This window comes from Saccostrea echinata, unplaced genomic scaffold, assembly GCF_033153115.1.
Source record: "Saccostrea echinata isolate AGI-Se365-2 ecotype Australia unplaced genomic scaffold, CSIRO_AGI_Sech_v1 ptg000037l, whole genome shotgun sequence".
Classification (NCBI taxonomy): domain Eukaryota; kingdom Metazoa; phylum Mollusca; class Bivalvia; order Ostreida; family Ostreidae; genus Saccostrea; species Saccostrea echinata.
The window spans coordinates 449,698-513,098 of NW_026889786.1; the positions used below are offsets into that span (position 1 = coordinate 449,698).

At 34.2% G+C, this 63,401-nt stretch overlaps 6 protein-coding genes across 9 annotated transcripts; 2 read left to right on the forward strand and 4 right to left on the reverse strand.

Annotated features, from left to right (window-relative positions):
- Positions 1–10,940: 10,940 nt before the first annotated feature.
- Positions 10,941–21,087, reverse strand: LOC133200119 (monocarboxylate transporter 12-like). The gene is made up of 3 exons (XM_061335868.1): positions 20,955–21,087; positions 12,526–14,539; positions 10,941–11,202 (listed from the first exon to the last, which is right to left on the reverse strand). Exons 2-3 carry the CDS (start codon positions 14,357–14,359, stop codon positions 10,970–10,972), a joined length of 2,067 nt encoding a protein of 688 aa, XP_061191852.1. The 5' UTR covers positions 14,360–14,539; positions 20,955–21,087; the 3' UTR covers positions 10,941–10,969.
- Positions 21,088–21,975: 888 nt separating this feature from the next.
- Positions 21,976–27,369, forward strand: LOC133200118 (kelch-like protein 24a). Of its 4 annotated transcripts, none has more exons than XM_061335865.1 (2): positions 21,976–22,217; positions 24,992–27,369. In XM_061335865.1, the coding sequence occupies exon 2, from the start codon at positions 25,013–25,015 to the stop codon at positions 26,741–26,743; it is 1,731 nt and encodes a 576-aa protein (XP_061191849.1). In that variant the 5' UTR covers positions 21,976–22,217; positions 24,992–25,012; the 3' UTR covers positions 26,744–27,369. The 4 variants fall into 4 exon arrangements, with proteins under 4 accessions (XP_061191849.1, XP_061191850.1, XP_061191848.1 ...); XM_061335866.1 differs by having other exon boundaries at positions 21,976–22,213; XM_061335864.1 differs by lacking the exon at positions 21,976–22,217 and adding an exon at positions 24,773–24,853.
- A 1,518-nt stretch (positions 27,370–28,887) lies between these two features.
- Positions 28,888–31,402, reverse strand: LOC133200079 (monocarboxylate transporter 12-like). Its single transcript, XM_061335816.1, has 2 exons — positions 29,545–31,402; positions 28,888–29,072 (listed from the first exon to the last, which is right to left on the reverse strand). Exons 1-2 carry the CDS (start codon positions 31,400–31,402, stop codon positions 28,888–28,890), a joined length of 2,043 nt encoding a protein of 680 aa, XP_061191800.1.
- Positions 31,403–34,528: 3,126 nt separating this feature from the next.
- Positions 34,529–38,462, reverse strand: LOC133200080 (uncharacterized). Its single transcript, XM_061335817.1, has 3 exons — positions 36,605–38,462; positions 35,960–36,132; positions 34,529–35,682 (listed from the first exon to the last, which is right to left on the reverse strand). Exons 1-3 carry the CDS (start codon positions 38,460–38,462, stop codon positions 34,663–34,665), a joined length of 3,051 nt encoding a protein of 1,016 aa, XP_061191801.1. The 3' UTR covers positions 34,529–34,662.
- A 3,137-nt stretch (positions 38,463–41,599) lies between these two features.
- LOC133200120 (ERI1 exoribonuclease 2-like) lies at positions 41,600–47,190 on the reverse strand. The gene is made up of 9 exons (XM_061335869.1): positions 47,063–47,190; positions 45,785–45,858; positions 45,512–45,592; positions 45,086–45,213; positions 44,745–44,895; positions 44,129–44,229; positions 43,717–43,798; positions 43,426–43,517; positions 41,600–42,749 (listed from the first exon to the last, which is right to left on the reverse strand). The coding sequence occupies exons 1-9, from the start codon at positions 47,086–47,088 to the stop codon at positions 41,730–41,732; spliced, it is 1,755 nt and encodes a 584-aa protein (XP_061191853.1). The 5' UTR covers positions 47,089–47,190; the 3' UTR covers positions 41,600–41,729.
- Positions 47,191–47,577: 387 nt separating this feature from the next.
- On the forward strand, positions 47,578–59,230 carry LOC133200228 (RNA exonuclease 5-like). Its single transcript, XM_061336043.1, has 14 exons — positions 47,578–47,670; positions 48,717–48,893; positions 49,109–49,272; positions 49,481–49,607; positions 49,854–49,944; positions 50,274–50,468; positions 51,061–51,146; positions 51,336–51,454; positions 53,338–53,476; positions 53,711–53,811; positions 54,825–54,913; positions 57,277–57,507; positions 57,736–57,929; positions 59,087–59,230. Exons 1-14 carry the CDS (start codon positions 47,593–47,595, stop codon positions 59,228–59,230), a joined length of 1,935 nt encoding a protein of 644 aa, XP_061192027.1. The 5' UTR covers positions 47,578–47,592.
- Positions 59,231–63,401: the final 4,171 nt, after the last annotated feature.

Consider the following 63,401-nt stretch of genomic DNA (forward strand, 5'->3'; position numbering starts at 1 on the left):
ACTTAAAACACTTAGTCTCACGTTTCATTCCAACATGGGATTGGAATTGGAAATGCTAAATCGTGCAAGCTTTATTCTAAAATCACGATCTGGGAAAATCAAGTGGCCAGCAAACTGACGTATTAAAAAAAATGAAAAATAGATAAGCTAAGGACGATGTTGGCAAACACTGGTGTACTACTAGGGACGGACGTCTGGAAATGTCGGAGACTGATCGGGGATTTGATCACCAATCAAATATTTATCAAGTAATAATACGACTCAGGTGTGTTATGGATACATGAGTGACACCGAGAAAGTGTCAGAAAATATATACCCTTACGTATGCAGGTAACAAGAGTGCAACGACAGCGATCTAGTCCTGGCATGTTTGTTACTTAACAAAGATATTACTAATTCTGATAACAGCGACCTTTTTATCAGCTATTTTAAAGATTAAACTAAATTGGGAATAAATATGCAGGTTTTTCATTGTAGAGAGAAGGTCGTTCACACAATAGCTACGTGAAATGCTATGTACAACTTATGAAGTGTGTATTCTTGACCGATTGATTGACGAATGACCTTGAAAGTACTGATGTTTAAAATAATTAATTACGATAGATTAATTACATGAATGGGATACCAAATTCACTATGTAAATACACGAATGCAAAATGTTATTTATATCTATTAATCTTTCTGTTGTCAAATCACCGGTAGTTCTTTTATATACTAGTAACGAAGTGTTCGAACTTGCATGTTGAATTTTGGTCGACTTTTAAAAAAATCCAAAATTAGTTCTCAATTTATAGATAGGGTCAGCCAACTTCCTTTTATACAGGTCCTTTTGCATATATTAACTGTAACACAATGATATTTTTCTGAATTTGAGCAAATTTTTCTATACTTAAAAGAACGTAAAAGAAGCATTCCACTCGGAGCTCCTTGCGTGGCTCGTACCTCGCACACTGTGGGGCGTAGCCATGGTAGCGGAGTCAGCCGAGGATTGCTAGCTCACTTTAAGATTTACAACGGGTTGCAATAATAATGTTTCTAGTTATTACAGACCCATATATCTTACTAAATTTCCATACTGAAAACGTTATGAATGGAGCTCATTTTCGTAGGTTAAAAAAAATAATTTTTCGCGTTATCACGCGAAACTTTCGAAAATAAACGCGTAACTTTCGCGTTATAACGCGAAGCTTACGCGAATAAACGCGAAACTTTCGCGTTTTAACGCGTAACTTTCGCGAACAAACGCGAAACTTTTATAACGCGTAACTTTTGCGAATAAACGCGAAACTTTCGCGTTAAAACGCGAAACTGTTGCTGTGAAACCGAGACATTTGCAGAAGTCTTCATTTTCTCTTGATTTTATAATCTATTTTATTCATAACAATGAAAAAAGAAAGGCTATTTTATACGAAAGCCCATTGAGCTCATTTTCGTAGGTAAAAAAAATAAATTTTTCTTGTTATTACGCGAAACTTTCGCGAATAAACGCGAAACTTTCGCGTTACTTTCGCGAATAAACGCGTTACTTTCGCGAATAAACGCGAAACTTCCGCGTTATAACGCGAAACTTTCCCTGTAAAACAGAGACATTTGCATAAGTCTACAGTTTGTTTTACTTTTTAATGATCTAGTTTATTCATTACAATGAAAAACGAAAGACTATTTTGAACTTGGATTAACACAAGCTGAAATTTTATGTTTTCTCGCCATTGAATGTGTCTCTCTTCTTTCTAAATCTTTTTTGTCGTCACATTTTGTCTTTCTCAATGCTGTTCAATACAAGTGTTGAAGCGTATAGTAGAGGAGCGAAAATACAAGTCTAATTTTAATTAGATTGAACACTCTCTATAGAATTTGAAATGAAAGATCTCAGAAAATTGACAACAATGAGGTAAATTTGTATATTTCACGGAACAATTGTGTCACATCACATGAGTAACATGTGAAAATTGGATGACAAATATTCGTATCAAATGATTCATCTCCAATAGACTCACTGTAGACATACAACATTGTATTTTAAGGTTGCACCACTTGGTCATACCATTATAATTACTTACGAAAACATTGACAATTTATTCAAAGAAAGCAAGGAGTGGAGATCTTCCTGAGAAAAAAAATTAGTCGAAAGAATTTCTTGGATTCAATAAGTGAAAAACAAGAAAATCTTTAAAGGAATATTCATTTAATTAATTAGTAAGGTTTTGAAATTAAATGCAAAATCAACACTAATCTATCCATTTCTCGCATCTATTCTCATTTACATCTTCTGAAGAAATGTCATTTATAAATATATAGAAGTCCCCCTCTGCGTTCATATTTTTATCTGTCAGTCAACATCACAGGTTCCTGAGAAACATGACTATAGATATATTATTTCGCGTTATAACGCGAAAGTTACGCGTTTATTCGCGAAAGTTACGCGTTTATTTGCGAACGTTTCGCGTTATAACGCGAAAATTACGCGTTTAATCGCGAAAGTTTCGCGTTATAACGCGAAAAATATTTTTTTTTTACCTATGAAAATGAGCTCAATGGGCTTTCGTAATTTTGAACTTGGACCATCACAAGCTACAATTTTAAGTTTTCTCGACATTCTAAATCTTTTTACCGTCACATTTTGTCTTCCTCAAAGCTGTTCAAACAATTCAAAATCTCTGCGAGTTTTTCCAAAGTGGAACTCTGTAATTATGAATTTTGGGGAAAAGATCACCCCTTTCCGTTGTCATTTTTAATACTCTCTGTAGAATTTGAAATAAAATTAAAATCTCACAAAATTGACAAATACAACATAGTATTTTGAGAGTTGCGCCACGTGATCATACCATTGCTTACGAAAACATTGACAATCAATTCAAATTGTACGTGCAAACTCTTTGCTGATTACCTAAACAGTTTTAATTCATGGCGCTAGTCCACGAACTTTTTAATAACCCCTCGTATAAATTATGGAGGAAAATCAAGAAAAGTAGACTCCTCTTCTCGAAAAATTTGTAAATAGCAGTATCCAATTATAACTGTTCTTTAAAAAGCGTCATATGGCACGTTAAGCTCTTGTACATTGTTCCCAATTTTTTTACCGTACGGTTACCTGAGGAGGGGGAGTGGTCTTGGTATACTGGTGTTATTTACCTGGGGAGCCCCAATACTCAAGATGTCAAAAATCCCTATACACGCTGCATTACACAGGAAGTCCGGCTTTTGGTAATCAGGGTCAACATTACGCGTTTTGTGCACAATTTAGAGTGAAAATATTTAAAATAAATTATGTACTGAAATATAAAATTTGTAGAGTTAGAGTTTTCGTCGATATCTTTTGAAGAAAAAAATTAAAAAAGACATCTTTTTTTAAAAATCGTAAAATTAAAAAAAAAAAAAAAGGTGAAAACTACAAAGCAATCATATCAATATTCTAATCGCCAATAAAAGAAATTATCATAAAATATTAAGTGTGAATATTGAAATAAAAAGATTTCACTTATTGTGTGGACACAGCGACATGATATTTTTGTAACCAGAGTGTATACAAAGCGACCATTCACGCGGTACATGAAAGCGTGCGACTCGCGACCAGGTAATTGTTTTCAAAACATGCAAACTCTGATGATCAGGTAGCCCACGTAGCTGGCCCGTCAATCAGATCGGAAGCTATTGTTTTTTTTAATGATTGACAGGCGGTATATTATTGATCTTGAATTAGGTGGATTTTGGGGGCGTTGACATAAAATTGGGTGTTTAAGCCAGGTTTCTACAGTGTATAATCTTTAGTCCAAAATGACGGATTGCTTAATTTACTAGTGGTACAGTTTTAGTGAACTTTAATGATAAAAAAAAAAACAGCTTTGAAAAAAGTGACAAGTGGAGATCTTCCTGAAAAAATCACTCTAAAGAAGTCTGGGATTCAAGAAGTGAAAAACAAGAAAATCTTTAAAGGAATATTCATTTTATTAATTAGTAGGGTTTTGAAATAAAATGCAAAATTTCTGAAGACTAATCTATCCTATTCTCGCATCATTTCTCTTTTACATCTTCTGAGGAAATGTAATTTATAAATTCATAGAAGTCCCCGTCTGCGTTTATGTTTCTTATCTGACGGTCATGATCAAAGGTTCCTGAGTAACATAACTAAATACATATAATTTCGCGTTATAACGCGAAAGTTTCGGGTTATAACGCGAAAGATTTATTTTTTTAACCTACGAAAATGAGCTCAATGGGCTTTCGTATGAATTGAATTAACGTCGAATAACTATTTTTTTAAGATACGGTATGATTTTGTTAAAACTGAACTGCTTTCTTGGTATTATAGTAAAGCCTTTCTCAGGACAAGGACTCTTGTACATTAATGAAATTTTATATCTTAAAAACAAAAAACTGGACTCGCTGCTACTTTATCATGTTATGGCCGTAGTACTCAACAAAAATAAATTGAACCCCCCCCCCCACCTATAAATTGAACCGGGGACTTTGCAACGTTATTGATTGCTAAAGCTGTGAAATTTTGCACTTTTGTCATTTTTTAAATGAAAGACAAAATCACAGTTATTGTTCAATTCGAAATTGATCCTGTCGATTTTTTTTACCCCAGGTTGCTTGCATAGACCACGATGAAATACTTCAAAAGTAATTTTGAAATTTACTATGCATATTTGAATTAGGAGTTACTTTCCTCTTAACAGTCTTTAATAAACCGCAAATCAGACACGGATTACTTTTCCTGTGACTGATAATGAAATTCAAAGGTTAGAATACCCTATTTAATAGCTTTCCCCGCGTATCTCAGAATGATAGCGTCTTTCACTATTTTTTGAAATTTTTATTCCTTCTTTTCCAACTTTACATAATGATAGGTTTATGCTTTCAAGTTTCGAGGCTATAATACTTTAAGAACGCTTAGGAACCATTTTAGCTACGTGAAATGTAGTAACTTATGTCTGAAAATTTTGTCAATAAAGGAACTATGTTCATGTTTCGTATCGTTAAGAAATTCCTTGTTTTGGTGTGTGCAAAGGTCAAGGAGAATAATGACAAAGCGCAACAAGAGACAAAATCCCAGATTTTGCAATATGCATTGTAAGATACGTATATGTTCTGATATTCTCTATTTACTGGGCGGAATTATATGAAAACGATAACGCTGGAAATTACCACAATAAGCTTTATAATACTAAAAACTCCAGTACCTCAAACCTTTAACTCATATGAAACTACTATTGACACCAAGCTCGCTTAGTTATTATGTAAATTTTGAATTTACTTTATTTACTAATTTTGAGTTTACAAGTCTGACAAGCGAAAAACAAAAATCTGACCAAAAAGGGGGGTACTTCACAAAATAATCTGACAAGATAAAAAAATAAACTTCCAAATCCTGGAATTTGCCAGTGATCGACCTTACAACAAAAAGAAGGAAGGGGGGGGGGGGAGGGGGGGCAATCAGCGTAAAAATTACTATACTCCGAAAAAAATCCCCTCTAACCCCCCCCCCCCGCGATCTTCGGGCCTGCAATATACCATGAACCAACTTAATGGAACTAGTCTGCTGCAAGCATATAATAATATGAACCATCATAATGAAACTAGTTTTCTGCAAGCATATAATAATATTTGTATATATTGTATATCATTAGCTCACCTGAGCTGAAAGCTCAAGTGAGCTTTTCTGATCACCCTTTGTCGTCCGTCTGTCTGTTAACCTTTCACATTTTCAACTTCTTTCTCAAGAACCACTGGGCCAATTTTAACCAAAGTTGGTACAAAGCATTCTTGGTGAAGGGGAATTTAAATTTTCAAATTTCCGAGGGGAGATGATCAAGAATATACAAAAATAGGGTGGGGTAATTAAAAACCTTCTTTTCAAGGACCACTGGGCAAGAAAAGCTGAAACATATGTGATAGCTTCTTGAGGTAGTGTAGATTCTAAATTGTTCAAATCATGGTCCCCGTGGCTAGGGTGGGCCACAATAGGGAATCAAAGGTTTATATTGAAATATATAGGAACGATCTTTAAAAACCTTCTTCTCATGAACCACTGGGCTAGAAAAGGTGAAACTTATGTAGAAGGTTCCTGAGGTGATGTAGATTCTAAATTGTTCAAATTATGACCCCCGGGGTAGGGCCACAATAAGTATTACATGGGGGGAAAGTCTGGTTAGAACAGCAGGGCCAAAATTACTCAGGTAAGCGTTGTGGCCCATGGGGCTCTTGTATTATTTACTTATGTATTTGAGATTTTGCTATTCAAACTTCTATTTCTAGAAAATATTTTAAATCGTAATGCGAGTATAAAAATATAACTAGGCAACTATTGGTAAATTTTAATTACACAATTGATTAACAACAGCAAACATCATTAACAGTGACCGAATATAACAGTATAAATATAGTCCAATTTGTTAGGATCAACAAAAATATTTAACTGTATTCAAATAAACACGCAAACAAAAAAATAGAGATCGGAAACTAAAATCACTCCAACTAAAGAAAGATAACTCTTCACTGTGATAAACTAAAAGAAGAACGACAACTCATATATGCTTCTACAGATGAGAAAATGGAATGTTCAAAGGACCGAATTTAAACAATATATCAAAAGAGGGGGAGGGTTATACATAATATATATGAAAAGATCTCGACTATGTAATAAGATGCACCAATTATTAATTAATAATAAATGAGTTTAAGTCTGAAAAAGTGCAGATGTAAAAAAAAAACAACCATGTATTAGTTTTAGAGCATTTCAATAATTTATTGTAAAAATAAATAATTAAAAGGCTATACAACTAATACATGCATCTCTAACTGACACTTATATTCAACATACCAACATAACAAATCACTTTTCCTCCATTTCCCAAGGAAATTATTATTGATTAAATAAACAAATAACAGGGAATTACACAAAACATAACATACTACCGGTAAGCTTAGTTTTTGGTAAAATTGGCAAACTAGCAAAACCGATGTATAACAGTCTAGAAAAAATCAGTTCATGTGCAAGGTATTATAAATACAGAGACATTGATAACATGACATTTTAATACTACACTAATTCAATGACTGGCCTATATATTTGCTGAAAATAGAGATAAGACTTCATAAATGTCAACTGAAAAAGTCTACTCAAAGCGACACTGCATATTCTTATCTTAAAATCAAGAATTTTAACAATATGAAGAAATCAAAATATGTGCATCATTTTTTTTTACATACCATATGTCATATCATTATGATAATTTAGATTGTAACTCCAATGATTAGAATATATTTAAATACAGCACTTTCTAGGGGGAAACACATATAAAATGTACTCATCAAAGTGGCCTTCAATTGAACAGTCAGACACTTTCAAAACTTTCAACATTAGGTTGATAGCAATCAAGTATTATAAAGTCGAAAAATGAGTTTTCTACAGCACCTCCCCCTATGCCAGGTATCACTATACAATCAGTCAGGAGTCTACCCCTCCCAAGTCTGGTTGGAGGTTTCTCACAGTGACAGCTGATTTCATTAGAAAAGTTTTTTTGAGCCTTTCACTATACAGTAAAACATGTGCCTGGGACTGACAATTTTGCTTCATTATAAACCTAATTCATTACATCCTTTAAGTTCACAATACTTTTTTTCAACATGGAGAAGGAAAATCACTTTGCTATAAGCATACTTCATTATGTGTTCACTATAGCATGAATTCATTATAAACCTGTTTATTATAAGTGTGTTTCACTGTATACTGTAAGCTCAAATCACAGGTCACTGTCTGCAGCTTCTGAGCAATGAACAAGTATTAAGTAATGTACTAAAACATGCTTCAGAATGAAAAATAAAAAAAATGGTGCAATAAATTCTTTTGTCATAATTTACAGCATCTAGGTGATTGTTGTTCACAACTTGGCATTCACACAATGCAAAATTCTTGTTACATAATAAAATGTCAGTTTTAGAACCTAGTATGTTATATCATATAGTCATACAATAAACAGATTCTTGATATTCTAAAATCACCAGATGTGCATATAGCATTTTAAATCAATATTCTGTAGCCAAAATTTGGTTAAAATACAGTATTAGTTAGGACTGCTGATCTGTAATGGTTACAAGGACCTGCTGCATAACCACCATTATACTGTCATTACTTGCTCTTTAAGTAAGTACCAAACAGGCTGCTCAATAAAAATACATGTAAATAAAAAATGTTCAGTGGGATTAGGTTTTCCTTTAAGCATTGTAATGGATTTTATTTCACGGCTCTGTGATTTCTCATGCAGATGGGTAAGACGAAACTGTGAAACTTACACTGTAGCATTCACAAGAAATTAATATGGGTAAAAAATGTAAACTATAAATTGAGCAAACTGAGAAAAAAGAAGATTTTCATTTAAAAAAAAACAACAACAAAATATTAGAATAACGTATGTGCAAATCAGTGGTGTGTAAAGTATGGTGTGTTTGAAAATATATTAAAAAAGTATTCCGAGGAGACAGCTAGTACATGCAGTTAATAATAGACTGAAAATAAAAAAATAGTGGTGGGGGCACTTTCTAGGAAACAGGCACTATTAAGGTATACACTGTATATGCTACTGCTTTAAATATATATATATTCACAGAATTCCTAACATTACGTAAGAAAACATAATAATATTTGAAAAATAATGAAGGCAAAATATTGTTCTTAGACCAAACACACAAAAGTATTATTTGCACTGTCGATTATTTTCATGCTAGAAATTCTTGCAATTATTGAGAAACATGTGGTCACAATTAATACTATGTAAATAATTTAGCAGCCTGATTGTTTGCCAAATGCATGTTGTTGCAATACAAACATCAAACAATATAGCCTATATATATATATATATATATATATATATATATATATATATATATATATATATATATATATATATATATATATATACCCTCACATACTGCTGTATATCATAATATAAATTTCAAAGCTAAGAAAGCATGCAAATGTTGATTTATGAAGGTATGAAATTTTATCAAAATTCTGCTTTATAATTAGACTTTAAACTGAAGTGATGTTAAATTTTTTTTCTCTCTTTCTCTTCTACAGAAAACAAAATTAATAATCCAGGACATACACAAAGACACAACATCTATAAATAACTATTCCTTGTTAAAAAACTAACAATTATCAACAGTACAAAACATAGTATGTACTGGCCATTAAAAAATACAAGTTCCCTGTATAGCCTAGACGAAAAACAACATAAAAATTAAAGTTATTTAACAATAATGAATCATTCTGCACACAATACATTTATTATGACAGATATTAACAGATAAAACACAATGATGAAATTGATATTTTAACACTATAAATCGATTGTTTAGGGTACAAACTTCAGAGGCAAGCTGTACTAAATGTTATAAAAACTGTGTCAACACTCAAGTGATGTTACAAACTACTTAAAAAAAAGAGTGTTGAAGGATTATGACACTGGCATGTAAATGATGTTAATTTCCTTAAACAGTATACACATAAACATTTATAACACACCAAATATTACCAAATGAGGAATATTAAAGTAAGGTACTTAGGAGTGCAGAATATAAGTATAAGTATATATATAATATATATATATATAATGTTGACAAAATATGTGCACCAATATTTTAATATATAACAAATAATGTTATTCATAAATGTATTATGCTAGCAGTATACAAGAGCTGTAATAGGCAAATACAAACTGTGCTTCTCATATTTAAAATGTTTTAAGATCATTCAGTTTGTCAACAATTTGGCAATACATGTATCAGGAATATTTATCTGAAAATCATAAATAAGATAAATAAACATAAAATTAGATAATCATTAATCATGTTATAAAACTCATGTAAAATTTTTCATTAAGGCAAAAATCAAAAGCCAACTCAAAATGAAAAGAAACAAAAAAAAAGCAAAATATAAACCAATGGAAAAGAATGGCAAGTTGTCATTGTAAAGCATTATACAGAGATGATTGCAAACTAATGAAAATAAAATGTAAAACATAGGTAATTGGAGATAAAGAGGTCACCTCAACAAATGTTGTCTTTAAGTAAGGCAAAGTCCCACACTAAACTAATAATATAGTAGTGTGCATCCCTAGATGCAACATTTATACAATTTTGGTCTGATAGGGCATGCAGTTACTTGGGAATGGACTTATCTAAAAACTTTAAACTAGTCATTCATCCAGAAAATGTAAGTCAAATCCAGCATCTGAAGCAAGTTTGAGTGTGTTCGTCCCTTGATGCACCATCCATGCAAGTTTGGTTCAGATAGGTCATACAGTTTCTTGGCAATGGACCTGCTCCAAAAACTTTAACCTGATCACTCATCCAGAAAATGAAGGTCAGATCCAGCATCCAAAGCAAGTCAAGTAGTGTGCATCCTTAGATGTATCATCCATGCAAGTTGAATCAACATTGAACTTATATTTACTTGGAAATGAGATCTGCTCTAAAAACTTTAACCTGGTCACTCATCCAGAAAATGTAGGTCAGATCCAGCATCCGCAGCAAGTCCAGTAGTGTGCATCCTTAGATTTATCATCCATGCAAGTTTGGTCAATATAGTTACTTGGAAATGAGATCTGCTCCAAAAACTTTAACCTGCTCCAAAAGCATTAACCTGCTTCAAGAACATTAACCCGGTCATTCTTTAGATGAAATTGCAGCATCTGAGACCTTGACTGGTACTATGAAACACACTAGAAGCATCCTCCATGCATCTCTGATAGATATAAGGCATAGAAGTTCACAAAAAGAAATCTGCTCCAAAAACTTTAACCTGGGACGCTGACGCCGAGGGTATTACATAAGCCCCCCCCCCCCCCCCAACTTCATTGAGGTGAGCTAAAAATAGCTATTTTTGTAATAAAATGATTTTCACATAGGCTTTCAAAACAAAATCAACTTCGAATACATTTTTCACAATATTAATTCACAAAAGAAATTATACACATGTTTCAGCATTTGAAGTGACCAAGTTTCTCTGACAATCGGCATTATCCACCAGGATTTCTCGCTGTTTGGGAGTTCTACTGCTGACGTATGGTTTCTTTTTAATGAAAGACTTCAAGCATTTTCCTATTGGTACAAAGATCAGTAGGACACCAGACAATGCAATAAAAATTCCTCCCGCCAAAAATGTATGATCATAGGAGCCTGACATGTCATACAGAAAACCTGTAATCAGAAATAAAGAGTTTCAATCACAGATAAACCTATACAGTCAAACTTGTCTAACCCAAATGGTGTGTATTAAGAAAACTTGCATATTAAAATGAAAATTGTAGTACCTTTTGGTAAATTTAATCATTTAAAATCTCATCTAATCCAGAATGTTGTCTAGTCTGGAAAAATTCTTTTGAATCAGTGGTGTCCTGATTAGACAAGTATTGGGACTTTCAATAATATTGAAGTGAAGAGGTGAATTTATCCATTTGAAGAGGCATTTAGAATTATATCCAATAATTTATTTACCGGTAGCCAATTATGAAATTTGGAGCAACAATTTCAATCATTGAAACGATGATGAATTGCCTCCCGTTAGCCCTTTATTAGAAGCCCCGAGTTTTACAGTACATGCATATATGTTGAATACCAAGGATATATCAAGTGTGTTTATTTCAAACAGCATTACAAATACCATTCTAAAGATTGATATTTTGCATCCTCAAATATCTCTTTTTTCCTCAGCCCCAGGAAGTTTTTTGCAAGGTTTCATTTTAATTCTAATTAGTTCATCAATTCATTCATGATATGACAAATGCTACTTAGATGACTAAAAAATCAGTCACATTACAGCTATTTATCATATGATTAGATTTTTTGTCATTTTATTTTTTTTATTTCAAGAAAAAAAAAAAATCATGTTACTTTCATCCCAGTCCATATCATGGCACATAGAATTAAATCAACATCATGATAGCTAATTGATCCATGGTTATGGACAATGTATCTATCTAAAAGAAAACAAGTGTTTCAATGCTGCTAAGGGTATTTGTCAAACATCAACTTATTACAATTTCTTTCATAAAAATGCCTTTAAAATTCAATCAGATAAATTACCAGGTAATCCCATGTTTGAAGGGATTCTAGTCAAATTGATAAAGGTGTGGCAGGCAGACAGGTTTCATCGCCGGTGGACAGATAGCTCAGTTGGTAGAGTACCTGAATGGGTGGAGATTCAGGGGGCCCAGGTTCGAATCCTGGTCTGGTTCATCACATTTTTCTCCTCTCTGGTTACAAAGGTGTGATATGATTTTTGATGCAGCCTTATGCTTACAACTTGGATGCATGACTTTGAGTTAACATTACGCCATATTTAAATGTATACCTCCCAATTCTGTATGGGAGACATAATTGAAATTCAGAAATGCTTAAAGCTTAATTGAATACTGCTTTCAGTATTCTGTGAGAGTTGGTATTCATGGGTTTCTTTCACTGATAAGAATAAATGGAATTTAATTGGTTCCTGAAAGAAAATAATAGAAGCATTTAACTTACCAGCCACAGGAGGTCCTATAATATTGGCTAATCCCTGCATCATCATGGTTAGTCCATAGGAATTAGTCAGCTTATCAATCCCAACAATTTCCACCAGAATCACAGTACTCAATGCATAGTTGGCACTGATAAAGAATCCAAATAGTCCTGCAATTATACACAGTGGTATGAAAGACATGAACCATGGCACAACCATCACAGCTAACCCTGAGAACATGATGGACACTCCATAGAGCAAAGTCAGATCTATATTCTTATCCCCTATAAACCCATACATAATCTGCCCAAAGGTATTCACAATTCCAAGGGCTGAGATAATGAAAGCTGGATTTTCTATTCCCTCTTCTTTAGCAATGTCATTCAAAAACACATATGGAACATCATACCAGAAGTACAAGATGAAGTTGGATACCACAAACAGAAGAAAGGAAGGATTTTTCATGATTTTGAAATCAAACATCAACTTGAACATTTTCTTGATGTGTTTGGATAATCTCAGGAGCCTTGGTATAGGAAAACAGTCATCATCTTCTTCATCGGAACTGTCATCTAATATCTCTAGGTGTAGTTCTGGACAACTCCTAGATCTGATCTGTGGAGTTGATGTAAATTTTGTCAAACTCCTTCTATAGAAAAGGTCTTTTCTGTACAGTGGATAATATTGCATAATTGTCTGTGGGGAAGGGTTTTTCTTCTGGGAGCTAGGCTTTTTCTTGTGTCTTTTCTGTACCACTTGATCTACAACATTCCCATCTTCATCAGCAAAGACAATATGTTCATCACTTGTGACCATTAGTTGGTTGCTAGGTGATATGTCTGGATAAGATGTATTATTTTTTGTGTTCTCTGCATCCAAGTTTTGAAAGTATTGCTTCAGGATATGCTGCAAGTTGCTGCCATTTTTTCTTATGTCACTTAACATCTCAATTGGAATATTTCTGGATTTCTTTATAAATGTAGGAAGTTGTACCTGAGAGTGACTAAGCTGCTCTATCTGAGCTAAATCTTCTGTTTCACTATCCGAACTCAGCTCATCTGAATTACTGACATGACGACTGCGATTGTGCAGACTAGCTTTTGAAATCGTTCTTGACATATTTTCAAATTTTTCTAAATTTCTTCTCCATTCTTCCATAGGAGTAAATTCCAGAGGTCTCATAAGGGCTCCACAAACGACCAAATTTAAAGTCACGCCACTAAGAATGACAAAAGATCCTCTCCATCCATACTCTTCAATGAGGAACTCTAAAAATGGAGCAAATGCAAATGTACCAATTCCAGACCCACATACAGATAACCCAGTGGCCAAGGATCGTTTCTTCTCAAAATAGTAGGCCACAATGACCAGTGAATTAACATACCCAATAGAGAGCCCAAATCCTGCAACGAAACCAAAAGTAAAACAGATAAGGCCAATGGAATCCACAAAGGCACTAGCCAAGACTCCAACACTTGTGATCAATCCTCCAAGAATCTGGGCTTTTCTGCATCCTAATTTAGTTACAATGGCACTGGCTATAGGTCCACAAACCAGAGGGATTCCATAAAATAAGGATGCAATAATAGAGGTAACACCTTTACTCTGTCCGAAAACATCCGACAGCTCCGTAAAAAGTACACCAAATGATAATGTCAGTCCATCACTTATCACCATAACAAAGAAAGCACTGAGGACGATTACCCATCCATAACCCCCATCTGGAGCAGGGGGCATTGAAATGGAGGAGTCACTTGATGAGGAAGATCCTTCAGATGAGGAAGCAGTATTGGAAGACACACTACTCCTGGATTCATGACGCTTTCTTGATACTTGATCTTGCTCCTGTTCAAGCATTTTTTAGTTAAAAGGCTCTCAAGATAAAGGTTATTGCTATTGAAAAATTCTGCTAGGCTGATTGAAAATATAGAGGAAAAGCACAGTTTAGTCATTGGTCGATGCAGATGTAGAATGCTCTGGACACAGAGAGTATAATCCCATAAATGACCAGCCATATGATTCCAATGTGGGAATATTCTGCAAAATGAAATAAGAATTATTATTATGTCACATTATATCTAGAGAATTACCTGTTCATAAAACTGACCTTAAAATCTTTCCACAGCCTTGGAGTAATGCTAAGTTTTAAGCTTTGTTCTTTAATATTAAGTAAGTCTGCAGAGCTAAAAGTAGATAATGGAGACATCTACCAGTGTCAGCACATTTAACTGTGTGGAGAATTAAAGGACAGACTTAACAATTAATTGTTGATTTTGTCTTTTAAACTTACCAATACTAAGAAGTTAAACATATTCAGATCCTAGTTTTTCAACTGACAAATGGTTTCAAATATTTTGATATACTTTATATTAAATTTTATAAAGGGAAAAGAGGTTGCAGTTGCTGATTACACTAGCTGCCATCAATATTCAAAGGAAATGTCATTTAAACTGTGCACAGTGACCTGACAACAGAACTAAGGCTTACACATCAAGTGTTTTCATAATCCCTTTTAAAATCAAAGGTAACGCCAATAGTACAATATGCCCTTAATTAATCAATAAAATCAATTTCATTTCAAAGTTTCAAGGCCTATACCTCTTCATGTAGTGAATTAGAAGATTTAAAAGTAAAAAGACCATGAAAAGAATTTTTAGGGAAATCTAATAAAACAAAAATGAACGCACATGTCGAGGAAGAAAATTATGTACACTGTCACACGAGATGTTTTTAAATTTGAAAAATATGTTTTCAAAGAAGGAAATCAAAGAACTAAAAACCAACTAAAAATATTTTAATACTTTCATTAATTTAGCACAAATCTGTTTGGCATACAGTTTCCACATCCCATGTCTAAATAAATAAAACAAGAAGTCTGTGAGCCAATGTTCACTAATAAAACCACTGCTCTGATGTGAATACACAAGTTCAGTTATGGACAGACACAGTGATAATCAGGAAATTGACATCAGATTTGTACAAGAATGAATCCAAACATATGGCATGCCTAAACAATGAGTGTGTTAAAATTTCAAGCACCTGCAATGAGTAGTTGCTGAGAAAACTGTGACCAAAATTTGTTATGTATGGTATGGACAGACACACAGATAAACAGGAAGTTGACATTGGATTTGTACAAAAATGAATCCCACTACCTGGTATATGGCATACCTAAACAAAGAGTGTGCTAAAATTTCAAGCATCTCCAATGAGTAGTTGCTGAGAAAACTGCGACCAAAATTTGTTACAGACAGACACACAGACAGACAGACAAACAAGGGTAAAACAGTATATCCCCCTCATCTTCGGAGCGGGGGTATAAAAACTTAACTGCCCAAACTTGAAAATCCTATTTTGTAGGGGTGGAGGTGGGGTGGGGGCCTTACAGCAGCAAAAAGGGAGGATGTTTACTACAGCAAAAGACCATACTCATAAAAAAGTGAGGGGAGGGGCCTTTCATTTGAGCTATCTTGAATCCCCTTCAACCAAGATTGCTTTGTGGTAAGTTTTGTTGAAAATAGCACAGTGGTTCTGAAGAAGAATTCAAAAATGTAAAAAGGCAGACAGATGGACAACAAACTTTGATCAGAACTTTCATCTCAGGTAAGCTAAAACGGGTGAAATCTCAACTAAGCATAGTAATGAAGGATCTCAAAATCATGCTTGTCAATTTGTCATAAAACCAGTATTCATTTTAATTAACAACATGCAAAGATGCCACACTTAAAGAAAATTTACAATTTTCCTCTTTTTCATTTTAATTTCATCAAATTCTAGATAAACTGCTTACTAAATGGAAAACACATGCTTTAGAGTACAAGCTAGCCTATCATTGAATTTTCTCCTTTCAAATATCAGAGACATCTAACCATGTTAAATATCACAATAATTAACCTACTCAAATTTATCTCTCATTTAGATGTAAAGATAAAATGATGAAGACCTCTGAATAACAAACCTTGTAATGGTTAACCATTACATGAAATCCCACCATTGAGAAATGGAATCACGTTTCATCTTCAAGTTAAGCACTGGAAATTCTATCCTAACTATAGGACACGGATTAACCTTTAATTTGCACTGATCTGATTTACAAGAGTTTTTATTACAGAACTACAATATTAAAAGAATTCGTTCATCTCTGAAGCTTAGATAAGCTTACATTTTATCAGTATCTGATGTTAAGGATATTGGCAATTGTTCTAGATCACCCACAGAGAAAATATACATGTCATCAATAGAGGATAAAATTAAAACAAGCAGGATGTTGTTATAATCAAGCAATAATCATGATGCAATAACCATCATCAAAGACAGAATGCTGCAAAGTTCAAAACAGCGATGACCATTCGATATTTGACATGCATGTACCGGTAATGATGATAAATAATATTATAATTTTATATGTATATATATAAGCTTATATGATATAGTAAAGGTAATCGATTACAAAATCTGTAATCCGTTAGTCCAAAAAATAAAAAATAAAAATGAAATGTGTATTTTTGAACACAATTTCAAAATTTCATATCAAATTTTTTTAAAAGATGAATAAATAAACCCTGATCCTTGATGCTATGGTTTTGAAGTATCTAATTAATAAGCTAATTAAAGATAATTAAGGTTCTCCTGGTATTGATATAATTGCAGCAATTGGTCAGTTTGTGAAATGTTAGTTACTGTTTAAACAGCGCATCAGTGCTCAGCCTATCCTTAATTTCTTAATGAGTGGAAAATAATGAAATCACTTTCGGGTACTGTAAATGTTATAGTGAACCTGCTTTCAATGCGTATCTTACCCAGTGTACCAAGTATACTTTGCGTTTGTCAATCAAATAAGATTTTCAACTAAAATATGTAATTTATCAATCGTTCTGATGATAGCGACAATACAAGATGCGACAAGGTATGACTTGAGAAGTTTTTTTCATATGTTCTTGATATATATCAGACATGTTTCATATTTTTTTAAATATAGAAATTATATTCATAATTGTATGTTTAAACATAATCAGAATATTACTGATGACTTTCCTAGTTATTTGTGTATATCAATACAAATAAACCTTACTTGAGGAAAAAAAAAACTACTGGTATATGTATCTATTAAGAATACCAATCCATATGTATTTTGCTAAGATTAACCAGTTAATTGGTTGGATCATTATGTGCGGTTAATCGATTGGCAATTTTGTAATTGATTGCCATCCCAAATATATATATATATAATTATATTATATATATATATATATATATATATATATATATATATATATATATATATATATATATATATATATATATATATACCGGTATATATAAATTTAAACAACAATTTAGAGCCTACAGCCTACACTACCTCAAAAAGTTTCCATATAAGTTTCAGCTATCCTGATCCAGTGGTTCTTGAGAAGATTTTTAAAGATTTTTCCTATGTATCTTAATGTAAAACTTCAATCAATCCCCCACCCTATCCCCAGAGGCCATAATTTAAAAAATTTAGAATGTACACTACCTCAGGGAGCTTCCACTTAAGTTTCAGCTTTCCTGGTTCAGTGGTTCTTGAGAAGAACATTTTTGAGGATGTTTCCTATGTATTTCAATGTATAACTTTGATTCACTATTGTGGCCCCACCTTACCCTGGAGGCCATGATTTGAGAATCTACTCTATCATAGAAAACTTCCACCCTAACCCCAGGGGCCATGATTTGAACAATTTAGAATCTACACTACCACGGAAAGCTTCCACATAAGTTTCAGCAATTTCATGGTTGATGACATTGTTGCAAACCACAGCCAAACTGTACGATCCTCTCCCATTCTGGCCGTGGTTGAACGAGATGAGAATATTTTGTAGCTCATTAAAATATTGACCAATGCGAGTAAAGCATAGTTGGAAAATGAAGTTTGACGCGACCTTTCAATACCCAATCACAGTATACGAAACATGTCTTGTATACTGTTGATGTCAATTGTTGATTTCAATTGCGATGAAAACAAATATTGTCACTGGCTGAACATGATGTCACAATATAGAGGCGTGAATATTCAAGATTATTATGCCTCTACTGTTATTACTCTATATAAAATTAATACCACAACTGTCTATTTCCCTGAGAAGATACTATATCCCTCATCGGAGGACTACTCCCTGAAAAATCGGAGCTACTCCCTGGGACTACTCCCTAATGAATATTTATTAATAATTTTAACCAATTAAAATGAACAGTGGGCGGAGCGTTCAAGGAATCTCGGGTCTGTGACGTAATGTTATTAGCAATGTAACTATGACATCAAAACATTTTGACATGTAATGTCAAAATCATACTGGAATTCTAGCAAAATGAAGACAACGATAATCCTTCAAAGTGTCAGTGAAATTATTTTATATTTTCTAATAATTTTATTTTCCTCGGTATTGATGCGTTAGTTATCTTACAATATTTTTAATCACATGCATTTGTGATTATTTAAATGCCTCTATATTGTTTTAAAAAATGTCCGAGTCTCTAGTTTAACATCCCATGATTGTTTCGGTATAATAAAACAGTTATGGAATGGGTACTCGGGAAATATCAAATCTATGGTTCCCCTCGGCAGGAAACTATTTCCCTCGGCGGCTTTGTTGCCTCCCTTGGGGAACCATAAATTTGCTATTTCCCTCTTACCCATTCCAGAACTGTATATTATGACACTTTTTGTGATCAAGCAGCCATGGGTAGGAGAGAGCTATATGCGGACTTCGGACGGTGGCTTGAGACGATTGGTTGATGAAGAAGAAAAACAAAGTAAATGAAAATATTATTAAGTGAATTAAAACCATAACTTTTTAAAGAATCTTTACTACCACTGGTACAACATGCTAATTTTATTTTGAATTATAAACATAAAAACATTTAGCCTTTTAAAAGTCTGTTTTCATAAGGGCAATCTTGGATGAGTGAAATCTGATGGATGAATGAAAACTTTATAATTCACACCATTTAAACTTTAGTAGTTTTTTCAAACATCACAGAAGTATGCTATTGATTTATGTTCCTGTCTCTACTGACTTAAAATTTATTTTTAGACTTTAAAGGCCTTAAAAAGGAAATATATGTCAATAAGGGAGCTTAGATACATGTAGGTCTTCTATACACTTCTAATAATCAAACTGATAAGAGTAGACTAGAGACATAAATTACAAATGTTATTTATGTCCCTGGGTAGACATACTCAAGGCTTTCAAAAAGATTAGAAACAGAAAGTACTCTTACAAAAATAGGAGGTACCTTGTAGAAGCAATTTTTTATTAAATCAAATTTTGTTATCAATGTTGAAATTTTTAAAAAAAATGTTATAAAATTTTTCTCCATCAAATATTTTTGCCAGTTCAGTCATGACTTCACTCAGGTAAAAGTACAGGGTAGCGGCAGATTTTGAAAGGTCTGCATCCTGATCTGCTTGCATTGCAAAGCTAAAAGTTAGATAGATCAGTAAAAGTTACATTTATTTATTTGTTGTTTTACATTTTTATCACAACTGCAGCCCTGCACTTTTTAGTTCCCCCAGTAATTATCCTCTTACTTGATAATGTATCATCTCTTTTGGGTATCACTATGTTTGATATATTTTGCAATGAACTCTTTTTCAATATATTTACATTTGCAAATGTTTTCTTTCATATAACGCTATTAAAAGCAACGCGTATCTATATCCGTATAAACACGGGTTCCTCACGTCATAAATGTTTCAACGTAATTTCTCGGTGATGTCATAAAGGGTCAACGCGCAATCAATAGATCAAACTTAAAATTGTGCCGTTGAATTTGAAAAATAAAACATTTCATGCGTTAAAGATTATAATCAGGCAAATATAAATATGAATAAGTCACAAATGTAAATATAAGTAATAAGGTATCATTTTAAAACATCTACCGGGATATATTCCGATAGATGTTTAAAAATGACACCTTATTTCTTAATTGTCAAGTCATAATTGCATTGGAAATCTATACATATAACACGTTATATAATATGTAAATATTGTCTCCCAATATCATATTGATGTAAAAGAGATAACTGTCACATGGACAGAAATTAAAAAAATATGCATTTATTGATTGCACAGACTAAAAAGAAACATCTCCAAAATGAAATGAATCTGATGCTCTGTTATTTTCATTAAAAATTTTCATAACTCTGCATATTAAAAATAGTTTTCGCATATCGGCCTAATTATTGAATAATTCAACCAGGTAAGATACTTTTGCTTAGCAACCTTCTGAACAGCAGTATCAGTTTATCATGGGACTGTTTAACTTTAAGGACATAATTTTTTCTTCATGGTTCAAATCAGCTGTTCATTGTTGACAAAAGCAAAGACAGTTATAAATAGCAATCAATCAACCGTGCAGTTACTGTGCTCCAAATAATACACTGGGATTGAACGAAAAAAAAAAAAAAACTTACCCCATGTCACCTCAGAGAACGTCACATTAAACAGCGTGTGTTACAAGAACTGTCCTTTAGAAAAATTTGGCTCTGTGAAAGTGGTTTCTGTGCAGAACGTTGGAGATTCAGCCTCTTTGCGCAGACAGTAACCTTTTGACCTATCGTTGAAATTATTAGAGTTATTCCCCTTTGCGAATTAGTGCACTTTATAAAAAGACGGTTTATGTATGTTTTCAATATTTCACATTCTATTATATATTAACCAAATAATAATAATACTATAAAAAAAAATCACAGGAGCAGAGACAGAACAGATAATTTATGTCAATAAATCTTTAATCATTTTTTTTTCATTATTTATATTGTCATATTTTCTTTTATTTATTTGTATTTTCATTTTTGCACTTGTAGCTAAAAATGTCCTACTCAGCCCTAATTATTCTTTGTACTCTCTCTCCACTTTTTTTTTTTTTTTAAATTTTTTTTTTAATTTTTATTCATTTATTTATTATTTATTTATTATTTTATTTTATTATTTTTATTTATTTATTTTTATTTTTTTAATTATTTTTTAATTATCTTTTTATTTTTTTATTTTTATTTATTTATTTATTTATTTATTTTTTTTTGGTGCTTGGCATGGAATCACAACCAAGGGACGACTATTTGGTTGTGAAAGGGGAGCAGATTTTGGAAATTTGCCCTCAGAAATGTTGAATACTGAAAAATAAATAATCCGTCCTCCACTGGATAATCTGTCATTGCCTGGTGGTTACCCCCCCCCCCCCCCCACACACAATAGAGTTTAAGAGTTTGATAGCTATCCCTTTTTTTTTTTTTTTTGCTCGTTAAACTTTTTTCAGTGAATAAGATAATAAATGATCTGTCCCTTATAAATCTGGAAATAAATAATCTCTTCTTCACTGGCATGAAAATAAATTAATAATCTGACTCGACACCCCCCCCCCTCCTCAATCAGAATCAATGGTCGTCCCCTTAGCAAGTGCCAGTGCTATTTTATGGATCATATGTGCTGAGCAATATCAACGTCGCTCTCTGTATTACTATGTACAATATTGACGTGTTATTTATCAGCTCCGGACAGTACAATAGCCATCGGATTATTGACCGTAAGGCGGTTACGCCAAGTTACGTCACCTAGGGATATACGATTAAACGTGTTTGGACGCAGATCGATTTGATCAACAGACGAAGCATATGTTTCGTGCATTTCAACAAAGATGGCCAACTGAAGAACATTAATTCTATCCCAAGAGGTAGGTATTATGCACTTTCTATTTGATTTTAAATATGTTCAGTTCGCATGTTAATTCACTTTTATACCTATGCCATGCTTCAATCAGATGAGATTGCAATTATCTCATTGGAAGAATTTTGCGTAGTCGGTACGTTTTATGTTAAAAAAGAATAAAAATCCCACAATTTCTGTAAAATTAATATAATTCAAACTTCTGCAGGTTGACCAACGTTCAAACGATGTGTTCATGCATTCACCATATGATCATACACTAACAGTGGTCCCCTTTTAACCCATGTTTAATTATATATTAAAAAAAAAAGATTTGGTTATTCACTGTAAATTAAGGCTGATACGGTCTTTCGTGTCTGCAATTGCTGAATTATCTTTTATCTCCATTATATGATTCACTGATCATCCAACCTATGTTTTTTTCTGTTAAGTTTCTTGAGATGGAACATCCTGAGCTCGTTTGCCCCCCCCCCCCCTTTTATTTTTTTTCAAATTTCTTGATCAGCCACTTCACAGTGCACTATTTAAAAGCAATGCAAGAATTTATTGGACTTAATAGTGGGTATTATTAATTTCTGATCTTTTTACAGTAAAAACAAGCAAATAACACTCTTTCAAACACAAAGTATGTACTAGTTATTTTATTACATTCTTATTAATTTTTTTTTAAGTATTTTTAATTATTTTAAAATAAAATTAAATCAGTTGACACTTGATAAACAAGTTTGACGCTGGAGGGCTAAAAGTGTTCTTGCTGATACTCTATAAAGATTAAGAAAAATTGAAACAGGTTCTCCTTTAGACATAGTACAAAACAAAAACAACTCTGAAATTCCCAAGGGGACAATTGCATTGGATTTCTCCACATAGATGTAAAGATAACTACATATTATAGTTGACTTGCAGAAAACTAGCAATGTCTAGAAACCCAGTTTTCGTTCGTTCGTATCATTCAAGTAAATGTAAAACCAACAACAAAAAAAGGTAAGCCCCAATTTTCAATTCCTTTATTATGTTTATCTTTGCAAAAAAAGTGGGGGGGGGGGGCTAATTGGACTTGATTTTATACGATGTACCTATTATCTTTTATTTTAAGATTGCTCAAATGCAAGGAACATGTGACATGTTTTGACGCTTCGAATTATTAAAACAATTCTCTTTCATTTTAAATTGTTTATAATTAAGGGCATTTTGATAGCCAGAACAATCAATAAATGAATAAGCAGTAACTAACTGTTTAAAAATTTAACAGCCACCTGGCGTTTGGATAGTTTGAGATTACCCCCCCCCCCCAATTTATTTCATAATAAGCTTTAAAAATATCGACTAGCAAAGTTTGAATACTCACTAAAATTAAAACTAACTGCATGTACAGACCAATTTATGAATTCGATTGTTGGGGAAATCATGAATTTAGGAAAATTAGATATCTAAATTAATTTCCTATATTCTTGCTATCCAACGTTACGCTGCATTAAATTTTATGTTACATTTTAAACAGATTAAGGGTTTTGGGGTTATAAATACGTCAAGTACCAGTGAAGTTTGAAATAAAATTTTATTTTCAGAAAATGTTCCGAATATTCGACTATCGTTCGAATAATGCAATCGAATAATCGACTAAGGAAAATAAATATTTTGACATCCCTAATATATATATATATATATATATATATATATATATATATATATATATATATATATATATATATATATATATATATATATATATATATATATATATATATATATAAACTATCTGTAATGCCATCATTGCAAGCCACGATCAAACTGTACGATCCTCTCCCATTAGGAGAGAGTTTACACATGTGCAGACTCCGGACAGTGCATTGAGACGATTCTGCATAGTATGAATCCATGAAACTGAATACATGCCCCCATGTAGCGCATTGTCCGCATATAGTGGACAAGAAGAAATATAGGGTAGCTCTAGTGATACCACTGACTTACCAGCATACGTTTATCCATGCGGTATTTTTCTGTTTTTTCTTTGGCAATATATCTCACGCGTATAGGAATAAATAACAAATAAATAATAAATATGACACGTCTTGACATCCTACAATTTGGGGGGAAAATACCTGCTCATCATCTTTTCACATTGCAAAGGTATTCGAAATGTAGCATCATAGCTTACCGAGACAAATTATCATTTACATTACAAACTCTTGATAATCAGAAGCGATAATTCGACTTGATTTCTCACAAATCAGATCATTTCATCACTTGTAGTACACAGTGTTTGCCTACCGCCCCAGAGGTACATATGCTCCATGTGCACTAGTGGTACTGGTAAATTCTCTACATTAGTGCATTATATTGAGATCCTCAGCTGCAGGGTAGTTACCGATTACTCTATTATAGCAAAAATATTATCAATCAATTTGTTAAATTAAAAAAATTAATAAAAACTCGTCTAGAACTGTAATTATAGATATAGATATCATCAGATCAGATAGGGTTCATCAACTGTAACAAATGTCAATCTCGGAAATATATTGCCCAAAATCCTATTTTGTAGGGAGACGGGGAGGGGGAGACTTTCCTAAATCAATTTTCTTCAGATAGATGACTCTCCTTACTGTTTAAAAAAGGGTCCATGTTTCCTGGGAAGGTGCCAAGGTTAGTTTTTCCTTACTGTTTTAAGAGGGGTCATTGTTTCCGAGGGGAGTTCCAAGGTTATTTTTTGTTACCACCCACCCCGACCCCCCTCAAGAACCGTCTATGAACAAGTATTTTTGAGCGTTTTGAATTTATTACACAGATACACAACAAGGGAACAAAAATGGAGGGAGAATCGTCAAATGTTTCCAGTTGCCTACTGGAGGGTCTCCGTAAAATGTACAAGTCTCAGCGGTTCACTGACGTCATCGTCAACGTGGAGAACCAGTCTTTTCGGTGTCATCGGGTCATACTGTCGTCTGTTTCTCCGTATTTCGACGCCATGTTTTCTTCTGGAATGAAAGAATCCAACTCCATGGAAATAAATCTTCATAAAACCAACTCTAAATTATTTCACGACATCCTTCAGTATGTGTATTTAGGAAAAGACATCGTGAAACCAGATACTGTTGGGGATCTTCTGCAGATTTCCTCAATGCTTCAAATCACGTGTCTGCAGATCAGATGTGAAGAATACATAATAAGAAACATAGATGTTAACAACTGCTTAGGAGTCTGGAAACTAGGAAGGTCACATAACATTGAAAAACTAGTAGACAATAGCCACCCTTTTATTTTAAATAACTTCGATGACGTTTGGGAAAGCAGTGACTTTTTGAAACTTGAAAAGGACGAATTGGAATGCCTTATTCGTGACGAAAGGCTAAACGTTTCTTGCGAAGAGGTCGTCTGCAAGGCTCTTTTTCACTGGATAGCAGCAGACGAGATTCAAAGGAAAATAGCATTTCCGGAGCTCTTCGAACACATCAGACTCACCTCAGTCAGCCTTGAATTCCTACTCGATCAAGTTGATCAACATCCTATGATTCTTGAACATAGTGCTTGTCAAACTTCGGTGAAAAATGCCATCAAATACCATGCGTTGCCGTCAAGGCGCCAAGAGCTAATTTGGGACGAGAAACCGTATCGGAATAACACAGAGCAGGAACAGATTCTGGCAATCGTGGGAAAGCGCCTTTCGAGCAATGATTCAATTGTTACAGAATTTGTCGGATACAGTTTCGCAAACAAAAAATGGGTTGCACTTCAACCTATCGTTGCAGACATCGGAGAAGACTTCGCAGTTTGCTCTTATGGTCACGACATCTTCATAACCGGCGGGACAACAAATATGACCAGTTGTATAAGATATTCTGCAAAATTGTCGCAGTGGCGGGAACGATCTACCATGCAGTGTGGTCGATACAGACATTCAATGGTGGCAATGTCGGACTCGTTGTTTGTGTTTGGTGGCTACAACTTTGGAACCTTAAACAGCGTCGAACAATATGACATGGGAACTGAAGCATGGAAACAAGTTGGGGAACTACATTTTGGTGTTGACAGAAGCTCTGCAGCGGTGATAGGCGAAAAGGTCTACATCTTTGGAGGCAGTCTCGGCTTTACCGAGGAAACCGCGGGAATACAGTGCTTTAACACCAAGACTTTCACGTGCTCATTGATTGCTAACCTTCCCAGACCCCCTAAATTCAGCAGTGCTATAAAATTTGCTGACATAATATATGTCGTATGTGATAATGGAGAGGTGATATCCTTCAGTGCTAATGAAGGGCATCGTGTAATCCACAGACTCAAGAGCTTCTCGAGGAAGAACTTCGGTCTCTTCATCGATAAAGGAACACCATGCATCGTTGGAGGGAACCAGAACGTGTTTTCTGACGAAGATAAGCTTTGTTCTGATGTGATCAAGATCGCAGAAGAGCCCAGCACGCATAATAGCCTTGAACTCCCATTTCAAATGGAGGTCATCAACTGTGTGCGTACTGTTGTTGCGAGAAAGTATCCACTTTTGGAGTGCGAGTCCTTAATACGAGAATTTGTGGACGTGGACTGATCTATACGAAAATTTGTATTACAAAACAGTGCAAAGAAATGATAAAATTGTTGGTACAAAGTTCCAGCAACAAGTGACGTTTATCTTCAGTAGTGTATACGAGTTAGATGAACATAATATTTATTTATTTATTTATTTGTGTACAGTACTGGTGTGATCCCTTTAAGTTCAAGTTTTTAAGGTAAATGTTTTAAAACGCTACTTTTAATTCAATCCAGACACCTCACATATGGATGGTTTAATACCCCTCCCCCTTCCGAGAATATTTTTATGAGACACGAAATACATGAATTCCCAGCCTTTTATATCTATATTTCCGATATCTAATGCATTTTCCAGTACTAGTATCTTTATCTACCAGAGGGAGTCAATCTAAAAATTAACAAAAGCGGAAAATAAATTCGACAACAATGATATCAGATAGGGAATATAGGCATAAAAGGCTAGGAATCCATGCATTTTAAATGTGATCGTGTCTGTAATAAAAATTCTCAGGAAAAAGGGGGGGGGGGGTTACACCATCCATACGTCAGACGCCCGTAATTCAATACACATGTATATATTAATAGTTCTTTTATGTTTTTATTCCATATGATAAATTATTTATTAAATAATTATATTCTAAATTTGTTGTTTTAATATTTCCAACAGTATCTGTAGTGCCTCGTAATATTTTTTAAAGTTCACTTGGTAATTTCCAACTTTAAAGTTGGTAATTCCAACTTTAATCTTGGCTTTTCCAGCTTTAAAATTTTTCATAAAGTTTTGTTGTTAAGTTAACATTAACGTCCATTTCTAGCAAAATATTCAAGTTCCAAAATAGGTGTGTCAGACTCTGTGGTATCTTTTATTTCAAGTTCACTGGGATATATCGAGTTGACATATGAATGGAAATAACTATTGTTAATTGGTAATACGTCGTCGATATATCTAAATGTCGAGTTGAAGGTCACAGCAAGTGTTTTGTTTTGTTCTTCTCATGTACAAGTTTTTGAATAAAATTCTGCTTCATATGAATACAATAAATAAGTCTGCTAATAACGTGGCGCAATTGGTACCCATGGAAATTCCGACAGATTGTTGGAAGACCTGATCTCCAAAAACTATATAGATATTGTCAATTAGAAAGAATTTGATTCATCGAGAAACATTTGTTAAAAAACACTGTTACCATCTGAATGATAAAACCACGCCCTCCAGCGTGATAGAACTTAGTAACATTCAACATTGCTTGACGACGGGTAATATTCAAAAAAAAAAAAAATTGACTGCGCGGAATCTATGCGCACGCGCTTCACTTTTGTTTGAATAAAACATTCAGTATAATAGATACTAGTAGTATATGTAGTACTGTTGAGGGTAACATTGAAAATTTTCACCCGAAGAAAACCATTGTCTAACCGAGGCTGCACCTCAGTTTGACAATGGATAATGCGCCTCAGTTTGACAATGGTTTTCTTGGGGTGAAAATTTTCAGTGATATATATATATATATATATATATATATATATATATATATAGGAAGCAATTTTTTTAATGGGGGGGGGGGGGAACAACCATTCATTTTTAGTTCGGGGGGGGGGGGCGCTATCAACTATCCAAAATTCATTGATAAGCAAAAAAAAAAAAAAAAAAAAAAAAAAGGTCATCAGACGTTTTCATTGAGGGGGCACAAGCACATAGTAGCTATGTTTTCCATAGTAATCCATATATCCGCAAAATTATTACGGGGGCACGCCGCCCCCCCCCTCCCCCCCGTTTCCTACGGCCATGTCATAGAAGGGACAAGTTAACAGCTTTTGCTGAAGAATCTGAAGAATCTTTGACTTCTGTATTACTCTTGAAAGCATTATAATTTATGCAGTATTGTTGACGTGCTTTATTTTTGCAGACTATTCTAAAATCTGCGATAGAAAAGACAACAATAAACTAAATATGAGACCCCCCCCCCCCCCCCCCCGCTATTGTTAAACAAAAATGATGAGCTTAGTGCATGAAGTAATTTTAAATAAAATAAATTTCATCGTCACATAAAATAAACCATACATTAATCAGAAAGTAAAAGCAATGTCAATTCTTGGACTTTCGCCTTCCACCAGGATTTCTCGCCGTTCTGGAGTTTGCAGCTGATGGGATGAGAGATTTTAAGCTTTCACCAAGATTTCTCGCCGTTTTGGAGTTCTTTTGCTGAGAGATCTTTTTCTGTAAATGAATGATTTTAAGCGTTTTCCAACTGGTAATAAGATCAGTAGTAGACCGGAAAAGGAGAAAAAGCTTCCCCCGACCAGGAAGGTGTGGTCATAGGAACCCGACAGGTCATAAAGTAAACCTGTGAACACGAAAATATTTCTACATACTAGTTCTTCGAAGAAAAAAGCATATAATAATTGTCATTTTTAAGGGAACAACTTCTAATTAACTTCTAATTAAGCAGACTCTCGGCTGAGGACAATTTAACGTATATTCGAAATCTGTTTGTTTATTTGATGAAATTTATTACAAAGTACTGATAATATATAGAGTATTTTTCAATTCTTTAATAAGCAAATAAATTAATTGATGTATTTTGCTTTGCCATACCTAGAGATGAATTACACGGAAAACAATTAAATGATATTTCTTAACTGAAAAATGTTTTAAGCACTTCATCATAACTGCGTCATAAGGGCCTACATGTACTGGGTATTTGTTTGTTTGTTTGTTTGTTTTTTAATAAAAAAAAGACCATTAAAACAGCAAATTCTTTTTATAAATCTCTTTAACTTAATAGAGATGAAAACAAAAATAAGAGGAACAATTACCAGCTACAGGAGGTCCTATGATATTGGCTAATCCCTGCATCATCATGGTTAGTCCATAGGAATTGGTCAGCTTATCAATCCCAACAATTTCCACCAGAATCACGGTATCCAGTGCATAGCTGGCGCTAACAAAGAACCCAAACAGGCTCGCAATAATGCAAAGTGGTACAAAAGACAGGAACCACGGAACAATCATTACACACAATCCTGAGAGCATGATCGACACTCCATAGAGCAAGGTCAGGTCTATGTTTCTGTCACCTATAAATCCATATACAATCTGTCCAAAGGTATTCACAATTCCAAGGATTGAAATAATGAAGGCCGGATCTTCTATCCCCCCTTCTATAGCAATATCATTCAGAAATACATATGGTACATCGTACCAGAAGTACGATATGAAGTTGGAAATCAGAAACATAAGAAAGAATGGGTTTTTCATGATTTTGAAATCAAACATCAACTTGAACATTTTCTTGATGTGTTTGGATAATCTCAGGAGTCTTGGTATAGAAGAATCATTGTCATCGTCTTCATCATCGCTTTCATCTAACACCTCTGGGTGTATTGCTGGACAGCTCTTTGGTCGGTTCTTTGGAGTGACTGTAAATCTTTTAAGACTTCTTCTGTAAAATAAGTCTTTTCTGAACAGAGGATAATACTGTATAATTGTTCGTCGATTTAGGGTCTTCCTCCGTACAAGAGATTTTTTCTTGCTTCTCTTTCTTACTATGTCATCTTTTACAAGTCTGTCTTTCTCGTGACAGGCATTTTGATCATCGTTTGCAACTACATTTATCATTTCCTGGCCCGGAAGTCTGTCTTTATTAGGTGCACAGGTATTTCCTGTGGTGTGAACGTTGATTGTATCCATGCTTTGAAAATATTTCTTCAAGATGTGCTGCGAATTCTTACCATTTCTTCGTACAACACATAACATGTCAAGTGGAATATTCTTGGATTTATTTGTAAAAGTAGGCAATTGAACCATTGAATGACAACGCTGTCTTTTCTCAGCTAAGCATTTGTTATCATTGTGATAATCTAAGTTCAGCATATCCGAACTGTTAGCGAGGCAATTTCGATTGTGCAGTTTAGATTCCGATATTGTTTTCGCCATATTTTCAAATTTTTCTAAATTTCTTTTCCATTCTTCCAAAGGAGTAAATTCCAAAGGTCTCATCAGTGCTCCACAAACGACTAAATTCAATGTGATGGCACTGAGAATAACAAAGGTACCTCTCCATCCATACTCTTCAATGAGGAATTCCAAAAGTGGAGCAAACACAAAGGTACCGATACCAGATCCACAAACAGACAACCCGGACGCCAGAGATCGCTTCTTTTCAAAATAGTACGCCACAAGGACTGCAGACGTAATATACCCAATAGAGAGCCCGAATCCTGCGACAAAACCAAGGGTAAAACAGATAAGGCCAATGGAATCCACAAAGGCACTAGCCAAGACTCCAACACTTGTGATCAATCCTCCAAGAATCTGCGCTTTTCTGCATCCTAATTTAGTTACAATGGCACTGGCTATAGGTCCACAAATCATGGGGATTCCATAGAATAGGGATGCAATTATAGATGTTACACTTTTACTCTGCTTGAAAACATCTGACAACTCTGTAAAGAGTACACCAAATGATAGGGAAAATCCTTCGCTAATAAGCATTACAAAGAAAGAACTAATAACAATCACCCAGCCATAGCCACCGTCTGGGGCCGGGGGCAGCGAAATAGAAGGGTCAAATAATGAGGGAATTCCATCAGGCGGGGCAGTGATAAGAGATGACGCGCTGTATCCGGATTCAGCGTCCTTTCTTAATGCCTGATCCTGCTTCTCTTTAAGCATTTCTTTCTTCAAAGGCTTTCGGCTTGTAGGTTAAAAAGGGTTCGCTGATGAAAAAATACAAGATATGCTGTTTAATCATTGTTCAATGCAGCTGAAGGGAATGGAAACCCTATCTCCATAAATGGACATTCTTGTGTTTCCATTATCGGAATACTCTGCAAACATAAGAAAAATACTTAAATGCAAATGGTCACAGATTTCGATGTTAAGAAATTCCAATCTCCAAACTTAACTATACATTAAATAAACTGACCAAAACATGTACCAATGAAGATCAGAAGATTTTCCATGTTAATAACGTCTCTACTAAGATCTGTAAAATCAGAAATATTCTCATCCACTTTGGGTACTTGTATTTTTTATGACCATGGGGGTTTAGGAATGGTCTTTAGCTTCATATTTTAGATCACTTAACATAATCACCTCTAGCTTCGACATCCATGTCCATCTTCAAGAGTAATTCATGTTAACTCTCTTCAAGACACTCAATTGTAAAATGCCGACCAATTGTTTAAATATTTACTAAAAAAATTTTCCATGAAGCTATACATTTACAATGTATATGCTGTACATAAAAACAAGTATTAAAAAGGCTTTAATTTGCTTTTGCTTCACTATCTAGACAACAGGAAAATGAAAACATCAGCTTCAACATTTCCTGTTGTTTGTTGGATATCTCTGCAAGTAGGAAAAAAACAGTCAAGGATGTACGTGGATCAACGCCACCCGTCACCATGCTCCAAGTTAGCTTTAATTTCGAAACAAAGGAGCAAAGACGTGCAACTGCATGGAAATTACCATATTATCTAATCATAACGTCATACATCATGTGTTTATGGAAAAAGGGAATTTTGACGAGCTCACTGTGTCAATCTTTCGAAGATTTAGTTCTTCAATATACTCTAAATTCGAAGCCATTGTGGTTAAGTTAGGACTTATGTTTGTGGAGGGGGTGGGAGGTCCACACCGGCTTATAAAAAATTCTGACTCCGATACTTCTTTTGTACCCCAAAGTTTTGTGTTCATTTTTTTCCACAAAATGTGGAAATAGAATGGACACAAAACCAGTGGCTTGCGACGATATTTGTGGGTGTGATCGTATTTACTATTAATTTTATTGTAACCCCTCTCCCCTCCCCCAAGGGAAAATTCTAGAATTTGCCGTTAGGAAAAATAGTATTGGATAACTATTACAAGTAGATAGCTAATAAAATTTCATTTAAACTTACTTTCTGTTGAACGGGGGAGGGGCAATTTCCCTATTCAGGACCCAAGGTAAATTTCAAAATTATGTAAAGAAATTTACTTTTTTTTCGTCAGGAATACCTTTCTTTAACATTCAAGAAAAGCACATTTGCTCAAAAGGTTGACCTTTGGATAAGAAGTTTGCCTCTCCAGAGAATAAAATAAGACATTTATTTAGCAGTGCTTAGGCTCTATAAAGTGCTCACATTCAAGATCACGTGGCTTATGCCTTTTTTGCATCTTGGATTGTTTGGACATTTTTTTATATGCAGGTTTTTCCAGCAATTATGTATGCAATTAGGGGCAGGGTTCGACACTAACCTTAGTCCGTTAGTCTCAGACTAATACATTTTCATTCGGACTAATAAAATATGTGGCTAATTAGTCCGAACGGACCAATAAAAATTTCTGAAAAACAATATGAATAAATTACCGATGTCCGATTCTCGACAACTTTTACTGGAAAACCCCGCGTGTATTTTTAGATTTCTAGCTTTTGGCGGGTAGTTACGCAATGCAGCGCTTAATTTTTCGACTGATCGATATGAAGTATAAGGTTTTAGCGATCATGATTTAGTATGACACTTTTAAGAAAGATGTTGGACGTTTTGGATGTAATGGAAAGACATAAAAAAAAAAAAAACGAGATCGGGAATACGATCGCATACTTGCTGATTGCGAGATTTCAATGAATCTGTGGAATATATTTCACGTAAATACTTTGTTTATTTCAAAAAATAATACGTATATTAATTGTCACGTTAAATTAATGTTAAAAACATTGATGTTTCTTTCTTTCTTTCTTTTTTTTTTTTTTTTTTTTTTTTTTTTTTGACGGACTAATAAAATCGCGTGCGGACTAGTAAACGTAATGAAGCACTAGTCCGGCTGGACTAAAGCCTTAAAAAGTTAGTGTCGAACCCTGTAGGGGTACGTTTGTTAGAGGGATGTCTTTAATGATACTGAAATATTTTAGACCACCACAAGTGCATGTCCAAGGAAGGAAGTTTTCCGCCTGCAAATCATAATTCCTGTCATTTTACGAGTAACATATTTTTTCATACTTGTCCTCACTTGTAAATCTCTGCTTTAGTTCATCAATTTCATCACTTTATCATCATCAATTGGTAGAGGAAAAGCCTTGGCCCTTATTTTACAAATTTCCTCGTTTGGGTTAGATGAAACCGCAGAAGTGTTCATGTGGTAAATTCTAACAATAGGATATATGAATTTCAAAAACTTCATGTAAAAGTTTTATGCAACTTTCTGTAAAGTTTGACCTTGGATCCATCACAAAATTATATATTTAAAAAAAATTCGTTTTGTTCATTTTTTTTTTTTTAAAAATCTAATGAGCATTTGATGTCTGTGAAAAAAAAATTCTGGTCTCGAAGACAACTTCCTTGCTGGAAGAGCTCCCAAGTAGCCAGGTGGATTGTCTTCTAAAACCTCCTCATACTTGATATATGGAAGACTCTCCAGTGGCGGATCCAGGAATTTCATAATGGAGGGGTGCAGTAGAAAACGGGGGGTCTGCATTGAAGCCCCCCGTGGGTCTAGGGCAAAGCCCTGGTGGGGGTCCGGGGGCGAAGCCCCCGAAAGCTGACGAATTCTTACAAATAAGAGATGTGTTTTTCTTGATTTTAGGATAATGGACATATGAGTTCTAAATACAAAAAATTCAAATGGGGGGGGGGGGGCATGCGCCAGGCGCGCTGGCCCTGGATCAGCCTTTACTCTCACTCAAAATTCAGAGAAATATTTGTGAAACATACTATCTGTAAAGAACTGGAAATCAGTTGTATAATATCCAGCATAGTTTTCAGCATTGCTTGCTTTAAAATGTGACATTTTATTCAAAATACACTCCGTGAAATACATGTACACATTTATACATAAAATTCACACAAAGGAACATAAAAAAAATATTCTTATGAATTCAATTCATTAAAATAAAGAAAATTGTTTTCATTGATTAAATTCTGTTTACAGAAAACGAAATGAATAGACCTATATCACCTGATACAACCCTTAATTACACTGGGTCTAACTCCTAAACTTCTTCTTTGTTGAGCAGAACTGTTGAATTTATCAGCTTGTTGAAACACAGGAGTGAATGGTTTAGAGAGACCAGAGAGATTGTACCTGGAAACAAAACTCTGTCGTCTGCTTGTGGACCCTGAACTCTGGACGGAGGGCTCCCACTGAAAGAAGCCACACCCATTTCTGTCTGTTGTCTTCACCCCCGCACAAGAAAAGAAAAATCGACCAAGGTTTGGTCCTGGGGATTGCACCATTCTCCTCTTTGACCGACGTCCACATTTACACAGGGGTGGTGTTGCTTTCATTGTTGATGACATACTGGTGTCCGGGGTCTTAAGAATTGAATTGCTTGAGTTTATAGTAGAATTGGTAACATTTAAAGCAGATTTTTGACATAGTGAAAACTGAAAACTTGGACTAGGAACCTTAAATTGTCCACCATGTTCTACACTTGAAACTTGGGAATTGACACAAATTTTTCCACTTTTATCTGTGTTACTTTTGTTTGAGTCTTTAATAGAATTTTTATTTGGTTCACTTGCTTTACTCATATTGCCATTTCTATTAGATAAGCCACTGCCGGCTTTCATTTGCACACTGAACGACTCAACAGATCTGCAGTTACCATCCATGTAAATCTGCTTCATTGAAAATCCTTTGGAGACAATATGCCTGGTTGGAGTTTCTCTCTGTGTGGCATTTTTCACCTTTGAATCAGCAGACATGGATTCTCTGCTCCTTTTCAATAGCCTTGGAGATTTTCTGACAGGGGAGGTAACATGAGTCGGGGTTTTCTTTAAATGTCTGGGTGATCTTCTAAGCACTGGCTTTAAGAAGCTGTGGGAGTTTTTGTCTGGTGTGGCCATCATAACTTCCTCTTCTTTACCCATGTCAGACATTCTCCTACGCTTTGGTAATGGGCTCCTGGTTGGACTTAATGGTTTCTTCGAGTTCAACAGATTCTCAACTGTGATCGGACTCGTGGATTTACTCTAATAAAAACAAGAGGAACTTTATTTGAAACACATCTTTATTGACAACATATACATGCATAGCATAAAGGTTAAAAAGACATACACTGTCTGCTGATATTTAACCAGTAAAATAAGGATGTAAAAAGGGATCACGCTAATATACTTAAGTAAAGAACTCCTTTCAGATTTTCTTTTCTATTTTTGAGAGATGATTTTTACTATTTTACTTTTTAATACATGTATGTAAAAAAAAAAAATTGGTCCCTTTCTGTTGTGACATCCTGTAAGCTTTCACCAAGATTTCTCGCCGTTTTGGAGTTCTTTTGCTGAGAGATCTTTTTCTGTAAATGAATGATTTTAAGCGTTTTCCAACTGGTAATAAGATCAGTAGTAGACCGGAAAAGGAGAAAAAGCTTCCCCCGACCAGGAAGGTGTGGTCATAGGAACCCGACAGGTCATAAAGTAAACCTGTGAACACGAAAATATTTCTACATACTAGTTCTTCGAAGAAAAAAGCATATAATAATTGTCATTTTTAAGGGAACAACTTCTAATTAACTTCTAATTAAGCAGACTCTCGGCTGAGGACAATTTAACGTATATTCGAAATCTGTTTGTTTATTTGATGAAATTTATTACAAAGTACTGATAATATATAGAGTATTTTTCAATTCTTTAATAAGCAAATAAATTAATTGATGTATTTTGCTTTGCCATACCTAGAGATGAATTACACGGAAAACAATTAAATGATATTTCTTAACTGAAAAATGTTTTAAGCACTTCATCATAACTGCGTCATAAGGGCCTACATGTACTGGGTATTTGTTTGTTTGTTTGTTTGTTTTTTAATAAAAAAAAGACCATTAAAACAGCAAATTCTTTTTATAAATCTCTTTAACTTAATAGAGATGAAAACAAAAATAAGAGGAACAATTACCAGCTACAGGAGGTCCTATGATATTGGCTAATCCCTGCATCATCATGGTTATTCCATAGGAATTGGTCAGCTTATCAATCCCAACAATTTCCACCAGAATCACGGTATCCAGTGCATAGCTGGCGCTAACAAAGAACCCAAACAGGCTCGCAATAATGCAAAGTGGTACAAAAGACAGGAACCACGGAACAATCATTACACACAATCCTGAGAGCATGATCGACACTCCATAGAGCAAGGTCAGGTCTATGTTTCTGTCACCTATAAATCCATATACAATCTGTCCAAAGGTATTCACAATTCCAAGGATTGAAATAATGAAGGCCGGATCTTCTATCCCCCCTTCTATAGCAATATCATTCAGAAATACATATGGTACATCGTACCAGAAGTACGATATGAAGTTGGAAATCAGAAACATAAGAAAGAATGGGTTTTTCATGATTTTGAAATCAAACATCAACTTGAACATTTTCTTGATGTGTTTGGATAATCTCAGGAGTCTTGGTATAGAAGAATCATTGTCATCGTCTTCATCATCGCTTTCATCTAACACCTCTGGGTGTATTGCTGGACAGCTCTTTGGTCGGTTCTTTGGAGTGACTGTAAATCTTTTAAGACTTCTTCTGTAAAATAAGTCTTTTCTGAACAGAGGATAATACTGTATAATTGTTCGTCGATTTAGGGTCTTCCTCCGTACAAGAGATTTTTTCTTGCTTCTCTTTCTTACTATGTCATCTTTTACAAGTCTGTCTTTCTCGTGACAGGCATTTTGATCATCGTTTGCAACTACATTTATCATTTCCTGGCCCGGAAGTCTGTCTTTATTAGGTGCACAGGTATTTCCTGTGGTGTGAACGTTGATTGTATCCATGCTTTGAAAATATTTCTTCAAGATGTGCTGCGAATTCTTACCATTTCTTCGTACAACACATAACATGTCAAGTGGAATATTCTTGGATTTATTTGTAAAAGTAGGCAATTGAACCATTGAATGACAACGCTGTCTTTTCTCAGCTAAGCATTTGTTATCATTGTGATAATCTAAGTTCAGCATATCCGAACTGTTAGCGAGGCAATTTCGATTGTGCAGTTTAGATTCCGATATTGTTTTCGCCATATTTTCAAATTTTTCTAAATTTCTTTTCCATTCTTCCAAAGGAGTAAATTCCAAAGGTCTCATCAGTGCTCCACAAACGACTAAATTCAATGTGATGGCACTGAGAATAACAAAGGTACCTCTCCATCCATACTCTTCAATGAGGAATTCCAAAAGTGGAGCAAACACAAAGGTACCGATACCAGATCCACAAACAGACAACCCGGACGCCAGAGATCGCTTCTTTTCAAAATAGTACGCCACAAGGACTGCAGACGTAATATACCCAATAGAGAGCCCGAATCCTGCGACAAAACCAAGGGTAAAACAGATAAGGCCAATGGAATCCACAAAGGCACTAGCCAAGACTCCAACACTTGTGATCAATCCTCCAAGAATCTGCGCTTTTCTGCATCCTAATTTAGTTACAATGGCACTGGCTATAGGTCCACAAATCATGGGGATTCCATAGAATAGGGATGCAATTATAGATGTTACACTTTTACTCTGCTTGAAAACATCTGACAACTCTGTAAAGAGTACACCAAATGATAGGGAAAATCCTTCGCTAATAAGCATTACAAAGAAAGAACTAATAACAATCACCCAGCCATAGCCACCGTCTGGGGCCGGGGGCAGCGAAATAGAAGGGTCAAATAATGAGGGAATTCCATCAGGCGGGGCAGTGATAAGAGATGACGCGCTGTATCCGGATTCAGCGTCCTTTCTTAATGCCTGATCCTGCTTCTCTTTAAGCATTTCTTTCTTCAAAGGCTTTCGGCTTGTAGGTTAAAAAGGGTTCGCTGATGAAAAAATACAAGATATGCTGTTTAATCATTGTTCAATGCAGCTGAAGGGAATGGAAACCCTATCTCCATAAATGGACATTCTTGTGTTTCCATTATCGGAATACTCTGCAAACATAAGAAAAATACTTAAATGCAAATGGTCACAGATTTCGATGTTAAGAAATTCCAATCTCCAAACTTAACTATACATTAAATAAACTGACCAAAACATGTACCAATGAAGATCAGAAGATTTTCCATGTTAATAACGTCTCTACTAAGATCTGTAAAATCAGAAATATTCTCATCCACTTTGGGTACTTGTATTTTTTATGACCATGGGGGTTTAGGAATGGTCTTTAGCTTCATATTTTAGATCACTTAACATAATCACCTCTAGCTTCGACATCCATGTCCATCTTCAAGAGTAATTCATGTTAACTCTCTTCAAGACACTCAATTGTAAAATGCCGACCAATTGTTTAAATATTTACTAAAAAAATTTTCCATGAAGCTATACATTTACAATGTATATGCTGTACATAAAAACAAGTATTAAAAAGGCTTTAATTTGCTTTTGCTTCACTATCTAGACAACAGGAAAATGAAAACATCAGCTTCAACATTTCCTGTTGTTTGTTGGATATCTCTGCAAGTAGGAAAAAAACAGTCAAGGATGTACGTGGATCAACGCCACCCGTCACCATGCTCCAAGTTAGCTTTAATTTCGAAACAAAGGAGCAAAGACGTGCAACTGCATGGAAATTACCATATTATCTAATCATAACGTCATACATCATGTGTTTATGGAAAAAGGGAATTTTGACGAGCTCACTGTGTCAATCTTTCGAAGATTTAGTTCTTCAATATACTCTAAATTCGAAGCCATTGTGGTTAAGTTAGGACTTATGTTTGTGGAGGGGGTGGGAGGTCCACACCGGCTTATAAAAAATTCTGACTCCGATACTTCTTTTGTACCCCAAAGTTTTGTGTTCATTTTTTTCCACAAAATGTGGAAATAGAATGGACACAAAACCAGTGGCTTGCGACGATATTTGTGGGTGTGATCGTATTTACTATTAATTTTATTGTAACCCCTCTCCCCTCCCCCAAGGGAAAATTCTAGAATTTGCCGTTAGGAAAAATAGTATTGGATAACTATTACAAGTAGATAGCTAATAAAATTTCATTTAAACTTACTTTCTGTTGAACGGGGGAGGGGCAATTTCCCTATTCAGGACCCAAGGTAAATTTCAAAATTATGTAAAGAAATTTACTTTTTTTTCGTCAGGAATACCTTTCTTTAACATTCAAGAAAAGCACATTTGCTCAAAAGGTTGACCTTTGGATAAGAAGTTTGCCTCTCCAGAGAATAAAATAAGACATTTATTTAGCAGTGCTTAGGCTCTATAAAGTGCTCACATTCAAGATCACGTGGCTTATGCCTTTTTTGCATCTTGGATTGTTTGGACATTTTTTTATATGCAGGTTTTTCCAGCAATTATGTATGCAATTAGGGGCAGGGTTCGACACTAACCTTAGTCCGTTAGTCTCAGACTAATACATTTTCATTCGGACTAATAAAATATGTGGCTAATTAGTCCGAACGGACCAATAAAAATTTCTGAAAAACAATATGAATAAATTACCGATGTCCGATTCTCGACAACTTTTACTGGAAAACCCCGCGTGTATTTTTAGATTTCTAGCTTTTGGCGGGTAGTTACGCAATGCAGCGCTTAATTTTTCGACTGATCGATATGAAGTATAAGGTTTTAGCGATCATGATTTAGTATGACACTTTTAAGAAAGATGTTGGACGTTTTGGATGTAATGGAAAGACATAAAAAAAAAAAAAACGAGATCGGGAATACGATCGCATACTTGCTGATTGCGAGATTTCAATGAATCTGTGGAATATATTTCACGTAAATACTTTGTTTATTTCAAAAAATAATACGTATATTAATTGTCACGTTAAATTAATGTTAAAAACATTGATGTTTCTTTCTTTCTTTCTTTTTTTTTTTTTTTTTTTTTTTTTTTTTTGACGGACTAATAAAATCGCGTGCGGACTAGTAAACGTAATGAAGCACTAGTCCGGCTGGACTAAAGCCTTAAAAAGTTAGTGTCGAACCCTGTAGGGGTACGTTTGTTAGAGGGATGTCTTTAATGATACTGAAATATTTTAGACCACCACAAGTGCATGTCCAAGGAAGGAAGTTTTCCGCCTGCAAATCATAATTCCTGTCATTTTACGAGTAACATATTTTTTCATACTTGTCCTCACTTGTAAATCTCTGCTTTAGTTCATCAATTTCATCACTTTATCATCATCAATTGGTAGAGGAAAAGCCTTGGCCCTTATTTTACAAATTTCCTCGTTTGGGTTAGATGAAACCGCAGAAGTGTTCATGTGGTAAATTCTAACAATAGGATATATGAATTTCAAAAACTTCATGTAAAAGTTTTATGCAACTTTCTGTAAAGTTTGACCTTGGATCCATCACAAAATTATATATTTAAAAAAAATTCGTTTTGTTCATTTTTTTTTTTTTAAAAATCTAATGAGCATTTGATGTCTGTGAAAAAAAAATTCTGGTCTCGAAGACAACTTCCTTGCTGGAAGAGCTCCCAAGTAGCCAGGTGGATTGTCTTCTAAAACCTCCTCATACTTGATATATGGAAGACTCTCCAGTGGCGGATCCAGGAATTTCATAATGGAGGGGTGCAGTAGAAAACGGGGGGTCTGCATTGAAGCCCCCCGTGGGTCTAGGGCAAAGCCCTGGTGGGGGTCCGGGGGCGAAGCCCCCGAAAGCTGACGAATTCTTACAAATAAGAGATGTGTTTTTCTTGATTTTAGGATAATGGACATATGAGTTCTAAATACAAAAAATTCAAATGGGGGGGGGGGGGGGGGGGGCATGCGCCAGGCGCGCTGGCCCTGGATCAGCCTTTACTCTCACTCAAAATTCAGAGAAATATTTGTGAAACATACTATCTGTAAAGAACTGGAAATCAGTTGTATAATATCCAGCATAGTTTTCAGCATTGCTTGCTTTAAAATGTGACATTTTATTCAAAATACACTCCGTGAAATACATGTACACATTTATACATAAAATTCACACAAAGGAACATAAAAAAAATATTCTTATGAATTCAATTCATTAAAATAAAGAAAATTGTTTTCATTGATTAAATTCTGTTTACAGAAAACGAAATGAATAGACCTATATCACCTGATACAACCCTTAATTACACTGGGTCTAACTCCTAAACTTCTTCTTTGTTGAGCAGAACTGTTGAATTTATCAGCTTGTTGAAACACAGGAGTGAATGGTTTAGAGAGACCAGAGAGATTGTACCTGGAAACAAAACTCTGTCGTCTGCTTGTGGACCCTGAACTCTGGACGGAGGGCTCCCACTGAAAGAAGCCACACCCATTTCTGTCTGTTGTCTTCACCCCCGCACAAGAAAAGAAAAATCGACCAAGGTTTGGTCCTGGGGATTGCACCATTCTCCTCTTTGACCGACGTCCACATTTACACAGGGGTGGTGTTGCTTTCATTGTTGATGACATACTGGTGTCCGGGGTCTTAAGAATTGAATTGCTTGAGTTTATAGTAGAATTGGTAACATTTAAAGCAGATTTTTGACATAGTGAAAACTGAAAACTTGGACTAGGAACCTTAAATTGTCCACCATGTTCTACACTTGAAACTTGGGAATTGACACAAATTTTTCCACTTTTATCTGTGTTACTTTTGTTTGAGTCTTTAATAGAATTTTTATTTGGTTCACTTGCTTTACTCATATTGCCATTTCTATTAGATAAGCCACTGCCGGCTTTCATTTGCACACTGAACGACTCAACAGATCTGCAGTTACCATCCATGTAAATCTGCTTCATTGAAAATCCTTTGGAGACAATATGCCTGGTTGGAGTTTCTCTCTGTGTGGCATTTTTCACCTTTGAATCAGCAGACATGGATTCTCTGCTCCTTTTCAATAGCCTTGGAGATTTTCTGACAGGGGAGGTAACATGAGTCGGGGTTTTCTTTAAATGTCTGGGTGATCTTCTAAGCACTGGCTTTAAGAAGCTGTGGGAGTTTTTGTCTGGTGTGGCCATCATAACTTCCTCTTCTTTACCCATGTCAGACATTCTCCTACGCTTTGGTAATGGGCTCCTGGTTGGACTTAATGGTTTCTTCGAGTTCAACAGATTCTCAACTGTGATCGGACTCGTGGATTTACTCTAATAAAAACAAGAGGAACTTTATTTGAAACACATCTTTATTGACAACATATACATGCATAGCATAAAGGTTAAAAAGACATACACTGTCTGCTGATATTTAACCAGTAAAATAAGGATGTAAAAAGGGATCACGCTAATATACTTAAGTAAAGAACTCCTTTCAGATTTTCTTTTCTATTTTTGAGAGATGATTTTTACTATTTTACTTTTTAATACATGTATGTAAAAAAAAAAAATTGGTCCCTTTCTGTTGTGACATCCTGTTTCCTGAGACCATGGTTTGAACAAATCTAAATCTTGAATAGACATATACATGAAATCTTTCAATTTTTATATTTTTAAGTTAAACAGTGTTTGAGAAGCTTTGTAAATGATCACACCCAAGGTATACAAATTTCTTCATTACCTCCCTTTGTAAAGAGGGTAATAGCCCTTCATTTCTATAAACCTGAATTCTCATCACTAATGAATATGTTTGTGGCAAGTTTCGTTGAAATTGGCCTAGCCTGCCTGAGTGACTCAAGTGACCCAAGAACATTATTTATTTAGCAAAAAAAACAGGTGACCTAAAAAAGCTATTACGAAAAAATTATCTTAAAATCTGTCTGTTACGGTGCATCACAGTCTTTGTTTGCTATCTATTGTTATTTAAGAAGACAACTGAGGTTTTTACCCCTCTAGTCAGAGTCTTTGTAATCTTCATGACACAACCATCACACATCATCCTGTAGGCCAAGGTAGCTGTGTTCCTGGCATCAACAATACCTACACAATAAAATAAATCCTTTCAAGCTTTGTTTTGAATTAATGTCACAAATGATAATTCAGGTTGTCAGAAGATAATAATTTCACTGTTTTTTATTTTCTTTCTTAATAAATCCAGTCACACTTCATAATGCCTTTTAAGTTTCTTATTTAAGATCAACAACGTATCAATGGTATGCTTTTTATACAGTAAACTTACCGGAGTGCTCCCTGCCCTCAAACTCAATCCCCAGGTCCTGCAGAGCGCCATTTAATCCATTGGGTTTTCTGCTATAGAATTTCTGAAGTACAAATATGAAATATTTCATCATTTCACAAAATAAACATTCACTATCTATTCATCCAAAGATCCACTGAGCATTACACAATACTTATTGCAAACAGTTGAATTCATTCAAAGATTGCACTGTTTGTATAAAGATCTCTTTCAAATTGCACTAATTCTTTTTTCTCACGATGTTCATTGAATGGAACAAATATATGACACTTCTATGATTTCTACACTGAATGTACAAAACTGTCTAGGGGTGAGGGTGGGGGGCTGTCAAATAATTGTGATAAATTCATTTTTATCATGTAGAAGGATGACCTGACATTTGAACACATCTTACCCTGTAGGTGGCTCTTAAATCAATCCAGTTATTTAACTGTGATGGTTTTATTAGCTGTTTTCTTTTGCATTCATTTAAAAGACAAGTTCCAAGGTCCCAATCTGCAAATATGCAAGATAATGTAATTAGAAAATTTGAACTTATACAAATTGTGTTCAGTAGAAAAAAAAAGTGACAAAGTCATGACTTGTTAAAATCGCAATATAATTTTTTTTTGAAGGTCTACATTTCAGACTCAGGGGAGCTATAAATAACAACTGTGAAGAATACTTTGATGTAGAAGGAGTAATCAATATGTTAGGAACACAAGTTTTTTGAGATGGCAGTTTAAAAATACAGAGATATAATCCTTTAATTGTAAGCACTTTTTGTGTGCAATAGATATGAACTTTTTGAATGCATGGAACTGGAGCTCTTTGGTTGTCCATCCCAATTCTTTCAGAGTAGTAAGCTTTAGATCTTCAGCTACATAAAGGTGCAGTACCACTTAATTAATAAATTATTTTCAGAACATTCATTATGGCCTTATATCAATGAAATGTTTTCTTTACAAAGCTTATTCTTTTTACTCTCCATAATGGAATGCTGTTATTTCATAGATAAGCTTGTTCCATACCAGACCATGTAACAAAGGTTGTGTATGCAGCATCCCCCAAGTCATCTGATGGAGGACCAAATATAAGGCCTTTTTCCTTCTGCAGTCTGTCCAGCCAATGAGAGAACTTCCTCAAACAAATACGGAGAGGGATTCCATTGTCTACTTGTTCCTGGGGAAATTCATATATCAGTTATAATGATAAATTGGTAGAATAGTAAGGTATACAACCAAATTATTTTTACAATAGAATTTGTTGGTAAATATAGCCTAAAAGCAAAAACTTTTAAAGTGAGTTATGCTTAATACATGTACGTTGTGCAGTGATTTCATCAAAAGTAGCATCATTGCTGTGTGAATACCTGAGTAATTCCCGTCAGCTGTTTACAAAAGTCACTTAACATTGGTTGCTCCTCTGGGAGAACATAATAATGGAATTCACTCTCCACTTCTCCAGTTGTAGTGTTTAGTAACACTGCAGGAAACTCAACTGAAAGCAATCAAAGTTCCACAGTGTAAACATCAACTTTACAAAATTTTGGTAAAATTATTTTTTTTTCTAGTTTACAAACAAAAATTACTTTATGTCAAAATAACAACATATGACAAGCTATTAAAGTGTAGATACAACAGAACATGTTGCTTAACAACTTAACTTGGTCTTATATAATATTATATCTGTGTTTCAGCAAAGAATTTCTTTTAGCATCCCTGGAAGAGCACCTACTCTACCTAGGTGCAAAATTCTAATTCTTTCCAATATCAAGGTCCATTCAAAATATTCTTACTAATTTCTTGGGTCTGAAACTTTCTTTGCTCCCAGCATGTGGACTCATAATCCAAGACTATTAGATATGAAAACTCCTGGTCTAAAGCAACGAGAACAATCTCATCAGTTTGTCATTTCATGTACATGTATTTCAGCTTTAGAATAAATAGATACAACAATATTGGTCATTCTTTTTTTGACAAAAATAAAGTTTACATAAATATCTTGCTAATTAAATTTAATGTACTTTAAAAACTCCAAATCAACAACTGCTGAAATATGAGTTTCTTACATTTTGCTCTGGATCTTTTCTTACTGTGGAGATTTGTACCAGGATTTTTCCTTTGTCTCAGGAAACCAAGCTCTCTATAAAATATTCTTTGGTTAGAGCTACGTATAAAACTAAAAAGACTTGTAAAAATATACTGGTACTTTAATTATTAAGTTAAAGTAAAACATGGTGATGCATATTTATAGTTATAGCAAAGTGTCAAGAATGAACAATTTTGATTCATATAATTGTACCGGGTATATTCATTGTATCCATATAGTTCATCATATGTTTGCTTTAAGTATAAATTAAAGACAGTGTAGAAATATCGTAAAATGATACAGAAATACAACCTTGATAAACCTTAGAAAAAAACAATTTAGTTATCAAATATATCAATATAGAAAACAAAGCTGTCTATCTATGTAGATCTCTCATTCTTAAAGGGGCCTGGACACAGATTTGAAGTTAATATTTTCTCTAAAATTTTCTGTATAATATCATGACTTATATGTTGCTATAGCATTTCACATGAAAATTTAATAAAAGCTTGTTCAGAAACTTCTTTTATCTGGAAGTTATTGAAACTACAAATTCCGGATGTGTTTGATTGACACATCCGTGCACTTTCACAAAGAAAACTTTATCCATAATATTTAAGAAAGTAGAAATTTTGTTTTATATTAATGAAAAATATTAAAACTATAATCCAGAAAATTCATAATAATGTGAGAAAGCAAAAGCAACTCACAAGGATTTTCAGTTCATGCTCAGTGATGTGTGCAAAGTTTAACAAATTGAACACACCCAGTGAAACGTAAACATTAACAAAAACAGAGCTTGTGCTCCTCTATGCGATAGCATGAATAGAGGTCTGGCTTTAGTCAGATTGTGCCCTGTTCACAAAAAACAGACTGTTTGACGTAAAGTAAAAAAGAATGTCGTTGTCATTGAATTCTAAGAATATTCATGTAAGTTCAATTCATTTAACTTGTTTTATTTTTTTTGAATAAGCATAGAAATTTAAAATGTTAACAATGCAACCTTTGAATAACAGCTTTCCTATCCCTCAAACATCGATATGGTATAGATCTGATAAAATTCGGCCGTCACCAACTAAGCCGGGTAAACCCGGCTAGGCGCTTAGAATCCAGCGGCTTGGCTAATATACAGTAATGGAAATATTACTTCCATCGTTTATAGTTTATGTCACAATCATTCATGATTGTCACAATCTTGAACATTCCAAGTGGATTAATTGTTATAAACTTCATATGGTCGAGTCCAGAGCTTTCCTACCTGGCTAGTTCCTTTGTTGTTTTCATATTTACTTAATTTTGACCAAGTATCCATTTATCATTCGAGCATTTTACACCTGACCAGCGTTTTCAGAAGCGTTACAACTTCAACGTGTTTGAAGTTTACCGCGCCACTTGGCGGCTTCTAAGCGGAATGGTATAAAAGTGGGCACACATGTATTCAAATACCTAAATCTATTTGCAAGCCGCCAGCAGCCATTTATCTGTTTATCATGTTTACTCTGATCTTAGAGATCAATTATAATCTTGTTTAAATTATTTAAACAAAAATATTTAAGAGATAGTCCAACATTATAATGAAACTGAATAAAATCAATATTGGGAACCGAATCACATTTGGATTTTAGTCGCTCCCTATTTTTATATCAGCTGAACGTTTCAAGCAATGTCGTTTTCCGCATTGATTTTGTTAATCATTTTAACATTGACATTTGATTTCCAATCACATGTGTCATAATATGATACATACTGGTCCAGCTTAAAATTCACATCTTTATGAAACTTTAGGACATGGAGACAAAAAGAGAAAAGAGACTAGAGGCAAAGAAAAGAAAAGCAGCTGCTTTTTTACAACTTGTCAAAAAAGAGGTAAGTTAGCAGCTAGGAGAGATCAGCTGGATATGAGTGTAGAAATTTTTTTTTAATACTTTCTAAGTTAAACAGATTTATTCATCAGCAGAATGTGATATTTCTGGAAAATTGAATCTTTGATTGAATCTTTTGATGTGTAATTTACAAGAAGGATTTAAAATTCCTTTTAATCGACTATTGAGTTCATCTCGAAACCTTCCACAACTAATCTTGAAGTCCATTATACCATTTAATATTTCCATTTCTATTTGTTTTCTCTGTGATAACTCTTTGAAAGTTAGGAGAGTTGATTTCTTGATCATTCTACCGGAATGCAAATTTCGCCAAGCGAAAGGCCAGGAGCTAAGAAGGCCTAATATGCATGTAATTCTTGTGCGGCTGTCTTTGTGTCTGACTCTAATGAGGCCTTATATGCATGTAATTCTCGTGCGGCTGTCTTTGTGTTTGACGTCAGTGGGCAGGGACTATTGAAATTGACATGTGAGGCCTCGTGTAATTTAAATCTATTAGTCTACATTTTTTAAAATCTAAATTTACAATTTTATTTCACAATGAAATGGAAATATAAGGATTCACTGTCTAGTTAGTAGAGTATGCCAGGGACATCAACGATAGTTGGAAACGTGGGATAATTTATCCCACGTTTCCAACTATCGTTGATGCCCTGGCATACTCTACTAACTAGACAGTGATTCCTTAAATATCATACTTGGTATGCCAGTGTCGTTTCTTTCATCATCCTTTCTGGACAATACATAATATTTGCGATGATCTGAATAGAAGGGTGAGTGTGGTTGTATTTCATTTAAGTGAATACCCTCAACCTTTCGTGTTCAACTTAGATCCATCTTTTCATGAAGCATACTTCATTGGAAGGCTAAAGGTCAGATGCACTCAGTATAGACTGTGACATCACATGATATTATGTCAGTTGCGTGTTTCTTATTGATGACATAAGGTATTTATTAATACTAGATAATTTAAATGTTGTTTTACATGTCAAAAGGTACAATAATGGATAAATAAATTACTGAACATTTCAGGAAGAATATGTTGCACCTGAAAAGAAAAACAAATCTGAAGATTCCCAGTCAAATAATGAAAATCCAGCAGCTTCAGGGAGCAGTGGGAATAAAAATCCCCAAAATTTCCAGCAGATGGCAGAGGATGAACTTCTTAAACTTAGGCAAGCATTACGGGAGAGACAGAAATTATCAATGGTATGGATATTGTATATTTCTTTTTTTTTTCTGTGAAATGTTTTTTCAAGATTTGTTTTAAGAAGGATAACCTTTTATAACCAATAAAAGATTGAATTTAACTATAAAAAAAATGGAAATCAAATGCAAAGACTTTTTTCAACTAGAATTTCCTTTTTGCTATAGTTTTACAAAATTACATTTCAAACGTCCATTTTTTTCCCCATCATTTCTAGGAAAAGCCAAAGGTGTTCTTGACTCTGGAAGAAATGGCAAGGGAGAATGTTCCAAGCTTTAAAACAGACTTAAAGGAAGAAGATATTCCTCCTTTGTTTATTAGTGATATACAGAGTCTTATTTTATTTGCTGTACAAAAATCTGCTTGTAGAATGAAACCAAGGTACAAAAACTTTTAATACTTAACAGTTAGTCAGTACTTACAGTTCAAAATACCTATCAGCTGTAATAAATGAAGTTTTAGAAATCACATGTATTTGTAATAAATTTTTGAATACTCATGATAAAAAAGTATGACAGTATACTTACATAAACACAAGGAGTGAATGTATAAGACCAAAACATAAGGTACATGTATTTTTCTTGCACAGATGGTGTAAATTACTTCGAGGTGGAAAAGTGGCCAGTATTGTTGTGATGGTGATGAGTGGTGTCAGTAATACAGAGCTAGAGAAATATCCAGAATCATTTTCCACACTCAAAAATGAATTTCAAATAGTAAGCATATTATAAAATATTGACATTATAAGTAAAGTTTAGGTGAAGTACCAGCCATTATCCTTATCTTACCACAAAGAATTTGTGTAAAATAATCTTGTTAACCATGTCATTAATGCAAAAAAAAATGTGATTTTTATACAAAAATCACAACATTTTGTTCTTTAATTGCAATTATAATTGTAATCATGTTTTCCTACAAGTTCTATTAAGTTTTATTGTACTGGATATTTTTGTAACTTTCAGCATATAGATATAGTAAACCCATCTCAGTATGCCAGAACAGTGCCATCAGAACTATTCTGTATTCTACCTCCGAGACATGAAAGGATTGTGGGTAGGAATAATTGAAAATATTCAAAATTTAATGTATTTGTTGGTCACAGACTATTTTGCTTAAACATGAATCAGCCTTTTAGTACTTGTGTGTTTTATATTTTTGGTTAAATATAGTTGTACATGTATGTTGTCTGGATAAATATTTATACTGAAGTTCATCAAAAAGCATGCTAAAAATTGCATCAAAGGTACTTGATATGAATTTAAAATATGAGTTTAAAAATAAACACAAATACAGTACCCAAAATATTCATTAAAATCTTAAGAGTCTGCCTGCTTAAAACATTGTCATGAATGTTTTGAAAAATGTCTTTTTGTCTTGTAAAGCTTCCAAATCTGTTGCAAAGAAAAAAGTTGAAAAAGAAAAACAAGAAGAATCCTCCAAAAAATCAGACCCTCCTGAGGAGACTGACCATCCTCCAGCCCTACATAAAGATGATGCCTTTCCTAGGACATCTCTCCTTCTAAATACAGCTCAGTTAATGCAGGAGAAGTACCCCCTACCTGTACAGTACTGCAATGGTAAGAATGTCAGATACTGATTATAAAATGCCTATTGTAGATTATCAAAACAGGGAACAAAATTACTAATAATAAGTACATTTTCTCTGTAGAATATAACAAGGGTGAAATTTAAACTATACCAATGTGTACTTTTGTAGGCATAGAAATGGTAAGACACTAGAATACAAATGTACTGTGCTATTGATAAAATTCTTTGCTATAAATATTTGTACAAATACTACTGCTGGAAGGAATATCCCATACTTGAACATGTGTTGAAAGCTATAATAATTAGAGGAGTTTAGTAGTTAAGTAATGTGAGGCCCTGAGGTCTTTCTGTTGTTTTTGTTTGTGAGTGTGAATGCTGCTACAGAAGATAACTTTTCTTTAAAGGCATGTACATTGTACATGGAATTTGCAGTATGATACACACTCACTTTTATCGTTACCTGTTTTAAAAGTATAGATTTTAAGGGAAAGTAAAATATCTTTGTAGAAAATAATAAAATCTATGAAAAATGAAAAAGAGCAAGGATTTTTATTAGCTATGTGTATTGTTATTTTATATATAAAAAGACTTCTCTACACTTATGTTATTGACTTTTGGTAGTAAATCCAGTCAACTTTAAGTTCACCAAAGAAGACTATTTGCCAGTTGATGACCAGAGCCCTATGTTTGCCTTGGATTGTGAAATGGTAAGGATATACATGTATGCTTCATTACATTTTGTGCCTTCCTCCCTTTCCATATGTACTGTGCAGAACAAATCCTGGTAGCCTTTAGTGATGGAATACACATTATCCATATTAAGTCGTCTCTGTTCATTGGCTTTGAGAGGGATGTTTATGTTCATGTACAAGTAAGTTTGAAATCTTTATTCACAGTGTTTGACGGTAGCCAGACAGTTGGAGTTGACACGTGTATCTATTGTAGATGAGAAGTTAGAAGTTTTGTATGATACACTGGTTAAACCTTACAACAGAATCATCAACTATCTCACTGAGTAAGTCTCAATCACCATCAATCTCTCTGAGTAAGTCTCAAACAGAATCAACAACTATCTCACTGAGTAAGTTTCAATCATCAACCATCTCACTAAGTAAGCATCTCACTGAGTAATTCTCATACAGAATCATTAATTATCTCATTGAGAAGGTCTCAGTCATCAACCATTTCATTGAGTAAGTCTCAAACAGAATCATTAACTATCTCACTCAGTTAAGTCTCAACCAGAATTATCAAAAATCTGGCAAAGTCCCAAATAGAATCATCAACTATCTCACTGAGTTAAGTCTCAAACAGAATCATCTATTATACTATCTCAAAGAGTAAGTCTTAAATAGATCATCAACTATCTCAAAGAGCAAGTTTCTAATAGATCATCAACTATCTCAAAGAGTAAGTCTCAAATAGATCATCAACTATCTCAAAGAGTAAGTCTCAAATATGTTGGACATTTAAAAGTGCTACCTTCCATGTATATAGTAGTGTTGTCAACGAGTACCTGGTTAACCGTCAAACGATGTGAGTATCGGTTAGTAAAACTGCTATTCGGTTACTCGGATAAAAATACTTTTCACATAATAAATACATAGAAAATAAATGTTATATTGTTTATAAATGTATAATAATACATTTACCTAAAATTATTTACCATTAGACTTGATCTATTGGTTCACAAATAGGATTGATTTGTTTTGATTAGTTATCACAGTTTATATACAGTGTAATTGATAGCTTTGATTGCCGGGGGTATAAAAAATTTGAAGACCTGAGTTATAATTACCTCATTTACACCTGTACTAGTCAAAGGAGCCAAATTTAATAAGATGCCGCCGCAGACATATAAAGCTTGGAAGTATTTTCAAAGAACAGCTGATTTGAGATTTGTAAAATGTAAATTATGTGAATCGGTGATATTGTAGACGAGGGGACTAAAAATATGTTTAATCACTTAAGATTAAAAATTATTCAGAAATCAGCGATTTACTGGACACTCTACAAATGAACCAGTAATTACGGGTATTTTAATTCTCCTTGATCGCGACATATATCAGGGACTGAAAAGGAAAATGTAACGAGAGCCATTGTGAAAATGGTGATTGACTACTATCTTCTTCGTGTGTCTATAAAATTATTTTCTTAAATAAAAACATATAAAATCAAAATTCTTTGAAGATATTGTATATGTGTTTGAGCTTGTAATTGTAAATATACTTCATACACAGTACATTTGTTTTATTTCTACCAATAGGTAAAGGATGAGAAAAATAATAGATATGGTAACTGTAACGAAAAAATTATCCGAGTAACCGGGTACTTGATCGGAAAAGTATGCGAGTAACCGGTTACTAAAAATCGTCCGATTTGACAACACTAATATATAGATATAATATTAAAGGAGAAATACACTATATTGCAGCCATTGATCACACAAAATGATCTCAATTTCAACTATCTCTCAAATTTATCAACTGATTAAAAGTTTCAATGAGAAACAGTATATATTGTACATTAAATTTGACTGAAGAATCAGGTTTTCAATGAATTCACGAGGAATGTTTGAAGTCAACTTTCTCACAAAGCATGAGATTTCATTAAAAAAAAAAGTCCTTCTTTCTCACAGAGAAAGTCAAAATGATAAAAGTTTCAAATTTATCTTTTGATGACTCTTTAATTGTATGAATTAAGTCTCATTTGTCATAATCAAATTCAAATATTTTCATTTGCTGCTGGTAGTACATGTCAGTAATACATTTAATTCAGGAATATTTGATTTTACATTCTTGATTCAATTTCCCTTTGAGAGCAATGTCTACTTTTGCACCGTATACTCTCATATACCATAGTACAAGTCCTAATATCTACAGTTTATTTGTGTTTTAGGTTTAGTGGTATCACAAAGGCTCTACTGGATCCAGTCACCACACGGCTGTCAGACGTACAAAAGAAAATCCAGGAAATTCTGCCGGCCAACGCCATTCTTTGTGGACAGTCACTGGGCGGAGACTTAAAAGCTATCAAGGTAAAAGATGTGTTTTCTGAAAATATTGGAAAAATTGAGAAATATTTGCATGCATTTTTAATCTTTTTTCAAAATTATGAAGTGAGTTTGAGTCATGTATATTTTACTGGTATATAAAAATTACTGTCCATGCTATTAATAATACTATTGTATGTGTTCCTGTCATGGAAGGTGCAAGTATTCTTAATGTTTAATAGTATTCCATTTAAGTTAGTAATGGCTGTATGATTACAGATGTACCACCCTTATGTGATAGATACAAGCTGTATATATAACCTGTCTGGGCGGCCTGGAATTAAAACTGGTCTGAAGAGGCTCACAGAAATGTTTATCAAGTAGGTTATACAGTATACAATCAGTATTTTACAGTGTGAATCAGTTAACATACTACATGGACTTTATAGAGGATATTCAATGTTTTGTAGATGAATATGAAATTTATTTCACGAGTGGGACAGGATTTTTTGATATTTTCATGAGTGTGAATACAGTGTATCATGAGAATACCATGAGTGAAAATATTTTTAAAAATCCTGTCTCACAAGTGAAATAAGTTTCATATTCATCTACAAAACATTGAATTTTCTCTTTATTACATTTTCTTTGATTTTCCCTTTGCCTTAGTCTTTTTGTAACACAGTGTCATAGGCTGTGACATCATAGTCAAGTGGTTGAGACATCATAGCTTAGCGATTGAAAAACATTGTAAACATAGATTTTTAACAACATATTTGGAGAAACTTTGGCAGTTTTAGTCTCTGTCAGGATGGTTCATTTTTTCTAGCTTATGACAGGGATTTTAAAAAAAAAAAAAAAAAACAAAAAACAAAAAAAAAAACACACTCTTGAAGGAAAGAAAAATCTAGAATTTTGCTGCACTTCTGATATTCTCATACTGTGAGAATACCATTTTGATATCCTTTACTGTGTCAGAATATCACTTTATTCAATTAATAAATAACAGTATTTCACTGTTGAAAATGTAATAAATATTTATTTTTGTGCATTCATATTTTGCACAAATAAAAGTCATTCAAATTTGAGTGCATGCACCCCTGGATTGGTACTATGAATGTGAATACAGTAAAACACAGTTATAGAGAACCTCTAGGGCCAGTTGAAAACATTTCGTTATAAACAAAATTCACTACATCTAATCGGAATTTCCTTTTTTCCCTTTTTCTGGATTTTACAATAAAAGAAATTGGGGTCGACACATTAATTAGGTTCAGTCAGACTCAAGTAAATTGTAAACAAATATATTTTTTTCTCAGGCTTGAATAGATAGATAGTATAAAATGATTTAATATTATATATGCAGTACATTTTATGTGTAATTTGTTTACAGGGAGGCAATTCAGGAAGGAAAAAAAGGTCACGACTCAGTGGAGGACTCAATAGCCACCATGAAACTGGTTAAACACAAACTCAAACATAGTATGTATTGCTTTCATTCCAAGTCTTCACAAAAATGTTCAAAAATGAAATATTTAAACTAGGGATGTCAAATCAGTCAATTTTTGATAATCGGTTACTCGGATGTTTTTCCAATCCAGTACCCGTGTACTCGGTAAAAATGAAAATACAAGTTTGTTAATTTTCTTGAGCCTGGATAAGCTCTGTTAAATCCCAAAGCTGTTTTTATCACGTTTATAAATGTATGTTAACAACTGAGTCAAAGGGAGGTAATTTTTTTTGGTACCAAATTTATTTATCAAATAAACACAAAAGTCACAATTCATACATCAAAAATTACAAATGGTTTACAGTTCTTGTTTAGGACCTATTTCATCAACGCAAAAGGAGGACAATCTGTTACGCAGGTTTGTGATGTTAGACTAGCGAAAGAGAAGGAAAGGACGTTGTTGGGATTGCTAGTCTTATATTATTTCATATGTTGATTGTTTCTCACTATGCAAACTTACTTTCAACATTTTTAAATCTTTAGTTATTTCTAAATATTTCTTCACTTTTGAAGTGGGTAGCGGCATGTCTGATTTAGCCACCGTACATGTGTATATTAAATAATTTAAGAAGATAATAGACCATACTTAAATGATGTTTACTGAAAACAATCGTTGAGGCCATCCAAAAATTAATGACCACAATAGGTGAGAACTGCTGTGTACCAGATGATTGGTCATTAATTACCGTATATACACAGCCACAGGCGATAACAGGTGTTTTACAGGTGTAGATGACAACACACTAATAACCTTATGCATATCTAAGTTATTTTTTGATAGGTTTTTAATAAAAATATGTACTTTGAAATAAGAAAAAATACACTTCTGAGTAACCGAGTACCATTTTTAGTAATTGATACTCGGACATTCGATCGAGTACCTGGTTAACCGGGTACTCATTGACATCCCCATCCTCGCAAGCCAGGGGTCCTGAGTCAACACGTTGCCGTTGGACCCCTGGCATATTTCATTCAATATTCGTGGGCTTGCTTCTCTCATTGAGAAGCACCAATCAAATTAAAGCTTTCTTAAATAGTTAGATAAGGATTCCAATGACACCTCAAATGCACGTGTTACAAGTTGTTTATCATAGAATGACTTAATGTGATTGGTTGAGGGATAAGAAAAACAATCAAAATTTGTAATTTTTCCGAAAGACGTCGCTACAGTCAGCCCACAAATATTGAATGAAATATGCCAGGGGTCCAATGGCAACGTATTGACTCAGGACCCCTGGCTTGCGAGGATGTGACATCCCTAATTTAAACTCTTTTTTTTAATGTCTCAAAATATAAAATGAATTAATTTGAGCAATTGACCAACAATAAGAATAATTTAGGGGGGAAAAAAAGGTCAATGTAGAGAAATGAAAAGAAGTTGTGAACATATTAAAACTAACTAAAGCAGAAAGGGAGAAAATACCACATACACGTAATAAACTAGGATTTAAACCCAGGCCCTTTGAACTAGAGAGTGTCTGCCAGAGGGTGCATGTCAAACCAGTGAATTTCCCCTCCTTAAATGTCATTACTCCCAAAGACACCAGCTCAGGCTTATCTTTGGCAGGTTTAGCATCTGTCACTTTCAGGGAATATCTATTGCACCAAATGTATCAGAAAGGGAGAAAGTGTAACTGATTGGACCAGAAATCAAACCTGGTCCCCTAAACTTTAGTCAGGGCTCATCTATTCTCTTTAGAGAAGTGGACAGGCTTTCGCCTACATCCACGTGGATGTAGGCGAAAGCCTGTCCATTTCTCTAAAGAGAATAAGGGCTCACCCAACTAAGCCATTTTGCCACTGTCTAATGCCCACCTACAACATAACAATGAAGTACAAATCAAAATTAGTTCAGTTAAAACTAATTTCTGATTTTTTGTACAGATTTCAGTTCAGAAATGTTTGCAACTGATATGGAAATTTGGCAAAAAAGAAAGTGATTTCAGATTTTATTAGGAAAAAAATGAGTAACTCAAAAACATGTCAAGTACATGAACATTGTGAATGGATTTGGATTTGCTATCATTATACCCTTGCAAATTTGAAGGGGGATATACTAAAAAAGTGTCCTTTTATCTATCCATCTATTTGTTTGATTTAAAGAAAGAAATTGTTTTGTTCCTTTAATTATAATACTATCTTGAACAGATTTGTGCCACATTTTAACTTGGTACATGTATTAAACATGCTTTTTTGTTATACCGAAATATTAAGGTCGTTTTACCACTAGTAGTATAAAGTTGTTTTTCAAGAAAAATGATATCAGTATACAGAACTATGCCAGCTTTGCTGTTTTGTTGTTTTTAAGCTAAAGGTTAAACATTATTTTTAACAGATGTCAACTATGGAGATGTAAGAATGGGGTGGACAGTTGCAGACAACAATCCTGAAGAACAAACTGATGGAACAGGGTCAGAGTTCAAACTCTTAAACATGGAAGAACCTGAAGAAAACGATGAACCTGACACCCCTCAAAAACACATTGTATCTAGACAGAAAGCTTTCTTTAGAATGGAGCGATATTTTTACAGCATGTTTGAAGTCCTGCAGAAATATGGTCTTACAGGTAATGAAATAGATGTGGTTTTCTTACTTCGTAGTCACGCGTTTATTATAATTGAAATTTCCAATAGGAGCATGAGTTTCAGAAAGAAATGTTTTATAGCGCAAAAACCATTCTGTTGATAATGCTGTATTACTAGTATTTGGATTTTTTTTTTAATATGGGATCAGCAATTGTTTTAGAGAGAATTTCATGATTGTAACTATAAGTTAATATTTTTTTTATCTTTAGCTGCCATGGTAACAGACCAGGAAACAGTTCAGAAGTTTGGAATGGACAATGGAGTGGTTGCTATAGGATCAGATTCAGATAAAAAGACCAAATCACTTGTGAAATCTCATGTACAGTTTCATGACTTTGTGTACAATAGTTATGACAACTATCTTTCTCACATAGGAGTGGAAGAAACAGAAGAAGCAAAATTGGTAAGACTGGACTAAAAAAAGATTTTCTTTTAATACTTGTTTTGCATCTAGGGATGGACATTACCACACTTGCTTCGGATGCTAGATCTGACCTAGATTTTCCAGTTGAGTGACCAGGTTAAAGTTTTTGGAGCAGGTCCACTCCCAAGTAACTATAAACCCTACCTGGACCAAACTTGCATGGATGATGCATCTAGGGATGGACACTACCACACTTGGTTCGGATGCTGGATCCAACCTAGATTTTCCAGTTGAGTGACTAAATTAAAGTTTTTGGAGCAGGTCCATTCCCAAGTAATTATAAGCCCTACCTGGACCAAACTTGCATGGATGATGCATCTAGGGATGGACACTACCACACTTGCTTCGGATGCTGGATTTGACCTAGATTTTCCAGATGAGTGACCAGGTTAAAGTTTTTGGAGCAGGTCCATACCCAAGTAACTATAAGCCCTACCTGAACCAGACTTGCATGGATGACACATCTAGGGATGGGCACTACCACACTTGCTCCGGATGCTGGATCTGACCTAGATTTTCAAGATGAGTGACCAGGTTAAAGTTTTTTGGAGCAGGTCCATTCCCAAGTAACTATAAGCTCTACCTTGAACAAACTTGCATGGATGATGCATCTAGGGATGGACACTACCACACTTGCTTCGGATGCTGGATTCGACCTAGATTTTCCACATGAGTGATTTTTAGCTATATTTTAACCAAATTAGCATGGATGATGTAGCTAGGGATGATCACTTCCAGACTTGCTTTGGATTCTGAATCTGACCTACATTTTCCAGATGAGTGACCAGGATAATTTTTTTGGAGTAGCTATATAACATTTTGGCCTGTTATGATTAAACTTGCATAGATGGTGCATCTAAGGATGAAAACTTCCAGACTTACTTTGGATGTTGGAACTGACCAAAATTTTCTTGATTAGATAACAGGATAACGTTTTTTGAACAGGTCTATTTCCAAGTAACTATAAGTTGTACTTAAACCAAACTTGCATGGACATTGATCTTGGGATGTACACTAAATAAAAAGAAATATGTGAAATTTGCCTTACTTAAAGATAACATTCGTCGAGGTGAGCTTCGTAATCTTTGATTACCTATGTTCCAGATAATTCAAAGTGTAATTCACTTTCTTTACAGAACTGCTTACAGAAAATGGACAAAAGAATAGGAAAGATTCTTAAGAATGTGAAACAGAACTCTTTGGTGATTGTGATAGTTCCAGGACGATCTGAAGCAGGAAAACAACATACTGGCACAGCATTTGTTAAAATAAAAGACTAAAAACCCTTACCTTGTATTTTTAATGACTTTTTAAGTTCTGAGCAACAGCATAACACATTTCACATCTTAAATGAAAACTATAGCTCAGTTAATATGCTAAAACAAAATGCCTATGGGCCACAACACTCACCTGAATTGCATTTCTTTTCTGATAAATGAAACCCGTATTGCCATAAACTTAATGCACATGTTTTCAACAATTCTAATCTACATGTTGGTTTTCAACAAGTATACAAATTTAAAATTGTAGTTTTGCTGTAAAGTATACATTGTAGGTTTTCCTGTGTAAACTTTGATCCAATATTGTGGCCTCGATATATTTTATGTGAGCAAACTTGAATCTACAATACATGGACATGCGTGCATATTGATTTGATCAGTTGAGGTTCTTCTATTCTTGAATAATTTGTAATAATGTAAAACTAACCCCACTATTGAGACCCCACCCGAGCTGCAGGTCCAATGGTTTTAAAACTTTTCAATGCTTCATTGGGATGCTTGCATATTTATCTGACCTGTTTCTTGCTTTTCTGGCGGAGGAGATTTTAGAGACCTTCTAGGTCACCTGAGTCACTCAGGTGACCTATTGCTATCTGTTTTTGTCTGTGCGTCGTCTGTCGTGCGTTAACTTTTGAACATTTTCAACTTCTTCTCTAGAACTGCTAAACCAATTTCAACCAATTTTGGCATATAGCATCTTTGGGTGAAGGGGAACAAAAGTTGTGAATTTCATTGTCCCTGCCCCCCCCCCTCCCCCCCCCCCCTCCGGGGCCCCAGGGGTGGGGCTAAAACCACCAAAACTGATGCAATCTTTAAAAATCTTCTTCTTCTTTACTCCTGGACATTAAGCAGTTAAACGGTTGGCATAATTGTAATAAGCATTGGGTCCTCTACCAAATTGTGAAATTCATGGCCCCAGGGTCAGGGGTTCTGATGCTAGGTCGGAGCTATATAGATCATATAGTGAAAATGCATTAATTCTTTAAAAATCTTCTCCTCTGCTCCTAGGTATTTTGCCGATGAACTAAGTACATAGTTATGATGAGCAAGAGTGCCTCTTCCAAAATTATGAATTTCATGGCCCCTGGGTCAGGGGTTCTGGTGTTAGGGCGGGGCTCTATTGATTATATAGTGAAAATGCATTAATTCTTTGAAAATCTTCTTCTCTTCTCTTGGGTATTATTTAAACAAACTAAGTGAATGGTTATGATAAACATTGATGCCTTTTCCAAAATTGTGAATTTCATGGCCCCTGGGTCAGGGTTCAGGTGTTAGGGCGAGGCTCTATTGATTATAAAGTGAAAATGCATTAATTCTTTGAAAATCTTCTTCTCTGCTCCTGGGTATTATTTAAACAAACTAAGTGCATCGTCATGATAAGCATTGATGCCTTTTCCAAAATTGTGAATTTCATGGCCCCAGGGTGGGTGGGGGGGGGGGGGGGCTCTATTGATTATATAGTGAAAAAGCATAATTTGTTTGAAAATATTTTGAGTTTCATGGCCCCTAAGTCAGATGTTCTGGTGTAAGGGTGGGGCTCTATTGATAATATAGTGAAAATGCATTAATTCTGTTAAATATTCTTGTCTGCTCCTTAATGTCTAGCAGATAAACAAAGTGCATAGTTATGATGAACAATTGTCCTTCTTACAAAATTTTTAAAACTTGTGGTCCCCAGGTTTAGGTGTTTCTCGGGCCATGGGAAGGGGGGGGGGAGCTAAAGTAAGAATGTGTTAATTCTTTGAAAATCTTCAACTAAGTGCATAGTTATGATGATGAGGGTACCTCTACCAAGTTTGTGAATATCATGACCCTGGGACATAGGTTTTTAATGTTAGGGTAGGGCTGTGTTGAATCTGAAAATGCATTATTTCTTTGAAAATCTTCTCTGCTCCTTGGCATATTGAAGGCAAACAGAATAAAAGTTTTAATAAGCAAGGATATTTTTACCAGATTTTTGAACGTCGGGACCATTTGGTCAAGTGTTCTGGTCCTGACCAGGGCTCTATTAATTTGTATTCAACTGAGAGAAGTTATTCTCCCTTTGCCATTTACTTTTGATAATTAATCACTGTAAATAAAGTATTTGAAAGTTAATAGAATAAGAGAATTATGCAAAAAAATTTATTGTATAATACAAAAAGTACTTTCATAGTTTTAATGATCAGGTAGACTTGTAAATAATATATAAATAAAATGAGACAAAAATAACTTAATAAATGTTCTTCAAAGACCAAGAGAGGCGAATGTGAGAGGTCACAATATGGGGGAAAAAGTAGTACAGAAGAACTAATAGTTTGTTGAAAGTCTGCATGGTGATAGTGCTAAATGGGAGATAGATTAGAATTTAATGTATGTGTTGTTACTGAATACTAGACTAATTATTTCATTGATCCTGATCATCCTAGTTTATTTTATACTTTATGGATCCTCTAAATTGTTGTATTATACTCAGGTGACCGTTAAGGCCCTTATATATTCCTCTGTAAATCTTTGACCCCTTATTGTGGCCCCACCATTGCTATGGGAGACATGAGTAGAGCAAATATGAATCACAAGTGTTTAGAAAAAATTTCTTAAATTTGTATTACTTTTGTGAAGCCCAGTGGTTCTTACAAAATTAGAATTAAATAACTATTTGACCCTATTTCAACTTTTGCCAAGATCTTCAGTAAGAATAGGGTATGGCACTTTCAATTCCCATTTGCTAGGGATGTTATATTGAACATTTGGTTGAAATCAGCTAGTGGTTCCAGAGAAGCCAAAAATGTGAAGTTGACTGACAGACGAAAGACTACTATAAACAAAATTTGATCTGAAAAACTTGCTTAACGAAGCCGAGTCTAATTCGAGTGCGCATGACTTTGCGCAGCTTTTTAATATCATGCAGTCATATGTGCGATATTAAACCTTTCCCAAGTACATGTATTGTGATTTTAATACAAAATTAACATTACATGTAACATGTATGGGTCTGAAAATGTGCTTTTACAACTATAATTAGGAAAATTGCTGATTCAGAAATGGCTGTAACAGCGTCACTGTTTTCCAATTTTGTAAGCAATGCATGACGCTGAAGAATGACATTATGACTCACTTGTGTATTCAAGTCGTCAATTGACATTTTACTAAAAACTGCTGACAGAACATCAAAAGAAACATACTAACAATCTAAACATCATTATTTTTTACCAAAATACTTCATCTGCGCCTAGAATTCATCTGCACTGATATATATATATATATATATATATATATATATATATATATATATATATATATATATATATATATATATATATATATATATATATATATATATATATACCGCAATATGGCAATTTTAGAGGTATTGGGCATTGAAAAAATAAACTTTATAATAATTCCTAATTCCTAGACCTTCCTAGATGGTCGACTTTTATGAAATTTCACAATTTGGTGACTTTTTACAATAACTTTCATGTACTTGACTGAAAAAAGAAATTTCTAGGGCAGAAATACCATAAATATGGGGAAAAAAATGTGATAATTTGGCACTTTTCCAGCAAATTCTTATAGGGTCCAATAGTAAAATTTGACAACTTTTGAGATGGCCCCTTAAGAAATCGGGATGATAAACTTTCAATTATTTAATCTTAAATCAATAAATGTAATTGTGAAACAACTAATTCAAGAAAATTTATCAAAATATCTAGGGTAGAAATATTTAAACTCGGCCTCGTTAACCTTTGGCTCAGGTGAGCTAAAAGATTACTATTCTTTCTGAAATTAGCAGATTTAATGGAAGGACAGCAAGGCTATCAAAGCCAATAGAAATAGCTAAGCACAATTCCACAGAACACTTGCAAATCTCAATTGCAAGATAGGGGTTCTTACAACATCTGATAGATGATAACCCTAGCTAACCCTAGCTAATTTTATTTCATGAATTACAGTTCTCAGATTGAAATCAATAATCTATTTTGAAAGACTGAATATGGTGTAAAATGATGAAGTTTTTTTTTTAAATATAATGCATTGAAATTCAACACATTTCATCTTGTATTGAATCCAATGGGTGTAACATGAATTTTACCTTTTAATCAAATTTCGTCGCTTTCGCTAAGAGGTGGCAATATTTTTGGGTCTATCGTAAAATGGTTTCCAGTTCTGAGTTTTTGCAATGTAAGTC

Coding starts and splice junctions, on each gene's coding strand:
- LOC133200118 (XM_061335864.1), top strand. CDS start 24,827: ATGTTTCCTGGGAAGGTGCCAAGGTTA. Junction 24,854..24,991: donor CTGGGAAGGTGCCAAGGTTA/GTTTTTCCTTAC, acceptor TTTATTACACAG/ATACACAACAAGGGAACAAA.
- LOC133200080 (XM_061335817.1), bottom strand. CDS start 38,462: ATGCTTAAAGAGAAGCAGGATCAGGCATTAAGAAAGGACGCTGAATCC. Junction 36,133..36,604: donor CATAGGACCTCCTGTAGCTG/GTAATTGTTCCT, acceptor TCGTGTTCACAG/GTTTACTTTATGACCTGTCG. Junction 35,683..35,959: donor CAAAACGGCGAGAAATCTTG/GTGAAAGCTTAC, acceptor TGTTTTTATTAG/AGTAAATCCACGAGTCCGAT.
- LOC133200119 (XM_061335868.1), bottom strand. CDS start 14,359: ATGCTTGAACAGGAGCAAGATCAAGTATCAAGAAAGCGTCATGAATCC. Junction 11,203..12,525: donor TATAGGACCTCCTGTGGCTG/GTAAGTTAAATG, acceptor TTCTGATTACAG/GTTTTCTGTATGACATGTCA.
- LOC133200120 (XM_061335869.1), bottom strand. CDS start 47,088: ATGAAAACAACAAAGGAACTAGCCAG. Junction 45,214..45,511: donor GTTTCAGACCCAAGAAATTA/GTAAGAATATTT, acceptor GATTGCTTTCAG/TTGAGTTTCCTGCAGTGTTA. Junction 43,518..43,716: donor TGAGGGCAGGGAGCACTCCG/GTAAGTTTACTG, acceptor TTTATTGTGTAG/GTATTGTTGATGCCAGGAAC.
- LOC133200228 (XM_061336043.1), top strand. CDS start 47,593: ATGGAGACAAAAAGAGAAAAGAGACTAGAGGCAAAGAAAAGAAAAGCA. Junction 49,945..50,273: donor GAGACATGAAAGGATTGTGG/GTAGGAATAATT, acceptor TGTCTTGTAAAG/CTTCCAAATCTGTTGCAAAG. Junction 51,455..53,337: donor ATCATCAACTATCTCACTGA/GTAAGTCTCAAT, acceptor TTTGTGTTTTAG/GTTTAGTGGTATCACAAAGG.
- LOC133200079 (XM_061335816.1), bottom strand. CDS start 31,402: ATGCTTAAAGAGAAGCAGGATCAGGCATTAAGAAAGGACGCTGAATCC. Junction 29,073..29,544: donor CATAGGACCTCCTGTAGCTG/GTAATTGTTCCT, acceptor TCGTGTTCACAG/GTTTACTTTATGACCTGTCG.